A 71,584-nucleotide genomic window follows, 5' to 3' on the forward strand; every position below is an offset into this window, starting at 1 on the left:
ATGTGTCATTTAGCTTACCAGTGTGTTTGTCCACCCTTGCTGCAGGCTGAGGGCTCCCAAGAGGCAAAGACGTGTTGGTTCTAAGAATTGTATAGACCAGAACACGGAGGCACAGAGAGATTGAAGAAACTTGTTTGGGAGCTGTAAAATACACTAGTGATACAGTGAGGACTAGCACCAGGTTCCCTCACCCTTATCTGTCTTGGTCCAGTACAGGTCCCTTAGTCCAAGGAGCTTAATCCATGAGCTGACTGACCCAGCAAGCTTGCCACCTCTTAGCAAGGATGAAAACAAAAATTTAGCTACTTGGGCTTCCAAGGTGGCTCAACAGTAAAGAATCCATCTGCCAAGCAGGAGATGCAGGTTCGATCAGAAAGATATCCTAAGGAATGAAGTGGCAACCCACTCCAATATTCTTGCCTGGGAAATCTCATGGACAGAAGAGCCTGGCATGCTACAGTCCATGGGGTCGCAAAAAGTTGGACACAACTGAGTGACTTAACAACAGGTGTTCCTCATGATGTTTCATGTAAGCAAAGAATGAATAGCCCCATGTAACTGGATAGGAAAGAAAGGCCAATATTCTTTATTTTTCCAGGTTTATTTAATCAGGTCCCAAGCACCATTACAGTTGGTGAGAATTTTAGTATCATGTTAGGGTGATAGCCATCTGTTGGCTCACTGGGTTAAAAAAAAAAAATCCCCCAGACAAGCATACCAAGAGCCTGATCTTGTAGAACTGGGGAAGCTGGTCCTCGTTCAGTGGAGACAGCCTTGGTAACTCTGTTCCTTATACCTGGTGTTGAATGCGGATCCTTTCTCTCTGTGGGCACTGTTTCTCCATTCAGACTGCTGGGCTGCCCACTCACAGAGTCCTCTCCCAACAGCTGACCACTAAGTGGTCTTTCTTCCTGCCTCCCTGTCATGGCCATCTTCATATCAGGTTTTGCCATCTTGAGAGGCTGGAGGCTGTGTGTGTTCCAGTTGGATCTCAGCTTGTGGATGCTCATGATCCCCCACCCTCTTCTCAGGTACCAGAAATCAGTGCCCTCCCCCCCCCACCCCACAGGTAAGGCTACTCCCGTTTCCCAGTTGGAAAACTAGCCCCAATCCTCTTTGACCTCCAGGACTGGAAGTCCCAGCTGTCATCCTGGGAGGATGTGGCAAAAATACTTCACATTCTTTTCTGAAGAGTCCACAACCAAGAAAACCAGATATAACTAATTTCTCAATCAGGTTATGCTGCCACATTAAATGTTCGATTAACCAGCCCATTCCACTGCCCAAAGCAAAGAAGCAGCATGATGATGCCAGCAGTTGATGCACACAAAGCGTTTGACAGAATTAAACATCCGGTTATGATTTTAGAAAGGATATGAAAGGAATGTGAATTGCAAAGGAAGAAATATAACTGTCCCTATTCGCAAAGAAGACCAAAGAATTCGCATACACACACACAAAAATCACCTAGAACTAATAAATGAGTTTAACAAGATTGTAGAATGTAAGGTCAATACATAAAAATCAGTCATATTTCTATATACTAGAAATAAAATTTGGAAATAAAATATGTTAAAACCAATACCATTTACAATAGCATAAGATGAAATATTTAAATATAAATCTCTTAAGACATATATAAGATCTATGTGCCAAAAACTATGTGATAAAACACTGATGAAAGAAATTGAGCAAAAGTTAAATAGCGGAGCAACATACCGTATTCAGGGATTAGAAGACTCATTATATAGATTTAATTCTCTCCAAACTGATAAGTAGATTTAACTAAATTCTAATCAAAACTTCAGAGGATTTTTGGTAGATAGATACACAGTCTGATTCTAAAATTTATACAGAACAGCAAAGGAACCAGAATAGCTAAAACAATTTTGAAAGAAATACAAATTTGGCCTGATTTTAAGACTTACTTCATAGCTACAGTATTCAAAACACTGTGGTATTGGCAACAGAAGAGATCCATAGATCAGTGAAACAGAGACTTAAGGGAGTAAAAACAGAAATACGGTGAATGGATATTTTACAAAGGTGCAAAGACAATTCATTGCAGAAAGGATAGCTTTTTTTCAACAAACTGTGTTGTAGCAGTTGGACATCCATACGAGGAAAAGCAAACTTCACACCTTATATAAAAATTAACTCAGAATTGATCATGAATTTAAATGTAAACATAAAACTACAAAACTTTCAGATAAAAAAATAGAAGAAAATCTTCATGGCCTGAAGTTAGGCAAAGAGCTCTAAGACTTGACAAGAAAAGCATGGTCCAAAAAGAAAATATGGATACAATGGACTTCATCAAAGTTAAAAACTTTTGCTATAAAAGAAGCAATTAAGGAAAATGAAAAGACAAGTTACAGACTAGGAGAAAATATTTGCAAATTGTTATGTCCAACAATAGATGTGTAAAATATCTAAAGAATTCTCAAATGTTTCTTATTTGACAATAAGAAGGCAAATGATCCAATAAAATGAGTAAAAGACTTCAACATTTTGCTAAAGAGGATAAACAGGGCAAATAAACACATAAGATGATGTTCAACATCATTAATCATTAGCAAAATGCATATTAAAACCTCCATGAAATAGCACAACACATGTTAGAATGGCTAAAGTAAAAATACGGATACTGACAATACCAAGTGCTTGCTGACGATACCAAGTCCACTGTGTGGGCGCTCTCATACAATGGAATGTTGTTCCAATACATTGTTGCTATGAATACAAAATGGTGCAGCCCTACTGGAAGACAACTGGGCAAATTCTTTTTAAATGAAACACAGATTACCATATGAACCAGCAATTGCACTCATAGGTGGTTACCCTAAAGAAATGAAAATTTATATTCCTATGAAAACCTGTACAGGAATATTTATAGCACCCCTATTCACAATTGCCAAAAGTGAAACAATCTAAATGTTTTTCAGTAAGTAAATAGATTCAAAAAACAAAAAACAAACAAACAAACAAAAACTATAGTTCATCCATATAATGGATTAAAAAGAAAGAAACTATTGATATAGGAAACAATCTTGATGAATCTCTGAGGCAATATGCTGAGTGAAAGAAGTCCCTCCTACTCTCTTAATTATTGTTAGCAGAGTATATCTTTCCCCATCCCTTTAGTTTTAATCATATTTATATAGAACCTATATTATATCTAAAGCATTTCTTATAGACCACATGTAATTGGGTCTTGGTTTTTTATCCACTCTGACAATCTGTATCTTTTACTTGGTGTAGTAGATTATTAACAATTTAAAGTGATTATGGATATAGTTGGACTAATATCTACCATATTTGTTACTATTTTCTATTCATTATTCTTATTTTTTGTTCTTATTTCTTTTACTTGTTTTCTGGCTTTTGTGGTTTTAATTGATCCATTTTTATATTTTCATTTTTCTTTCTTTTCTTAGCATGCCAATTATACATATTTAAAAACAAGTATTTATTATGTGGCTCACCAGGTGACAGTTGAGGCACATGAGATCTGTCTTCCTTGCGGCCTGCACAATCTTTTAGTTGTGGCATGTGGGAGCTTGCTCCCTGACCATGGATCTAACCCAGGCCCCCTGCATTGGGAGCATAGAGTCTTAGCCACTGGGCCACCAGGGAGGTCCCCAATTATAGGTCTTTTAAAACTTTTTTTAATGTACCCTAGAATTTGTAATATGCATTTGCAGCTAATCCAAGTCCATTTTCAAATAACACTATACCACTGCAGAAATAGTGCTGTATCTTCTAATAACAAGTATTCCTAATTCCTCCCTCTGAACAAATTGTTATCTATCAGATCAATTAAGAATAGAAAAATAAAAGTTTTAATTTTACTTCCATTTAGTTCTTCTTTGAAGTTCTTCCTTTCTCTTTGTAGATCTGAGTTTCTGACTGATGTAGTTTTCCTTTTCTCTGAAGAAATTAGCATTTCTTGTGAGTCAGATCTACTAGCAACAGATTTCCTCAATATTTGTTTGTTTGTTTTATTTTTCCTTCATTTTTGAAAGATAATTTCACAAGGTATATAACTCGAGGTTGATTTTTTTCTGTCAACACTTGGTTTGCATGGTTTCTGAAAAGTCAAATTAATTCTTATTTTTGTTCCTCTGTAGGTGTAGTGGAGTATTTCTGATTTTATGCAGCTTGGATATAATATATTTAGGTGTAGGGTTCTTGCCTGGAGAATCCTGGGGACGGGGGAGCCTGGTGGGCTGCCGTCTATGGGGTCACACAGAGTCGGACACGACTGAAGCGACTTAGCAGCAGCAGCAGCAGCAGCAGCAGCAGCAGGGTTATGTATTTATTTATTGGCATCTATCCTGTTCTGTGTACCCTGAGCTTCCTGATCTGTGGTTTGGTGTCTGTCAGTAATTCGGGGGAAGTTCTCAGCCATGATTTGCTTCAAATATTTCCTGTTATTTTTTCCTTTTCTTCTTCTAGTATGCCCATTGTACAAATGTTACTCTTTTTGTAGTTGTCTCACAGTTCTTGGATATTCTGTTCCATTTTTTTCAGCATTTTTTCCCTCTTTGTTTTTCAATTTGAGAGCTGCTATTGGCATATCTTCAAACTCGGAGGTTTTTTTCCTCAGCCATATCCAGTCTGCTAACAAATCCATCAAAGGCATTCTTTATTTCTGTTACTGTATTTTTTTTTAATCTCTAGCATTTCTTTTTGATTCTATCTTAGACTTTCCATCTCTCTGCTTACATTATCCATCTGTTACTGAATGTTGTCTACTTTTCCCATTAGCGCACTTAGCATATTAGTCATAGTTGTTTTAAATTTCTGGTCTGATAATTCCAACTTTCCTGCCATATCTGAATCTGGTTTTTATGTGTGCTCTGTCCCTTCAAACTGTGTTTTTTGCCTCTTAGCATGCCTTGCAACTTTAAAAAAAAATTGGTTGAAAGCCTGACATGATGTGCTGGATAAAAAAAAGGCACACTGGTAAAAAGGCCTTTAGTGTTGTGGGGGTAAGGTGTGGGGGGAAGGGTAAGCATTCTGTACTTCTATGACTAGGACTTGGGCTGTTAGTGAGTCTGTGCCCCTGGGTTGTGAATTTCATATGTGATTCTCAATTTTCTCTCCCCTTTGGTGGAATAGAACATCTAGAGTGGGTGGACTTGAGTATTTCCCTTCCCCCAGGTTGATTAAGCTGTGATAAAACCCCAATAAGTTGGGCCCAATAAGTTGGATAAAGCAGTTCCTCTTGAGAGCAGGCCTTGTTAAGAGGAACAGAAAGAATTTGCTAGCTTATTTCAATATGGTCATTTTCCCCTTCCCCTGCCAGAATCACGAGGGAACTTTTTTCTGATATTCTCTATGAGAGCCTAGTAGAGTTCCTATAGCTAAAACTCACAGAAGTGTGGGGAATCTCCCCTGATTGGACCTCCTGGAGTTTTAAGCTCTCATACTTGTCCATCCTGAGCATCTAGCAATTAATTAATTACAGTGTAGGTTGTTCTACCCCAATACTGGTTTTCATGGATGTTCCCAGTTCTCTGGGAAGTAGTGATGCTCTGTGTCTGTCTGTCTGTCTATCTCCCCAATCTGGGGAGCTGCAGTTTGCCCTGAGACCTCATTTCTCTGATGGATCTAAGAAGAGTTGTTGATTTTCCAATTTGTCCAGATTTTTACTTGGTATTATGATGGAGTGATGACTTCCAAGCTCCTTGCATGCTAGACCAGAAACCAGAAGTCAATTTATGTTAATTTAAAAAAGAAAGGACTCTTAAAATGGTTAAAATGTAACTTTTATATTATGTATATTTTAAATGATAAAGAATTTTTCAAAGGAAAGAATTAGAAATTATAAATGAGGAATAGCATGTAAGGAATAGGGTAATTTTTCCAAATCCTTGCAAGATACCTGTACTTGATAATGCCATCAACATATTTCAGCATATTTTAAATCCTTTTAACTTACTTTGTTTCCTCTGTTCTTGATTTTCATTATAGTGCCACCTTTCTGTTGGTTACCCACGCTCCAAACCTTGGGCCCTCTTGGCTACTCTTTCTTTCCAATCGTCTGTCAGTTGCCATGTCACATCTATTATGTATTCAGAATTCAGCTGTACATCCATTTTCTCTTTTCCTTACCTCCTGCCCCTCCCCCAGTTCACCACCACTTGTTAGGACTTTTAAACAATTATTTCCTAACATTTCCCTCCCATAACAGTCAGCTTCAGGAGACTTTCCTGGTGGTCCAGTGTTAAGACTTTTGCTTCCATTACAGGGGCCACGGATTTGATCCCTGATCGGGGAACTAGATCCCTGCATGCCATGTAGCTCAAAATAAAAAAAAAAAAAGTCAGCTTTGAAATCAGAACTGATCTGACTCTAAATTCTGGCTTTGCCACTATCTCTGTTTTTGACCTTGAACGTAATATTCTTAACATCCTTGCTTTGAGGTTGAGCATCATCTGTAAAATTGAGGTGGTAATACTCAACTCCCAGGGTGATTATGAGGATTGGAAGACACCGCATGCCAGGCACAGAATCTTAAATGCACTATTACTTCTAATGAATGAGACAATGTATATAAAGGGCTTGGCATGGTGCTGGATACATAGTAAGCACTCTATCATTGCTGACTGCTTTATATAATTATTCTTCATCTCAGTTCATTTTAGCCACTATTGTCAAATTGATTTTCCTAATGAGCTGCTTTGATTCTGTCCATCTCTTGCTCAAAATCTTTCTTTGACTCCCTCTTGCTTGTTGAAATAAGCCCAAACTCTTTTGCCAAGAATTCAAAGCTCTTCTTGATCAGATCCCTCCTGCCTTTCAGATTTTATCGTCTGAATTTCTCTGCTCACTGGACCCCATACATACACCTGGCTTTCCCTCATCTTTAGCTTTGTTCAAACTGTTCCCTCTCCCTGGAATGCCGTTCCTCCTCCCATTTTGCTCAGCAAATATTTGCTGAGTAAATAGATGCTATCCTTTGGAAAAGCTCCTCTAGAGAAGCCAGTTCTTATCCATGTCTTATGACCCGCTTGTGGTGGAGACACACAGGGGAGGGTATGTTTATTTTCAGCAGGACTCTCTGTAGGGGAGACATATATACAAACAGAGAGGTTTTAAAGAAGTTACCCCTGCTCCACAACCCCCTCCAGCCCTCCTGAATACTGATGCCACATGAAACTGATGCCAAGAGGAGATATTGCTCATGTCCTCTTGTTCAGTGAACCTCTCAGTTCAGAGCATATTTTTGGAATACCTATCAAGCACTCTGCAACTTATTGGGAACTGCAACTTATTGGGCGGAGGGTAGTCAGAGCACATTTAAGACCATCTGGTTGGTGGAGAGAAGGCTTGCACAATAATGGCAGGCAATGTGTGGGAACTGATGCTGAAGAGAAGTATATAACCAAGATGAGGTCAGATACTTAAGATACACCAGAGAGGGGGTCAGAGAAGCTGCAGCGAGATGATGCTTTGTGACAGCCATGCCTGGGGTGAGTCTCCATGTTCTGTGCCCTTTGAGAATGTGTGGTATGCTAAGGCAAACATCTGATGTGTGCTCGGGAAATGCAAACCAATGAACTTCTCTCTTCATGTGATAAGCCAGGCCCAGGGCCATTCCTTAAAAGGCAGCTTTCCTAAAATCACTGGTAACTTTCTGCTGCTAAAGGTATAGGTACAGGTAGAGATTTTTTCTAAGGACCAGCTTCCCACACCAAATGTAATCCATGTGGTTCAGCACAAGCTCAGTTATTTAAAAATGCTAAGGCATCTTTAATAACAGTAGGGGTGATAAGTGTCAGGTTAATGAAAAAATAAGAATGTTTAGCCTTGTAATCTTACTTAAGACCTTAGCCCAGTTTAACTCAATATCTAGGTTCTTGAGGTCTCTAATCTAGGTTTTATTCCCAGAACATTCTCAGCTCCTGGATTATTCAGAATAGGATAAGTATTAAGTTTAATCACTTACTAGCTCTGTGACTTTGAAACTCAGGGAAATGCTCTGTGATTAAGTTTCTTCACTTTGACTGTTGGGATGATACCACTGATGTTAAGGTTTGTTGCAAGGATTTAATGAAATGACATGTGTGGAGTGCCTGACAGAGTAGGTGTCTTTGATGGTTACTGGAGGCCTCTCTGCCATACTCCAAGCTATGCCCAAACTCTCTCCTTCAAAGCTATCTAAACGCTAAGTTTAACAGCTTCCTCTGTATTTCCTTTATACCACTTATTAACAATAATAGTAGATATTAATAACAATAGCAGTAGCCCAGCCATTACAGTGGGCCTGCTGCATGCCATGCCCTGTGGTGAAACTTTCCAAACTTTATCTTCAATCCTAATTATTTCTAGTTTACAGTGTAGGAAATTGAAGCTCAGAACAAAAAAGCACCTTGTCCAATGTGGCACGAGTTGGAATCAAGAATTTAAGTCTTCTTTCTCTGAAGCATATACTCTTTCTTCTCAACCATATTGTCTCTTCTGGGAAGACATCTCTTCTCTGGATATGAAGACCAGAGACACTAGCTACCCCTAATAACTTTCAGACCTTTTCTAATAATTTGCCTCTGTAACTGCAGTTCATTCATTCATTCCACAGATGTTTATGAGTGTTCACTAGATGCTACAGGGATGTAAAACTGAAGAAGAATCCATGTCTCTAAAGGGTTCACACTCTTCAGCAACGTGGATGGACCACGTTGATAGAGATTATCATACTGGGTGAAGTAAGTCAGAGAGAGGAAGGCAAATACTATATGATAACACTTATATATGGAATCTAAGATGGTACTAATGAACTGATTTACAAAATAGAAATAGACTCAAGACATAGAAAACAAACCTACCATTACAAAAGGGGGAGAAGAGTAAATTAGGAATCTGAGTTTAACAGATACACACTACTATATATAAAATAAGCAACAAGGACTGACTGTGATGCACAGGGAACTATATTCAATATCTTAATAATTATAAAATAATCCAAAATTTTATATATATATATATAAATATCTGAATCACTTTACTATATACCTGAAACTAACAAAATATTGTAAATCAACTATACTTCAATTAATAAAAAAGAGTTCACACTCTCATGGAGAAGACAGACAAGTGGATAAGTGGGGAAATCAATAATTAAGTAAAAGGGCATACTGGGACCTCAGAATCCAGGTCAGGTTGAAGGGAGTAGTGTGGGTGTCAGATAAAGCTTTCAAAGGAGGTGGTTTGAATTGATTCATTATCCTGCTCTTTATTTCCTTCATTCCCCAAACATGTTTTAAGCAACTACTGTGTTTCAGGCTTTAGGCTTAGCCCTGGGATTAAACACAGGCAAGTCTCCATCCAGTATATGTCCCTAAGAAACTTACAGTCTAGCCCAGAGGGATAGACAGCAAATAACTCAACATTAAAATTGTGTTGGGGCGCACAAGAAATCGTTGATGCTATATGCCAAGGGTTGTTTCAGAGGTCTAGTTTCTTAAATGTTTTTTTTCTTCTTTTTCCTATTCACCCCAGTCTTTTGGCACTTTAAGCACCTTTCAGGATATTCCACAGACCATGCCAGATAAAAATGGCCATCTCAAACTGCATTTATATTTTATGATATTCTCCAGAGGAAGAGGCTATCATTCAAACCACAATATGTCAAGATGGGGCAATGTCTCCACAGCCAGCAACATCTGGTAAATGAAGGAGATGAAACATTGACCACAGAATTACAAAATGCAGTATTAATTATGTTTTAACTGCCTGTTTGTCCACTGTGGCCTCTTTTAGAGTGACTAACAGTACAGGACAAAGTCTAGCTGTCCAGTTGCATGATTCTCCTTTCATGAATCAGTTTTTCGATCTACTGAACTTCAGACTCTGTAGGTAAAAGATTCAGTAATAAGTATTCAAAAATAAGGAAATTTAATATATGGTAAAGGTGTCCTTATAACAACTATTGGCCATTTGGAAAAAAATTAATTTGATCTATATTCCATGCCTATATACCAAAATAAAATCAAGATGAATCAGAGATATTTAATCTTTGAAAAATGAGATCCTAGAAGCACTAGAGGAAAACATGAGAGAGTTTGTATCTTCCTTTTCATAATCCTACAGTACAAAACAGCTAAAGCTGTTTGTTGATAATAGAAAGTGTTGATAAATTTAGTCACATGAAAATCAAACATTTCTACATGACAAAAAAAATCACCATAAATGGTCAAAGTAAAATAGCAAACTGGGATGAGGGTATATCTGAAACTTAATATTAGCAAAAAGGACAATATATAATATCCTTTTAATATAGTAATATATAATTTAATATATAATTATATGTTATTAATATAAAATACAGATAATTATTATTTTTGGATATTACAGGTAGATCCAAACAATTCTGGATGGAATTACATATTCATTAATATACAAAATTATAGTATATGCGTACATATATGTATATATATATATTTTGTTGTTGTTTTTCTCCAGTTCCCTCCAGAATTGTTCAGATCTACCTGCTCCTGCAGGACCTCAGTTTCTTGCTCAGTGAAGTGTCTGGCTACTGCCCTTGTTACCTGGTCCCCAACACACTGCCTAACTTGTCCTCCACCAGGATGAAGCCTGGACTAGAACCACAGTTGCATTGGTGCCCAGATCTGAAAGATGTAATTCCTCCCTCTTTTGGACTCAAGTTGAGCATCATGCTATGGGACATGGACTTGGCTTCCCCACCCGCTATTCTGGGTGATGCAGCCCGGAAGTTCAGGGCCATGATGCCTTGTGGGCAAATGTTGAACTATGAGAGACTACAGATGGGGGGTGAGGAAATGACAGATATGAATGAAATTCGCATCCCCGTTTCTACCTTCTCTCTACCCAGCATTCTTGTAACTGAGCACCTGTTCCCTCGTGAAGCGGTAGCAGCTCTGTGCTATACCACCTTGTATTTGCTTTCCCTCCTCACTTCCATTTCCCCCTTCAGTCTCACTCTCATAGGATTGTACTCCCAGTAAAGCATGAGAATGGGAGCTTTGTCTCAGCCCCTGTTTCCTAGGGAATCTGAGTCAAGATCATGGAATTCTCCAGGCAAGAATACTAGCTGCTGCTGCTGCTAAGTCGCTTCAGTCGTGTCCGACTCTGTGCGACCCCATAGACGGCAGCCCACCAGGTTCCCCCGTCTCTGGGATTCTCCAGGCAAGAACACTGGAGTGGATTGCCATTTCCTTCTCCAATGTATGAAAGTGAAAAGTGAAAGTGAAGTCATTCAGTCATGTCTGACTCCTAGCGACCCAGTGGACTGCTAGAGTGGGTAACTATTCCCTTCTCCAGAGGATCTTCCCAAACAAGGGATTGAACCTGGATCTCTGCATTGCAGGCTGATTCTTTACCATCTGAGCCACCAGGGAAGCCCATGTAAAGAACTACTAGAAGACAATATGAAAAAGACCAACAATGCTATAGAAAAGTATGCAGATATGAAGAAATAGTTCACAAAAATGTTACTTTAAAAGACACTAGAAATAATTTTTTTAATATGAAAAGATTAACCTCACTCATAATAAGAGAAATACAAGGTAAAGTTAAAATGATATATATTTTTCACCTGTCAAATTGAACAGTCTGATTACATACTGTGCCAGAAAGTTGTGAAGAAAATAGGCACTCTCCTTGCTGGTGGAAATATATATCTATATAATCTCTAAGGAGGATAGTTTAGCGATGTCTTTATTTATTTTTTTTTTTAGCGATGTCTTTAAAAATAAAAAAAAATTGCATACTTTTTAACCCAACAATTTAATAAGCTCATTGTTGTTTTCTTTGTAAATAGACTGGAAATAATAAAAAACTGGTTCCCGCCATTAGAAACTGGTTTAGTAAATTCTGGTACATCCATAAAGGGACAACTATACAACTATTAAAAAACTAGAGAGTATTTTTCTTTTAAATGTACTGATATGGGAAAGGTTTTCAGTTTATATCAAGTAAAAATATCTCTAGAAGGAAACTGGTACCAGTGGCTGCCTCTAGGGTGGACAATCTTAACTTCACACCTTTTGTACCTTTTGAATTTTGTATCACATGGATCTATTTTTTTCCTTATCAACTTTATTGAGGGATTAGTTATGTACAGTTACACTACATCCGTTTAAAAGGCACAATTCTATGAGTTTTGAGAATTTTATACTGTTGTGAAAACATCACCACAATCAAGATACAGAACATTTACATCATCCCCAAAGATTACCCGTGACACTTTGCTGTCCATCTCTCTTTCTTCTCTGGTCCTTCACAACCACTGAACTGCTTTCTGTCATTAGAGGTTAGTGTGTATTTGATATAAACTGAATCATACAGTATGTACTCCTGTATCTGGCTTTTGCACATTGCATAATAATTCAAGATTCATTCAAGCTGTTATGTGTATTGATAGCTCATTACTGAATAGTGACTTCCCTGGTGGCTCAGACGGTAAAGCGTCTGCCTACAATGTGGGAGACCTGGGTTCGATCTCTGTGTTGGGAAGATCCTCTGGAGAAGGAAATGACAACCCACTCTAGTACTTTTCCCTTGAAAATCCCATGGATGGAGGAGCCTGGTAAGCTACAGTCCGTGGAGTCACAAAGAGTCAGACGTGACTGAGCGACTTCACCTTACCTTACTGAATAGTATTCTATCATACAGTTGTACCACATTTTGTTTATGTAGCCAACAGTTGGTTAACATTTGGGTTGTCTACAGATTTGGACTATATGAATAATGCTGTTGTGAACCTTTATGTGCAAGTCTTTGAATGCAGTTATGTCTTCATTTTTGTTTTTAGTAAATACCTTGAAGTGGAAAGGCAGGACTGTATGGTATATGTATGTTAACTTCTTAAGAAATGCCAGTTTTGCAAAATGATTGGATCATTTTCCATTCCTACCTGCAGTGTATGAGAATTTCTGTTGTTCTACATCCTTGCTAATACTTGGTGTTGATCTTTTAAATTTTATAATGAGTATATGATGGTGTATTACCTATTTTAAAAGATACGCTTTAGATTAAAAATGGATATTTGTTCATAGCCTTTCTCCCCAAGTCTGTAACTAATGTGATAATAAGAGAGTTAGATGTTAAAATTTTTAGAAAGGAGGGATATAAGTTTTCTATTGCTGTGCAGAGAAAGTATCACAAACTTAGCAGCTTAAACAATCGGCATTTATTATCTGGTAGTTTCTGTGGGTCAGGAGTCTGGGTGTGGCTTTGCTGGATCTTCTGCTCAGGATTTCACAAAGCTGCAATCAAGATTTGAGCTCGGGCTGCATTCTTTTGTGGAGCTTGGAGTCCTCTTTCAGCCCACATAGCTATTGGCAGAATTCAGTTCTTGTGATTGTAGGACTGAGGTCCATATTTTCTTGCTGTCATCTCGGGCCTGTTCTTAGCATATAGAGGTCGCCCACGTTTCCTCTCATGGGATGGCAACTTACCTCTTCAAGGAAGGAGAATCTCTCTCCTCTGATATAGTTTTATATAATGTAATACAATCACATGCGTGTCTACCCCATCAGCTTTACCATTTTCTATTGGTTAGGTGCAGGTCACATATTCTGCCCATACTCAAGGGAGAAGGTTACACAGGCACATACGTCACTGGGCCATTCTACATGTGTTCACCATAGGAAGCATACTTTCCAAACTTGGCAGAGATTCTCAAATTTTAGTGTGCGTAAGAATCACCTGGGGGAGTCTGTTAAGATTAAGTTAGGATTCCTGGGACCTGTCCTCAGAGTTTCTGACTCAGTAAGTCCAGGATGTGGTCTGGAAATTTGTTTTGCTGGTGTGCAGTTAATTTTTCATTTGTGTGTAAGGCAAGGTCCCTAGGCTGCCTCTACAGAAACACTGTCATGGAGGTTACCTCATGACTTTGGAGAGAGGCACACTCGGATCTGAGCCTCCCCTCTGCCAATAAGCAAGTGAGACTGACCACTTCCAACTTCTCTTTTTGAAGAGCAAGGAAGAGTCTGGATACTATTTATCAGCAGAGCCCAGAGGCAAAGACCACAGCCAGGGATGAAAATGTCTGCAAAATAGAAAAACCCTTAGGAAAAAGTAATCCACCTGAGACATTGCTGAATCAAAGTAAAAATTCATTTACTTTGAATTTCATTCATTTACTGTATGAATCAAAGTAAAACCAACTGGTCATATAATATTTAATACAATTTAATTATGGTTCTACCACTTACTAGGTGTAAAACATTGTCACTTAACCTCCCTGAGCCTCAAAGTATACAAAGCAAGGCTAATAATATCTACTTCCCAGATTTGTTAACACATGTCAATGAGACACTATTGGGAAAAAAATGCCCACATTCAATTATCTGCCAAATCTACCTAAAAAACTATAATTTCAAAAGGAATTCAAGACTGTCAAAATATTATCATAAAGGTTGATGCTTCTGTTTCTTCACAAAGTTAAAGAAAAGAGGAAAGTAAAAAATGGTGCAATAAAAATAAGTGCACAATATAAGATCATATTATTTATATTACATGTCAAGGAGATAGACTTCTCTATGAGGAGAAAATAAGTTTAAAGGCTGGGTTATAAGATAAATATAACTATTCATTACGTATAAGAAAAATTTTGTCAGTATTTAATCGCTAAGTCATCTACAACTCTTTTGTGACCCATAAACTGTAGCCCACCAGGCTCCTCTGTCCATGGAAGTTCCCAAGCAAGAATACTGGAGTGGGTTGCCATTTCCTTCTCCAGAGGATATTCCCAACCCAGGAATTGAACCCACTTCTCTTACGTCTCCTGAATTGGCAGGCAGATTCTTTATCAGCTGAGCCAGTGGGGAAGCCCCAAATAGCTATTTGGGAAGGACATATAAATTTAGGGATAAAAAGCATGCTTTTTTAGTTGACATGATTATACACCTGAAAATTCCAAGAAAAGCAACCCCTAAATTACTAGAATTAATAAGTGAATTCAGCAAAGATACAGCCAGAAGAAACCCACGTAGAACAATGGCATTTCCATCTGTCAGTGAAATACAGCTGCATATTAATAAAAACATAAAACAAAAACAGGAGAATGATTTCATTTATAACCACAAACCAAAAATAAGTTTGAGGACTTTCTTTGAGCCACAAGATTTATTCCAAGAAAATTATTAAACCGTAACAGGAAAAGAAAAGGAGGATGTGAACCAATGGAGAGATATACCAGATCATTATTGAAAAAAAATCTGATAAATGTGGCAGTGTTAATAGATTTAATGCAGTGGTAGTTAAAGGCTTTATAAAATACTTGCAGAAGCTGAGTAATTGGTATCAACCTTAGAGGGAGAATAGTGGAAAAAAATATGGACTCTCATAAGATTTAAAATGCATTACAAAAAAATATTTATCAAAACCCTAGGTCCCCAAACAGAAAAAATAAATCAGTAGAACATCTCCACTTGGTATAGCATCTTAAACTTAAAACAGGACCAATTCCAAAGTCCAAAATATTTCTCCAAATCCAAAACTGAGTTTGCTCCATCTAAGTAAATGGCAAAACCACCCTTCCAGTGGTCTGCCCCAAATATCCGAAGTCATCTTTGACCTTCTTTTTCACCACCGTCCACATCTAAGAGGTCAAAAATAGATCCAGAATCGCCCCCTTTCACTGCCTCACCTCCATCAGCCTGACAGAAGCCCCACGGCCTCTTGCCGGTGCCACTGTTGTGGGCCTCCTAACACGTGTGCGGTCTCCACTGCTCTCCTACAGTCTATCAGCATGACAGCCACCCCACATCAGGCACCTTCCTCTTCAGGGAACCGGGCATTCCTTTACAACCGCTGTTCTCTCAGCTGGAACCTTCTCTCCCTCAGCTATTTCCATGCCTATTCCCTCCCTCTCTTCAGGTCTTAGCTCAGATGTCATCTTCTCAGTGAGGTCTTTAAACTCCCCACTGAAAAATTCAGCTTTAAGGGAACCCTCTTACTCTGTTGGTGGGAATGAAAACTAGTGCAGCCACTATGGAGAACAGTGTGGAGATTCCTTAAAAAACTGGAAATAGAACTGCCTTATGATCCAGCAATCCCACTGCTGGGCATACACACCAAGGAAACCAGAGTTGAAAGAGACACGTGTACCCCAATGTTCATCGCAGCACTGTTTATAATAGCCAGGACATAGAAGCAACCTAGATGTCCATCGGCAGACGAATGGATAAGAAAGCTGTGGTACATATACACAATGGAATATTATTCAGCTATTAAAAAGGATACATTTGAATCAGTTCTAATGAGATGGATGAAACTGGAGCCTATTATAGAGTGAAGTATGTCAAAAAGAAAAACATCAATACAGTATATTAACACATATATATGGAATTTAGAAAGATGGTAATGATGACCCTATATGCAAGATAGCAAAAGAGACACAGATATAAAGAACAGACTTTTGAACTTTGTGGGAGAAGAGAAGGGTGGGATGACTTGAGAGAATAGCATTGAAACATGTATATTACCATATGTGAAAGAGATCACCAGTCCAGGTTCGATGTATGAGACAGGGCACTCAGGGCCATGCACTGGGTCAACCCTGAGGGATGGGATGGGGAGGGAAGTGGGAAGAGGGTTCAGGATGGGGTCACATGTACACCCATGGATGATTCAAATCAATGTATGGCAAAAACCACTACAATACTGTAAAGTAATTAGCCTCCAATTAAAATAAATAAATTAACTTAAAAAAAAATTCAACTTTCACTCCCCCAATGTCAGCCTCCCTTTTATTCTTTTCTACCTTGTGCATGCATGGTAAGTCACTTCAGTCGTGTCCGATTCTTTGCAACCCCATGGACTGTAGCCTTCCAGGCTCCTCTGTCCATGGGATTTTCCAGGCAGAATACTGGAGTGGGTTGCCATGTCCTCCTCCAGGGGACCTTCCCAACCCAGGGATCGAACCCACATCTCGTATGTCTCCTGCATTGGCAGAAGGGTTCTTTACCTCTAGTGCCACCTGGGAAGCCCTTTTCCACCTTACTTATTATCTATCCATCTACCATCTATTTTAAAAGTTTGTCTCTTTCCCCTCATTCCTCTACCAGAATGTTAGCTCCACGAGTGCAGGTATGTTTGTTTTGTTCATTGCTTTACCCTTAGCACATAGAACAGGGCCTGGAGTATAGTGGATGCTCAGTAAATATTTGCTGAGTGAATGAAACAAAACAGAAATTCCTGTAGCTTAGATGTCCAACTTTAGCAGCTTAATTACAACAAAAGAGAAACAATACAAAAATGCGGCAAGACTTCATTGGCTGCTAATCATCTGGGCAATGGGATAATAGAAAGGAAGTTATTTACTCTAGAGTAATGTATCACATCATATAAATAATAAATTTCAGATGCATTAAAGTAAAATGTACACTAGTATTTTTAAGAATAGGAAAAAATAACATGATTATCTCATGTTTGAAGAGGTGATAAATTTCTGACTTGAAGAAATGAAAAATATTACTAAGGACAAGACAGAAATATGAATATGTAAAGATTATTCTAAATTTTATGGTAGATACATATAAAACAGGCTTCCCAGGTGGCGCTAGTGGTAAAGAACATGCCTGCCACTGCAGCAGACATAAGAGACATAGTTTGGATCCCTGAGTCGGGAAGATCTCCTAGAGGAGGGCATGGCAACCCACTGCAGTATTCTTGCCTGGAGAATCCCATGGACAGAAGAGCCTGACAGGTTACCATCCATAGGGTCGCAGAGTCAGACACGACTGGAGTAACACAGCATGGACACACCCATGCACATATAAATCAAGGCTATAGAAACAAAAGATACATGAAAAATATAATTATTAGCAGCTTATTCCAAAATAGGGAAGAACTGGTACAAATATATAGTTTGTGTCTGGATTCCACTCTGTAAGTAGCCAAAGATGAGTTTATTTCCAAATAAAATGGCAGAACAAATATCACATAGAAAAATATACAGCCTTGAAAGCAATAAAAAATATATTTAAACAACTTAGAGATATTCTAGAACTATCAAACTATTAAAACAAATAAAAGTGATAGACTTTTTGTTAACGGAACTGTGGGGAAATAGATACTGATATGTTGCTGCTGACAATATGAGTTTGTTTGTTTTCTTAAACATTTAAACAATCAGGTGATATGTATCAAAAGCTACAACAATGTTTATCTCTTCCAGACTATTCTATTTTATGAAACTTATGGACAAGGAAGTAAATAAATGAAAAATTAAGCAAGCAAAAAAAAAAGTAACCTGTTTTTATACTATGTAAAAAAGTGAAAAATTGGAAATGGTCCAAGTGCTAAATAGTAAAGGAATTTCTAAGCAAATTTTCTTATAATAACATGTTGGACCATTAAAATTGGCAATGTGGGGATTTTTTTTTAACACTTGGGAATGTGAATGCCAACACAGCATAATTACCATCCAAAGTGTTGAACTTAGGTGTGATCTTTCTATAATTAAGCAGAGGTCAACTTTGGGATCAGAATTCTCACCTTTGGGGCAAGGCATCCAGCACTAATTGTAGCAAATGAAGGACCGCCTTACACAGAGTGATGCCAGCTCTTCAGAATGAAAAGTCTAAGGAATCCTTGGTGAAACTTGAGGCTGGAAGTCAGGGTTTAACTTAGGCTCTTGCGGCTGTTAACTTGGTCTTGTGGACACAATTACCCTGCAGTTAGTTAAAGGGAGGAGGAGATAGGCAGGACTGAACAGTTCAGAGGCTGAGCCCAGCCTCCTTCAGTTCAGTTCAGTTCAGTCACTCAGTTGTGTCCTACTCTTTGCGACTCTATGGACTGCAGCATGCTAGGCCTCCCTGTCCATCACCAACTCCCGGAGTTTACTCAAACTCATGTCCATTGAGTTGGTGATGCCATCCCATCTCATCCTCTGTCATCCCCTTCTCCTGCCACCTTCAATCTTTCCCAGCATCAGGGTCTTTTCAAATGAGTCAGTTCTTCGTATCAAGTGGCCAAAGTATTGGAGTTTCAGCTTCAACATCAGTCCTTCCAATGAACACCCAGGACTGATCTCCTTTAGGATGGACTGGTTGGATCTCCTTGCAGTCCAAGGGACTCTCAAGAGTCTTCTCCAACACCACAGTTCAAAAGCATCAATTTCTCAGCACTCAGCTTTCTTTATAGTCCAACTCTCACATCCATATGTGACTACTGGAAAAAACATAGCTTTGACTAGATGGGACTTTTGTTGGCAACGTAATGTAATGTCTCCTTAGAGGCTGAGAACCCAAAAAGGAGGAAGCAGTAAAGCATCTCAAAGGTTCTTGGAAACTAGAGGACCTCACAGGGAGCCCTGGGCTTGGGTGCTGCCCTCAGAAGTTACAGGGGTGGCAAACCTGAGGATGAAAAAATGTCAGAGGAAGGGTCCAACATTAAGGAATTTCATGTGGCTCTGGAGCCCTCTGCATATGAGGCAGGATCACTGAAAGCTTAGATAGAGGACACGGTAAGATGGAGAGAAGCAGCAGTTTATTTGTCCAGTTCACAATCCAGGTAACCAGGAAGATGAGGTATTTGCTTAAAGTTGCCAGGCTGCCTGGATTTGAACTCCGTCTCCACCACTTGTTAGTTGAGTTACCTGGGGCAAGTCACTTAAGTTCTCTGTCGCTCAGCTTCCCCCTGGGGAAAATGTGGGATAACAATAGTACCTACCTTCATAGGGTCACTGTGAGGATTAGATGCAACAAAACAGTTAAAGCTCTTACACTGGAGCTCTTGTCATTTTTAGGCACTTGGGGTGACTTGCTCATACAACAAAGTGTCTACGAGCACAGCTTGGAGAATCAGAAAGGGCTAGATCACATGGGAGCATAAGGAATTTATAGCTGAGAGTTACTGAACCAAGTGAGATTTTATCCACACTCATTTTTTTGTTGTTGTTGCTGTTGATTTGACATGAACTTGGGAGGAGGAAGAAGGAATGCCTTCAAGGCGTTCACACTGGAGATGCTGTGCTGGCCTGGGGAGGTGGGGCATCCCTGAGCGTTCAGGCTGATGGGCTGTCAGGCAGGTTTCTCTCCTCCCCTGACTCCTCCTTGGAGTCAGCTTCTGGGCCCTGGCTGGAGGCAGTTCTCCTTGAATTTCTTCTTGTGACTGAGAACTGGTCCTAAATATGTCCAAATGGGACCACCGGGGACTCAGACCCTGCTGTGTGGCAGACAGATCCAGGAACACGCCCAAGAGTTTAGGAAGTGGATGGTGGTTTTTTGTTTTTTTTTTTTTTCTCCCTTGATAGCCTGGCCATTGGTTAAAAGCGAATACTGTCAAAATTAAATCCTGATGCTCATGTGTTTTCCCTGGGAACAGTTACAAATTTGGCTGCCTGGGGCAGTTGGATGGGCAGACAAGTGAAGGGGCCTGAAGGAGAGGGAGGCATGTCTCCAGGGCATTTTTAGGAAGCTTTGCCATGTAATGTCCTCCTCCTCTATGTCTGCAAGAGAATTTTGCTAAAGACTGATTCATCCTTAAGTGGAGAAGGCAATGGCACCCCACTCCAGTACTCTTGCCTGAAAAATCCCATGGATGGAGGAGCCTGGTGGGCTGCATGTAGTCCATGGGGTCGCTAAGAGTCGGACACAACTGAGTGGCTTCACTTTCACTTTTCACTTTCATACATTGGAGAAAGAAATGGCAACCCACTCCAGTGTTCTTGCCTGGAGAATCCCAGGGACAGGGGAGCCTGGCGGGCTGCTGTCTATGGGGTCGCACAGAGTCGGACACGACTGAAGTGACTTAGCAGCAGTAGCATCTTTTAAGGCTTCTTTGAAGTTAGATTTCATTGGAATGTTGTTCCATGGAAACAATCCATAGATACAGGGTTATTTTATTTGTATAATTATTTATTAAGCACCAACTGTGTGTGAAGGGCTTCCCAGATGGCTTAGTGGTAAAGAATCTGCCTGCAATGCAGGAAATGCAGTTTCAATCCCTGGGTTGGGAAGATCCCCTGGAGCAGGAAATGGCAACCCACTCCACTATTCCTGCCTGGAAATTTCCATGGTCAGAGAAGCCTGGTGGGCTACAGTCCATGGGGTTGCGAAAGAGTCAGATAAGACTTAGAGACTAAATAACAACTATGTGTCAAACACCATATTAGAAACAGAGGTAAATAAGGTAGACACTTTGCTCTCAAGTTGCTCATGGCCTACTGGAGAGACAGGCAAGCATACAATGAAGAGGTGAATTTGTAAGTATAATGATCATCAGTAGGCTGTATGATGGCTCCTAACGATATTCAGTCCTAATCCCTGTGAATGCTGCTTATCTAGGTGGGCCCTAAATATAATCAGAGGTGTCCTGAGAAGAGAGAGGCAGGGGGAGATTTGGCCACAGAAGTTAAGGTGGTGATGTAATGGTGGAAGCAGAACTTGGAATGATGTAATTTGAAGACAAAGGAAGGGCCACAAGCCAAGGAATGCAAGTGGTCTCTAGTAGCTGAAAAAGGCAAGGAAATGGATTTTCCCTTCAGAGCTTCTTGAAGGAACCAGTCCAAATGACCCCTTAATTTTAACTCAATGAAGCTGATTTCTGTCCCCCAAAGCTAAAAGAGAATAAATGTGTATTGTTTCTAATTGATTAGTTAATTATTTTTGGCTGTGCTGGGTCTTTGTTGCTGCCCTTGGGGCTTTCTCTATAGTTGCAGTGAGGAGGGACTCTTCTCTAGTTGCAGTGTGCAGGCTTCTATTGTGGTGGCCTCTCTTGTTGCACAGGCTCTAGGGCTCTGCAGGCTTCAGTGGTTGTAGCACATGGGCTCAGTAGTTGTGGCTTGAGGACTCTAGAGCACAGGCTCAGTAGTTGCCCTGCGGCATATGGAATCTTCCTGGAGCAGTGATCAAACCCATGTGCCTTGCATTGGCAGGCAGATTCTTAACCACTGTACCACCACAGAAATCCTGTATTGCTTTAAGCAACCAAGTTTGGTCATGGTTTGGTACAGCAGCAATAAGAAATGAATACACAAGTGTTGAGTGACATAAGGAGCACATAACGGACTAGATGACCTGACTACTGCCCCACTGACATGCAGCACCCACAGATGTTAGAAGAATTCAGAGAGGCATTGCCATTGATTCTTTAGGAAGGACTGTTGAGGCCAGCTTCCTGGCACTCTCAGGTGTGGAGAGGTGAAGGGATTGTCCAAGGTCATACACATTCTTTCACTAAGCAAACATTTAATGAGCACTGCTCTGAGCTAAATCCTGTATTGAATTTGTTGGGGATCTGAAAATGAGTATGGCAAAGTTCTTGTCCATAAGAAATTTGCAATCCAGCAGGGAATAACTTAGCATAAAAGCCCTGGGTTGTCATTACACTGGACCGGTGACTTAACCTCTTTAAATTCAGGTCCTTCTGTGTAAATCATACAAAGAGCTACTTCACTAGATGTTGTGAGAACCAAATGATAAAATATATGCAAAATTGTTTTGTAACCAGTAAATCATTTTGTAGGACAGAACCCTGATCTTTCCATAAATGCTTCTTAATCTGCAAATTTCTCTAGGCTTCCTCACTTCTACCACCTTTACCTTAGAATGGGTCCCGGCTCCTCATTAAGATGTCCAGAATTAAACCCAGGTGATGTGACTTCAATCAGGCCTCATCCCAGTGCTATCTCAAAAACAGGCACAGAGTTAAGGGCTAGTCTTTGTTAGCATTTTCTTTAAAAAAAAATACTGCTCAAATTAAAAAAAAAATTTTTTTTTTTAAATGAGAAAGCTACTCACTGTCAAATCATGCAAAGGATGAAGAGAATAGCTTCTGGGATAAATGGTCTGTTATTGTGAGCCAGAAATCAAATGCTGTTTAAAGTGTTCTATTTGGATCTCTGCTGATATTTCCATATCAGATTACATTGTGTTGAAAAATTGATGGAGAAAGTTTGCAAAATAGACCAAAAGTCCCAGCTCAGCGTATGGTTCCTGGTTAAAAATAAAGAAGCAAATAATTGGTTTTGAAGTTGTATTTGTCTTCTGTTTCTGTTTTGTCTCTTCCAGCTCCAAAGAACTAAATTGAATACCTTCTCTACCCATCCTCTGGCAAAGGAAATGGCAAGCCCCTCCAGTATTCTCACCTGGAGAATCCCATGGACAGAGGAGCCTGGCGGGATACAGTCCATGGGATGGCAAGAGTTGGACACGACTTAGTGACTAAACCACCACCATTCTGCCCATCCGTATGCTATGCAGTGAGCAGGCTCTGTGAATGGAGTTCAAGGCTGGTGAGGCTGTGTGTCAGGCATGCCTCCTCTACCTAGTATTTAAATCAAATACTTTTAAATAAAAGGGTTTGAACTTTGAACTTTTAAGTCAAAGGGTTATGAGTTTTTCTTAAAAAAGGTTAAAGACTTTTAAGGAAGATTCTAAAGGAAAGATTCAAATCTTTCCTTCTCTGTGTGCCCTTCCTGGAACATTAGCTAGAATGACTATGTCTCTCTGGTTTCTTTTTCTCTGCTTCTGTCTCTTTTTATGTCTCTGTCTCTCTATCTCTCTCCCTTCCCCAATCCCTTCCTCCCTTCCTCCTCCAAGGGTGCTCAGTCTCTCAGTTGTGTCTGACTCTTTGTGACCCCATGGACTATAGCCCAGCAGTCTCCTCTGTCCATGGACTTCTCCAGGCAAGAATACTGGAGTGGCTTGCCATTTCCTATTCCAGGGGATCTTCCCAACCCAGGGACTGAAGCTGAATCTCTTGCGTCTCCTGCATTGGCAGGTGGGTTCTTTACCACTGTGCCACTTGGGAAGCCTCTTCCAAGGGTAGCCTTTACTCTGTATCCCTCAGGACAGTTCAGATTTCAAATATTTTGCCCCACAATCCCTACATTAGAATGTGCTACAAATACAAATGTTTTGACAACCAAGCAACAGTTTCTGAAATACTTCTGTGTCCCCAAATAATAAAACAGCAAACACTTTCATAGTGCTGTTTTCCAGGACAATTGACTTGCCAAGGTCACCTTGGTCAGATCTTGACATGTTTTTAGCTCAGAAAATAATGGTCCTCACAATCAGCCATCCAGTCTCTTTCGTGCCTCCCTAGTCTTGTCTGAAAGCTTTGCACATCTATGTCCTTCATCCCCTCATGGACAGAAACACTGTTGTAGTCACATGTTTTTGAATGCTTTCCTGTACCTGCTTTGTACTTAATGGAAGCTCAGTTAATAACTGTGAGTTCATTAATCAGCTTAGGAAAACATAGAAGATAAAAGAATAAATAATATTATGAAAATTATAATAATATGAGAAATTGTTCATGATTATGATATTAAATATAAAGCTGATATAAAACAGTAAATGCATTATGATATTAACTATGTAAAAATCTAAATAAACTATTAAAAGACTGGAAGGAAATACAACAGAATGTTGGCAGTGGTTATTGATCAATGGTGTAGGTAAGGGTGATATTATTTCTTTATTTATACTTTTCTGGATTTTCCCATTTACCTGTAATCATCTTGTGATAATTTTATGAACAGAAAAATACAAGTTTTGGAATATGTCATCCACTCAAAGGAAAGCAAGAGCAACATGGAAGAGACTGGTCAATCGGAGGGTCTCCTCAGGGGTTGAGCTGCATGAGTGGAATTGGGGTTGTGGTGTGGCTGTCACAGACTGTGTGTGTGTGTATGTGTGTGTGTGAGAGAGAGAGAGAGAGAGAGAGAGAGAGAGAGAAACAGCGAGAGAGACAGAGACAGAGGTATCCGTGTCACAATCCAGTGGTTTATATATGAGGGCATAGTTTAAATGATTACTTATGAACTAGGAAACAAAACAATTTCTCTCCTTGTTATAGTTCAAATGGCCCATGAACTTTGGAGGAAACATCCCAGAAAAGACTAATATGTCAGAGTGGGAATGGGGCCACAGAGATCTAAACTCAAATCTTACAGATCAATTTCTGGCAGCTACTTTATTTAGTACACTGATCTGGGTTGAGCTATACCAGGAAGGAAAAGGTTGAATTCAGAAATAGAATTCTCACATCTTCCTATGTCAGGGTCAGACCAGCAGTTTGGTCCTGTTGCCCTGGAGGAGGGACCCTCAGGCGTGCCTCTGATGGTGGGCTGTTGCACTGGTCTTAGCCCTGCTCAAGGTACCTGTTGTTGTCGCTGATGGCTCTCACTTCCGGTGGGATCATGTCTCTGTGGCTGTGTGTGTGTGTGTGTGTGCACACGTGTGTGTGAAGTCCTGAGTGATTTGGGGGAGAACTCAGGGCAGTGGGACTGGGCTTTCTGAAGACCTAACTCGCTGGCCAAGCCGGCTAAGCCAAAGAGTCTGCCCTGCTGGCCTTCCTGATGAACTGTTCTCCACTCCTGTGCCTGTGTGGCTGGCAAACTGGGCTCTATGATCAGAATGACCATTCAGAGACATCAAACAACCAGTGACCCACCAGTAACTGACCAATGATTTGTTCAGTTGGTAAAATGGCTTTGTATGTTTGGATCTTGCTGCAGAAGGTAACATTTTGTGGTCCTGTGGAGGACTTCAGGAAAATCACAACTTCACACACAGAAGTAGAAGTTTTACAAAGTATTTAAATAATTCATTCTGATTATAAAAGAAATATGAACATTCTAAGAATTGGAAAATACAGAAAGAATAAAGAAGATAAATCCCCCATAATTCTAACCCTTAGTAATAGTTTCTATTAACATAATTTTTTTCCGAAATTGCTTCATTGCAGAGACTCTTTAATTCTCCAAGTGATATGTTTGAGTAATTAAAAATGTCAGAATCATCACTTAACAACTTTCAATTATCTGATATCCTTTTCAGACTATTTCTAAGAATTGTATTTGTATGACTTACATAGTATTAAGATTTACAAACACTAGTTATTAATTTCACTAATAAAGAAGTATTTGCATCCTATAAAATGCTGCTGCTGCTTAGTCACTCAGGCATGTCTGACTCTGTGCAACCCTATGGACTGCAGCCTGTCAGGCTCCTCTGTCCATGGGATTCTCCAGGCAAGCATACTGGAGTGTGTTGCCATGGCCTCCTCCAGGGGATCTTCCCCACCCAGGGACTGAACCCGGGTCTCCTGCATTGCAGTCAGGTTCTTTACTGCTGAGCCACCAAGGAAGCCCTATAAAATAATAACAGCTTTATTTATGTATGATTGGCATATAATAGACTGCACATATTAAATGTGTCATTGTACACATTTTATTGTTGTTCAGTTGCTAAGTCATGTACAACTCTTTGCAACCCCGTGGAATGCAGCACAGGTTCCTCTGTCCTCCATTATATCCCAGAGTTTGTTCAAATTCATTGGTGATGCTATCTAACCATCTTATCCTCTGTTGTCATTTCTCCTTTTGCCCTTGGTCTTTCCCACCATCAGGGTCTTTTCCAATGAATAGACTCTTCACATAGGTGGCCAAAGTATTGGAGCTTCAGCTTCAGCATCAATCCTTTCAATGAATATTCAGGGTTGATTTCCTTTAGGATTGACTGGTTTGATCTCCTTGCAGTCCAAGGGACTGTCAAGAGTTTTCTCCACAGGAACCTGTGGCGGATTCATTTTGATATTTGGCAAAACTAATACAATTTTGTAAAGTTTAAAAATAAAATAAAATTAAAAAAAAAAAAGAGTTTTCTCCAGCACCAAAATTCGAAAGCATCAATTCTATGATGCTCAGCCTTTTTTATGGTCTTAACTCTCACATCTGTACATGACTACTAGAAAAACTATGGCTTTGACTGGATGGACCTTTGTTGGCAAATTGATGTCATAGCTTTGTCATAGCTTTCCTTCCAAGGAGCAAGCGTCTTTTAATTTCATGGCTGCAGTCACCATACGCAGTGATTTTGGAGGCTAAGAAAATAAAGTCTCTCACTGTTTCTTTTGTTTCCCCATCTATTTGCCATGAAGTGATGGGATGGGATGCCATGATCTTTGTTTTTTGAATGCTGAGTTTTAAGCTAGCTTTTTCACCCTCCTCTTTCACTCTCAAGAGGCTCTTTAGTTCCTCTTCACTTTCTGCCTTTAGGGTGGTGTCATCTGCATATCTGAGATTATTGATATTTCTCCCAGCAATCTTGATTCTAGCCTGTGCTTCATCCAGCCCTGCATTTCGCATGATGTGTTATGCTTATAAGTTAAATAAGCAGGGTGACAATATACAGCCTTGTTGTACTCTCTTTCCCAATTATAAACCAGTCAGTTTTTCCATGTCCCGTTCTAACTGTTGCTTATTGACCTGCAAACAGGTTTCTTAGGAGATAGGTAAGGTGGTCTTGTACTTCCATTTCTTTAAGAATTTTCCACTGTTTTTTTGTGAGCCACACAGTCAAAGTCTTTAGCATAGTCAATGAAGCAGAAGTAGATATTTTTCTGGAATTCCCTTGGTTTCTCCATGATCCAATGAATATTGGCAATTTGATCTCTGGTTCCTCTGCCTTTTCTAAACCCAGCTTGTACATCTGGAAGTTCTCAGTTCATGTACTGCTGAAGCCTATCTTGAAGGATTTTGACATTTTGACATATGTCTTTATTTGGAAGATAATCTCCACAAATAATATAATACATTCTTCATCTCCATAAATACAATCACATTTGAAAAATATTTCCTTAAAAGAAGTATCCAGCTAATAAATATTACCATATTAAAAAAGCAAAGCAAAACAATAGTTGTTCCTTGCAATTAGTGGTTCCTTCTAAACTTTTTTCTCTGTGTGCATATCTATATCTACATATAAGTATATATTATATATGTCTACATATAGACAGACATATATATATGTGTGCGTGTGTGTGTTTTGTCATGCTGCATGGCCTGTGAGATCTTAGTTCCTTGACCAGGGATTGAACCTATACCTCTTGCATGAAAACTCAAAGTCTTAACCACAGGACCACTAGGGAAATCTATATATTTTTTATTCCTGCTTTTTTCCATTAATATTATATGATAAGCATTCTCCATATCCCTCAAAATTCTTTGAGAAGTGTGATTGCTAATGACTGCATAAAATTCCATGGTAACAATTAACATTATGCAACTATTCTCCGTGTATAGAATAATACATTTAAGCTATTTCTGTTTTAAAGATAAAAATATATAATATCATTTATGTTCAAATTATAGGAAATATGAAAGTCAGAAGAGCACATTAGTGGCACTTTAGCACTAAAATCAGCAAAACCCAAATTCCAGGAAACTGTAGGACAAGTGAACCAGTTTTTTATTTTTATTTTTTCAGTAAATAAACTACTGGACCAAGAGATCAGGGGAAGGGATCCTGTAGAGTCTTATGGATGAAAAGAGTTATAAGACACATATCAACTAATTGCAATGTATAAATGATATTTGGGTCCATATTCAAACTCTAAAAAAAATTAAGAGTGAGAAATTGAAACACTAATATACATTTGATGATATTTGTTGTTGTTTTAGTTGCTAAGTCGTGTCTGACTCTTTTGTGACCTCATGGACTTTGGCTTGCCAGGCTTCTCTGTCCATGGGATTTCCCAGGCAAGAATACTAGAGCGGGTTGCCATTTCCTTCTCAGGGGAATCTTCCCAACCCAAGAATCAAACTGGTTTCTCCTACACAGACAGACAGATTCTTTACCACTGAGCCACCAGGGAAACCCTTGATGATATTAAGAAATTATTATTTTTTTCAGAAGTGATAAGAGCATTGTAGTTATGTTTCTAAAAACAAATCCTTGCCTTTTAAAGACACAACTGAAAATTTCACATTTTAAAAGATATATTTGGGATTTGCTTCAAAACACTGGGAGGGAGGACAGGGGAATGTATGGAGATACAGATAGGTCAAGATTGGCCACAGTTGTTTAAACTGAGTAATGGGCATCAAGAGATGCATTTTACCATTTCACGCCAGTCAGAATGGCTGTGATCCAAAAGTCTACAATCAATAAATGCTGGAGAGGGTGTGGAGAAAAGGGAACCCTCTTACACTGTTGGTGGGAAGGCAAACTAGTACAGCCACTATGGAGAACAGTGTGGAGATTCCTTAAAAAACTGGAAATAGAACTGCCTTATGACCCAGCAATCCCACTGCTGGGCATACACACTGAGGAAACCAGAATTGAAAGAGACATGTGTACCCCATTGTTCATCACAGCACTGTTTATAATAGCCAGGACATGGAAGCAACCTAGATGTCCATCAGCAGATGAATGGATAAGAAAGCTGTGGTACATATACACAATGGAGTATTACTCAGCCATTAAAAAGGATACATTTGAATCAGTTCTAATGAGATGGATGAAACTGGAGCCTATTATACAGAGTGAAGTAAGCCAGAAAGAAAAACACCAATACAGTATACTAATGCATATATATGGAATTTAGAAAGATGGTAACAATAATCCTGTATATGAGACAGCAAAAGAGACAGTGATGTAGAGAACAGTCTTTTGGACTCTGTGGGAGAGGGAGAGGGTGGGATGATTTGGGAGAATGGCATTGAAACATGTATAATATCATATATGAAATGAGTCGCCAGTCCAGGTTCGATGCACGATACTGGATGCTTGGGGCTGGTGCACTGGGACAACCCATAGGGATGGTATGGGGAGGGAGGAGGGAGGAGGGTTCAGGATGGGGAACACGTGTATACCTGTGGCAGATTCATGTTGATATATGGCAAAACCAATACAATATTGTAAAGTTAAAAAATAAAAGATGCATTTTACTATCTCTTTACTTTGGTATGTGCTTGATATTTTATGTAATTAAAATACAGGAAAAGAAAGGAAAAGGGAGCTGGCATCTCTGATGCCAAGTGCTGAACTTTGCTGTGGAGGAAGAAGCCCTGTACTTGAACAGGACAGACTTCATTTTAGCCCCACCCTTCACACTTACTGATTATGCATCCTTGGGCTGCTTCCCTAACCTCTTCGAGCCTCAGAGCCCTCACTCACAAAACTGATACCATAAAGCCTGCCTCACAGGGTTTTTGTGAGGAAAAACATGGTCTTATCTGGGAAGTGCGTGGAAAATTAAGGAACATTGGGTCTTTTATCTTAGGGGCTGAGTAGAGCATGAGGTCAAAGTGCAAGGACAATATTTGTACCTCTTTCCTTCTCAGGGAGTTAAGGTTCCCCAGTTTTTCACTGACAGCTGGAGGGTGAGGCTTTTATAGAAAAGTACTTGGGTATAGCGTTTTAATTCCCTTGTAGTTTCTTTTATTATGTATTTTTGGTTGTTTTCTTAATGGTTGTCCTGGGGAGTACAGTTAGCATCTTAAATTACAACAATCAGTTAAGATTAACACCAGCTTAATTTTGATAGTACCAAAAAGTTTCCTCCTATATAGTTCCATTCTTTTCCTGCATTTGTGCTATAATTATCACAAATTACAACTTTTTACATTTTTTACCCACCATCATAGATTTACAACTATTTCTTTGTTCACTCTTAAATCAAATAGGAAAAAAATACATTCAGACTTTTATATTTACCTGTGCTGTTACTTTTACTGATACTCTTAATTTCTTCATGTGGATTCCAATTACTATCTATTATATTTTTATTTCAAAGAAGGCAATGGCACCCCACTCCAGTACTCTTGCTTGGAAAATCCCATGGACGGAGGAGCCTGTTAGGCTGCAGTCCATGGGGTCGCTAAGAGTCAGACAGGACTGAGCGACTTCACTTTCACTTTTCACTTTCATGCATTGGAAAAGGAAATGGCAACCCACTCCAGTGTTCTTGCCTGGAGAATCCCAGGGACAGGGGAGCCTGGTGGGCTGCCGTCTATGGGGTCGCACAGAGTCGGACATGATTGAAGTGACTTAGCATAGCATAGCATATTTTTATTTCAGCCTGAAGAAATCTCTTGGTATTTCTTGTAGGTCAGATCTACTTCATGACAAACTCTTTCAATTTTTATCTGGGGATATCTTTTTTCTTTTTAAAAAATTTTATTTTCAATTGAAGGATAATTATAATATTGTGTTGGTTTCTGCCATACATTTACATGGATCAGAGCCATAGGTATATGTACAACCCTTCCTTCACCTTCAGATTTGAAGAATAGTTTTGCTGTATATAAAATTCTTGGTTGACAGTTTTTCCTTCAGCACTTTGAATATGTCATCTCACTGTCTTCTAGACTTCATGATTTCTTTTTCTTTTTTAGATTATTTTAGGTGATAGGTTAAGTTCTTTATCTGAGATTTTATTGTTTCTTGAGGTAGGCCTATATTGCTATTAGCTATCAACTTCCCTTTTAGAACTGCTTTTCTGCATCCCATAGATTTTGAAAAGTTGTATTTCCATTTTAATTTGTCTCAAAGTATTTTCTGATTTCCTCTTTGACTTATTCACAGACTCATTGATTTTTGTAGTAGCGTGCTTATGCTTTTCCAATTTTTTTTCTTCCTGTAATTGATTTCTAGTTTTATATCATTGTGGTCAGAAAAAAATTCTTCAGATAATTTCTGTCCTCTTAAATTTAATGAGACTCATTTTGGGGCCTAACATGATTTCTGATGAAAAATCAGCAGCTAATCTTATTGTGGATTCCTGGTACCATATGAGTCACTTTTTTCTTTCTGCTTTCAAGAGTTTCTGCCTTTCAAAACTTTGCTGAACTTTCTTGGATGAGCAAATGAATGTTTTTCGTCAAATTCAGAGAGTTTCAAGCATTATTCTTTATTTATACTTTATACTCCTTTGCTTCAAATATTCTTTATACTCCTTTGCTTTTCTTCTCGTTCTTGGACTCCTACTATGCATATGTTGGTATGCTTGTTGATGTCCCCTTGGTCTCTGTTCTTTTTTTCTTCATTCTTTCTGTTACTCAGTCTTGATAATCTCAATGAATTTATCTTCAAATTCACTGATTTTTTTTCTTCTTGATATTTAAATCTACTGTTGAGCCCTTGTGGGGAAATTCTCATTTCAGTTATTATAGTTCTCAACTCTAGAATTTCTGATTCCTTTTTTATAATTTCTACATCTTTGTTGATATTCTCTGTTGGGTGAGACATCATTCTTATATTTTCCTTTAGTTCTTTGGACATGGTTTCTTGTAGTCTCTGAACACATTTAAAATACCTTGTACCATATGGGTCACTTCTCAAAGTCTTTGCCTCTTAAGTCCAATGTCTGAGCTTTCTCAGGGATAGTTTCTATTGATTGCTTCTTCTCCCTGTATATGGACCAATCTTTCTTATATTTTCACATACCTTATAATTTTGCTGCTGTTAAAACTTGACATTTAAAATGACATAATGCAACAACTCTGGAAATCAGCTTTCTACCCCCTCCCCAGGATGTTGTTGCTGCTACAGAAAAATACTCTGAACATGACACAGGCCTTGGGCCAAATTCCTTCCAAACCTGAAGCTCTTCTTTGGGTAAGTAGACTGTCACAGTGGGTTTTTTGCCTATGGGCATGGAGCTCATTTTAGGAAGATCAGCATGGATTGAGCACCCTCAGTGCACTCTGATCATGATGCCTCTTTGAGGCTCTCCAAAGCATCAGATGCAGCAGCAGGGATCTTCCCCCTCCACACTTCAGTCTTTGGCCTGTCTCCCCAGAATCACTAGAGTGTGTTGAATCTGCAGATGTCACATTCAGTGGTCCTTATCCAGCCTGGCCCACACAATCCAAGCCAGGCCTGGATGACCTCCCCTGGATGTCTGGTTGGGTGTGTGAAGAACAAATTTCTAGCCTCTTCATCCAAGAAGGTCATATTAGGCAAAATAAGAATGACGCCAAAGCCTGTTACCAGCTGGAATGATCAATGCCCAGATGTCACCTGGGCTAATAATTAACCAGGGGCCTGGAAGATGCCCAAAAGGTGGGCAGGGAGAAAACATATGGGTTACAAAGGGTCCAAGCCAAAGGAAGACAGTGGGAGGGCTGACAGTCTAGAAGGGCCTTTCCCAGAGGCACAGATGGTGGGCACTTTGCCCAGGAGGGGCCTTTCTCCTTTCTAGTAGATTCAGGGTTAGGAGAAAAGCTGAGAGAGCAGAAGTCTGTCATAGGCACACCCCCTACCCAGTGCCAGACTAAACAGTCCTGAGGGGAAGAAGGCAAGGATGCTAAGGCCCTGGGGACCTTCAGCCCCAGGCTGACACAAGCTATCTGTGCAATAAGCATCTGTTAAATGCCTACTAGGGTGCGATGTGACAAGAGAGTGGACTTGGAAAACACTCAGACCTGGATCCAATTCCAGACTCTGCCACTTATCAGCTGTTGTCACCTTGGCCAAGTTTTAAGTTTCTCTAAGAAAAAAAAGAGGATATTCACACCTAGCTCGTGAGGTTGTCGTAGGGTTGAATGAGTTGCATTTTTATAGAGTGCCTCATGCATACTAGGTAGTTGATCAGTGAGAACTGTTCAACCTTGTTTGAAGCACTGAATAAAGGAGAGAAACAGACTATGCCATGTTTCTTGAAATACTTCTATGGCTTCCTCTGCCTTAATCATCCTGCAGGCCTGCCAGGATGCTTTCCAGGCTAGCACAGTCCACCATGCTCCCTCAGCAGTCTAGCATACTGGGGGGTAGTTCCTGGTCAGCCCCCTTCCCAGAAACTGAACCAGGAAACCAGGGAACAAAAGTGTTGCTCTGGTAAAGGGTGTCTTCACTGGGGGCTGGGGGGACTTGCCAGGAAATGTGGGCTCTTTCCCCAGGGCTGCCCCGAAGCTGACCTGGGCCTCAGGCTGCCCAGGCACTGCTCACCCCCTAAGAACTTTAGCTCCTCATTCAGGGGGTCATCAGACACCCACCTAGGCCCTGCCCAGACCCCAGTCCTACCCGCACCAACCCCTTCCTTGTCATGGCTTGCAGTCTGCATGAGGTTAACCTCAGCTTCTTCCTGGTCGCCTCTGATTCACTTTCCTGGCTCTGGCCGGATAATGGTTTGGGGTTTGGCTGGACACTTCTGCTTGTATACTCGAAGACAGAGTTCCTGACCCTGCTGCTAACAGGCACCCGCTGCATCCCTGGGCCATCCCCCACTCTGTTTCCCACCTGTCCTGCCCTTTAGCCAAAAATCCTTGAACTACAAGGTATCTGAATCTTCACCCTGGCAGGAAGCGCCTGGCTCTGCTGCCTTCTGCTGAGTACAATCAGGGTCTGGCAGCATCCTGGGTCCCCAGTGCCTGCCCAGAGAGGGGCTGTGTTTGACCCGGGCACCATGGGACCAGCTGGCAGCATAGCATCAGAACGTGCTTTATCTGAGGGCAGCCTTTGGAGTCCTCAAGGTGCTTTGGGGTTCAACCCTGCATTTGAGCCTCAGATCAGGTATTTTGTTTTTCATTCGCAAAATCATGTTTGACTCTGCGACCCCATGGACTGTAGCTTACCAGACTGCTCTGTCAATGGGATTCTCCAGGCAAGAATACTGCAGTGGATTGCCATTTCCTTCTCCAGGGGATCTTCCTGACCCAGGGATCACATCCACGTCTCCTGCGTTGGCAGGCAGATTCTTTACCACTGAGCCACCTGGGAAGCCCCAAATCAGGTTTATCTGTATTCTTAAATCAGTTCTAAAGTTGAGGAGAAACCTGAGGTTCAAAGAGATTAAATACTTCCCCAAGTTCACACAGTTAGGTAGGAAGAGATCCAAGCCAATGGCCTGAGTTCTTTGGCTCTGAATCTGAAGTTGATAGTGTTCCATAGATACAACTGAAGCAGTGCCTGCAACACAGGAAGCCCAAGAAAGGCCTACTGAGATTTTTGGATATCTCCTGGGGCTTCCGGAAAGGAAAGTGAGGAACATGGGCATTTGTTTGTTTATTTGCCAACTCTGGCTTAAAGGCCTTGAAGTATGCATTTTATCTCCTGCACAGGGATCAGTTAGGGTTTTAACAGCCTCATCTCCAGCAGAAGCTGGGGACACCTGCTGAAAATATCTCCTCTGCTAATGAGTTGTAGTCATTAGAAATACATTCCATTTGACTAATACCAGGAAAGCCCCTAGAAAAGGTCACCATTAAATCTGGCCAGAATTTACCTTACTATACTTTTGTTCATGCATTCAGTATTACCTGTTTGATGCACATTTATTGAGCACCTACTGTGTGCCAGATACTCTCAGGCACTGGGATGCAAGGAAGGATGCAGCACAGTCCCTGCCATAGTCAGTGGCCTGGTGGGACAAATAGGCCCTCAGTCTGTGGGAGCACAGGGGAGGAGGGAATTGAGCCAGGGTGGGCCTCCAGGATTTGGGTCAGGCTGGGAAAGCTTCTCAGAGGAGGTGACTTCTAAGTTGGGACTTGAAGAAAAAATAATATGAATAAGTTTCTTCCAAAATCTTTTCTGAGGCGCTTTGGATAGAAAAGGAAGAGTTAGCTTAAGAGAAATGATGAGAGACAGGGTGGTAGTGGGGACTTGGGACACAGAGAGAGGTAACTGAGTTGCCTGGATACTTGGTTTCTGGGATATTCACTTGGTGCCCATTCTTACCCTAAAACCTTGGTTTCCTAAGTCCGGGGACCCAAGCTTTCATGCAGTGCTGTCCAATATGATTTTGGAGATGATACGAATGCTCTGTTTCTGTGTTGTCCAACATGGTAGACTCATGTGGCTATTCAAATTTGAAGTGTGACTAGTACTACAAAAAAACTGAATGTTTGTTTTTATTTCAGTTTAATTAATTTAAACCCAAATAACCATCACATTAGATAGTGAAGCTCTACATGCTTCTGATTCTAAATCACATGTGAATCCCTTGAAATGTCTTGGGAAGCTTCTGAAGCCTGGTGCCTGAGATTCCAGTTTTGTTGATCTAGGATGGGGCTTGGGTACCAGTCTTTTTGGAAACAACCCAAGTGAGTTTCAGGAGAGCCAGGGTTGAGAACCATTGATTCAATACACTTAGCAGTGGGAGGGGCCCCACCCCCGCCCCACCTTGTCCCAGCCTTGCCCGGGGTGTGTGTTTGGGCTCTGCTGGGCCTTCAGTCACTCTGGACCTTCCCAGCACCCCGCTGCCCCTGAAAGGCTGCATCCTTGGTCTCCTCTCCAGAAGGAAGCTCAGGACTTAGGGCCACTCACGAAACTTGCTGGCTCTCTTTCCTTCTGCCTACCTCACCTTGTTCCCAGTCCACAGACAGGGCTCATTCACCTCAGAGCCTGCTAGGACTGGACAGTAGAGCTCAGTGGTCAGGGAGCCTCATCTTTACAGGGCCCTCGGGCCTTGGACAGAGCCCAACCAGCTGTTTTCTTGGGCTGGGCTAGGCTGTGCTGGGGCAGAGGCTGGTGGCCACGCATGAGGTTTGGCTGGTTTTTGTCTGTTTTTCCTACTAAACAGATATGCAGATGAATGTGTTTGAGACAGCGATAATGCAGGAGGTTTTAGTAACAAGAATGGAACTTGGAGACAACCTTCCTTCCCCAAGTATTTTGAAAAATGCTTTCTGAGCTGGAGCTCCCCCAGTAGCTACTGGCCACCCCCCCTTTTTTGCCACCCACACCCCAAAAGCAACTTTTTCCATGACTCACACATGGCAGCTTGTGCACTTCTTTTATTATTAAATATAAAAGCAGCTTCCTATTTTTTAAATAGATATTTAAATGACTTCGTATAAAATAAATCACCACTTCCAAGTATAAAAACAAAATCTCACAGTGTGTGAGCCAATGTTCCCTCTCAACTTTCTCAGAGAAAAGAAGGGTTCCTGTGCAGGCAGCCGGGTAGCCACCCAGAGGGGCTGCAGGGGCCCCTCCCACTCCTGGGTCACCAAGAGCGCACAGTTTCTGTGATGGGTTGGATTCGCTTTCTTGATCTTTAAAATACTATATGTTCAAGGGGTGGGGTGAGGGAGGAATGTTTTTTCTGTGTTTTTTTTTTCCCTTCCACTTTTAAATACAGAGTTTTTTAGTATCAAATATAGAGTCTGTGACTAGGAAAATGGGCCTCCTGGGGAAGTTCTCCACTGCCCTTTCCTCAACGGATAGCAACAGGGCAGGCAGGGACCAGAGGACCCTCACTTTCAAGGGCAGGAAGGGAAGCTCATAGGCCCCGGTCCAGCGGCCAAGTCCAACAGGATCTCTTGGTGGAGGGCCCGGAGCAGCAGAAGAGGAGGGACACAGTAGCACAAAGGCTGAAGGCAGTCTACTGGCCTGTCACTCAATGCCCAGAACTCAGAGTCGCAGCCCCTGGCCTGTCGAGGGAGCTGAGGCCCTCAAGGCAGACTGGAAGCAGCTGCCTGGACTCTCCGAGTCCCTCTCCCACCCTGGCTCACCTGGTTACAGAGATGATGCTAGTGAGGGGTGGGACGAGAGCAGGAGGGGGTCCCTGCTCCCAGGCTCCTGATAGGGACACCACTCAGCCCAGGTGTCTGCTGATAGCAGCCTTTGGACTGTGGTGGGAGCAGGGGCCTGGACAGGGAAAGAGGCCAGCCAGGGGGATCGGGGGTGCTGACCCCTTGCCACACCTCAGGGGCAGGCCCTCAATTTCAAAGACCTATTTGCCGTCAGAGCTCGCCCTGCAGTCTCTCTCTCTGTGTCAGTCCCTCCCCTCCTTCCCTCCCTCCCTTTAATCATGTCCCTCTTGGGAATGTCAAAGTGCAAGATGCAGAAACCTGGGTGAACAACGCAGCCTAAAGACCAGCTCTGGCTGCTAGCCCCGGGAAGTTCTCCCACCCTGATCCATCCCAGGGAGTCAGAGCCGGGTCAGCAGAAGGTCAGGGCTCAGGGGCTCCCTCAGTTGACAGGCGACAGGCGAGGCCGGCTCGGGCGCTCAGTGCAGGAAGCTGGGGAGAGGCTGGAGGAATGGGAGGACAGACAGGTGTTTGCTCTCCGGGATGGATGGGGCAGGCTGTTCAGCAGGCAGGTTCAGTATTCACAGTGCGATGGTTTCCTTCAGAGGAGAGGCTCTGCACGGCCTCCTAGAGGAGCTCTGGCAGGCCTCGGGGGACGGCGAGGCAGAGGCCAGTGCTTGGTCTTGCCCTGGGCATCGCAAGCCAGGCCAGGCAGGTCCTGAGGGCCAGGTTGGCATCCCCTCTCTGCCTGGCCGCTGGCAGAGGGCACTGAGGCAAGTGGAGGGTACAGACCCGCTCCGGGCGATCAGTGCAGACCAGCAGGCCCAGAGGCCTTCTCTTCCCGTCTTCTGGGCTACATGCCTTTACGGGAAATCCAACAACGCTGTCCCGCCCTGTGAACCTCATGCTCCTCTTTCTGGAGACAAGTCCCTGCTTGTCGGTGCTGGGATCCCTTGGCGGCAGGCAGGTCCTCTGACACGAGGGTTCTTCCATTCCTCAGTGCCCACCCTGCTCTCCCATGTCCCGTGGGCCTTCGGGTCCCTAGAGGGGAATGGGCAGAGGACACAGCCCCTGAGGGGCAGAGGGTCCCCAGCTGGGCTTGGCAGCCTTTCTTAAGCGGATGGGAGCCTCCAGGGCCCTTGATAAATATCAGCAACGTTGGGGGCATCCTCCAGCCCCTCTTAGTCAGTCCAGAGTCTGAGGGTCAAGGGCAGAGGAGCCCCAGCCTGGCTGCTCTGGTCTGGCCCTGCTCTCCCGAGTCCAGGAGCTCTCATGGTGGGCGGGCCACATTCCCGGGAGAATGGTTGGGGAGGGGTGGTGGTGGCCGTCCCCACAGTTTCTCCTCCCATGGAGAGACTGTCCTGTGCGCCCAGCTGTAGGGGAGAGAAAGAAAGGCTGTCAGCTGAGTGGGAGTCAAGGGAGGGGTCGCTGAGGACATGGGTGGGCGAGCTAGAGCGTTCCTGTGGGCTGCTGGTGGTGCTGCAGACAGGACTTCCTCCCATGCTTTCCCTAGCTTTCCCCGCCACCCCAGACACCGCAAGGGCCCTGGGCAGCTTTCTCTGGCGGCAGCCCAAGCCGCTGGACAGACTGGCCTTACCTCCTACCTCCTCCTGGGGAACCAGGGACCACAGTGGGAGGTAACATGGCATGGCAGAGGTCTGAGCAGAGCTGGGATGGGCATTACTCAAGTGGAGGGGTCTACCAAGGAGGGAAGGGGGCACTTGAGTGTCCTTAGATGCCCATCCCCCTCCTCCCCCTGCCCTGCCCCGGCAAGACCATCTCACTATCTTTGGTCTAAAAAAATCAAGAGTGAATCCTGCTAACTCTAGCAAAGAAGAGGAATTTCTCATTCCCACTCCACACCATTCATCACAGAGGTCATCACACACAATACTCAGGGCAGCAGAACAAAGGTATCTGAAGGGAAAGAACTGGAGGAAGCTCCAGACAAGGAAACTCCCACCCTGCCATTTGGCCTGCTAAGCCCTAAGCAAGCCAGCCTCCTTCCGGATGGGCCAAGGGACTTGCCTCCCCACATCATGCATAGGAGTCAGGGCCCTGCTGTCTCCAAGCCTTCCCCCATCCTTGTCCTCAGAATGCTTTGTTCCCAGAGCAGAAATCCCCTGGACTCCATCCAACAGTTTGACTTTGGACCCTGTGCGGAGCTTCCCTCCCTGACTATCCCTGGGCCCTACCAGCAAAACCCGTGATGGATAAGGAGGAAAGATGGGACCATAGCTTCTGGCTCCCAGCCCATTCCCATGCTCTGGAAGGCAGGCGGGGAAGACCATAAACTGGACATTAGCCATGCTCGGTATGGCTGGGCCACAGGCCCTGCTGGGGCCAGAAGGGAAGAATAACCAAGTGGGCAGGCCCCAGCCCACTGCCCCTATTTCTTGGTTCCTTGGAGTGGAGGGGTCAGGGTCCACATTTCCTTTCTGAGGGTCCCTCTCTCATACCTCTGCCTCTGTGTTTCCCTCTCTCATTAGGGCAGCAGTCTTCAGGTGGCCCTAAGGCTCCAGCTGCCTGGCCTGGAGACCACTTTAGGGCAGGATCCAAGTAGGGGTCTGTATGTGGCCCTGGCCCTGGATCACTCTCTAAGTGAAATCTTAAGGGGAGGAAGAAGAAAGCTTGGGAGGGCCTGAGATTAGGCAGGCAGAGGGCCAAGGCTGAGGAGGGAGGCGGGAGACCAGTCAGAGGGTGGTGCAGCATTGAGCCATGAAGTCCCCAGGGACCTTGTTCCATCCTCTGCTTGCCAGTTCTGAGGGGCCTGCCTCATTCTCACAGCCCTGCCAGTGTCCCATCTGACCCATTTGAGTCCACCTTACCAACGAGGTGGACCCCAGGAAGTGTTATCTCTTTCACATGTGTTCCACATGTGTTATACCTTAAAGAAAGAAAGAAAGTGAAGTCGCTTAGTCATGTCTGACTCTTTGCGACCCCATGGATTGTAGCCTACCAGGCTCCTCCGTCCATGGGATTTTCCAGGCAAGGGTATTGGAGTGGGTTGCCATTTCCTTCTCCAAGGGATCTTCTTGACCCAGGGATTAAACCGGGTCTCCCACATTGTAGGCAGACACTTTTACTGTCTGATACTGTTCTCTAAATCGGCTTTTTGAGCATTTGGCAGATACCCTATCTCTCTAGAAGTGGCCCCGACCTGTCATTCTACACATGAGAAGGCCCTGAAGTGCTGGCTTGCATTTGGCATGGGGTGTGACTAGAAATGTGAATGGGTTCTCCAGCTAGTCAGCCAGCCTGCCAATCAGCAATTTAGGCAAGCAGCCAGCTAGTCAGTTAGCCAATCAGCTTCATCAATCAACTAGCTAGTTAGGCAGTGACTAGCTAGTTAGTTGGTCAGAGTCACCTATCCAGTTGGTCGACCAGTCAGAATCAACTAGTTAGCTAGTTAACTGGTCAACCAGAAGGCTGGCCTGTTAGAGACAGTCAGCCAGGGTCAATCAGCCAGTCAGCCCTGAAGTCAATCAGTTAACATCTATTGAGTTCTTAGTGTGAAGCATGAAGAGGCCCTTTCTGTTTAGGACTCAGGATAGAAAAGAAAATGCAAAAAAAGTAGAAGACACAGTCCCTGTGCTTTGGGGGCTTACAGACTCCTTAGGGGTACTCATACACATAAAGATTTTAAAAATGTATGAAAATAAACAACATCCAAGGAAGTACAAATCAATATAGCAAGTCAAATCCAAAAAAGATGAGTAGGAACTAAAGGAGCAACCAGAGGATGATGGAGACCATCAGGAAGAGCTGATTCCTGCAGGCTGATTGTGGTTTGAGGGGAAGGAAGGGAGGAGGGCTGTGGAGCGCCTGGAATTGGGGCGCCAGGCGTGAGGAGTGATAAGAGTCACATGTTTATCAAATACATGGGTGAGGACAACAGAAGACACTCACTGATGTGCAGGAGACACGCTGGGAGGGCTGTGAATACAGAATTAGGATTCAAAACAATTTCAGTTGGCTCGGGTGAGGGGCTGACAAAAACCAACAAGGTGGTTTTTAACAAGGAGGAATATAAATTCCTGCACACTGGTTAAAAAAAATTAAGTTCTCCAAGTACAGGATAGGGTCCACAGGTTTAGGGGAAATGGAACTGCGGGGTTCAATAGACCACAAGCTTAACATATGACAACAGAATGATGTGGTGGTTAAAAAACCAAAACAAAAGAGCAAGGCAGTCTTAATTGGTACAAATAGAAGAACACTGTCCATATCAAGGAAAGTTACAGTCCCTCTGAACTCTGAGCTGGTCAGACAATATCGGGGAGCACTATGTCTAGAGCTGAGAATCACATTTTCAGAGGGACATTGACAAACGAATGTGTCCAAAGGAGGACGACCAGGATGATGAGGGGTCTGAAAACCATATCATATAAGAGATGTTTGAGGGACTTGGCCACACTTAGCCTAGAGAATTCTTAAAGGGGACATGGACACATGAGTTTAAATATCGGAAGGCTCTCATGAGGGAGGATGGGGAGGGGGCAGGAAGCCAATTACATTCAAATAAGGAAGGACTTCCCCACGGTGCTATTAGGGCAGGGCAGGGAGCTTGCCTGTGGCTGAGAGTGTGTAACCAGAAGCTGGCTGACTTCCCATCAGGGATGCAGAGAGGGGAGTCCCCTCTGCAGTGGGATTCTAGACCAAATGACCCCCGAGAGCCCTTCTAGGACCATGCTTCTATGGCTCCATGGATCTAAAAGCAGGAAGGCAGAAAAGGTCTTCGTTGGGAGGAAGGATCCAATCAGGGTGCACACAGAGAAGAAAATGGCAAGAGTTGTGTGTGAGGGGCTGCTGCTGGAAGAGCTTGGGAGCCAAGCTGAGAATGTTGAGCTGAAGTGGTTGGTGATGTAGAGCTGCTGAAATTCCCCTGGAGGCTGAAGACTTTACACAAACAGTTTGGTTGCTCTGGGATGAAAGATGGCAGCAAAAGTCGAAGCTCGATGCAGAAATAATAGCCTGATTCAGAATTAACAGTGCCTGGCCTCAGATGGGGTGGAGAGAGTGAAGTGGTGATGGGAGGCCTGAGGGCCCGGGAGCAGAGGGTTGGCCAGACTTGGTGACGAATGAAAAAGAGAGTAGCGGGGAGAGAGAGAAGGGAGTCAAGGGTGGGAGCCTCAGGGAAGTTGGTGGTGCCATAAACAAGTTAGGGTGAGTGGAAAACTTGGGTGTAACCAGTTTTAAGGTGTGGAGAGAGATCCAGATCAGAGTCTTACCTTAGGATTCTGTCTACACTGGCAGCTCCTCCTGTCTGTCCTCCTCCTGGGTCAGGAGGCTGTGGGCAGAGCACAGGGCTGGTGTAAGACTTCAGCAGAGGTCAAGGAGTGAGGGAACCCCCAAATCCTCACCCATATGCTCCAGCCCTCTCAGATTTGGGGGACCAGAACTGCCTAACCCTAAGAAGAAACTAGGAAAAATCCCAGATATCTAGGGAAGAAGAGACATGCTTCCTTCTTGCCACCCACCCCTGCATCCTGTTCTGAGCTTCATTTCCTTAGAGCAAGCGGCAGAATGTCTCCTCCAAATCCAGATGGGAAATAAATGCCAAGACAGCCTCCCCTCCCCCATGCCTACCAGAGCCCCCTCCCCCAAACTCTCACCTGCCCTCTGGTTGCTCCATGGGAGAATCCACCATCTGTGGCTCTTGATGGCTCTGGGGACAGAAAAGAGCTGGCTCACTGAGGAGCTGGAGGAGGCTGGGGGCCAGGGTTGGGGGCCACGGCCCCATCCTCAAGCAGGGCTGCCCTGAGGCTCTCTGAGAGAGCCAGAGGGCCAGAGGGCTTCCAGAGGTCTCTCCTGTCCTGGGACTCCTTACCCCCCAGCTCTGCAGTCTCTGGGAATGCCCTGCCCTGCACAGGCATCACTTTCCTCCTCCGTCTCCCTTCCGGGTTCTCACCATGCTGTAGCCCAGGAAGAATGACTCCTACTCCTCTGCCCTCATCCCTTTGGTCGATCTTGCAGCCTGAGCCTCCCCCATTCTTGAAGAAACCCTCCACTTCAACCTCCTATTCTCTGTGCTCAGTCAACTTCCTGTCTCTCAGAGCCTGAAGAACCCAGCCTAAACCCAAGTCGTCCTCTGCCCTGCTCCTGCACCAAGGCTGTGCCCCACCCCACGAGATGCCCTCCTCTCCCCCATGGGGCTCTTCTTACCCGCCGCCGCCGCCTGTAGAACAGGAGCCCGCCGACAGCCAGCAAGACCAGGATGATACTGGGCACCAGCAGGCGGAAGACAAAACCAGGGAGCTGAGGATCGGAGGCTTCCTTGTGCTGCCTCTCATGGCCTGTGTCAGTCAAAGGAACGGAGTTAAAACGGGCTGGGGGCCTGGCCGCCCCCTCACTTGCTTGTCCTCCTTTCAGCTCTGCAAGGCTCCTCCGGTCCCTGGTGCTCCTCCTGCCTTCCAGCTCCCCAAGGGACAGCACGTGGCCCCAGGAATGGCTTCTGGGGAGCTTTGGCTGAGAAGAGGGGGCGGAGGGACTGCTGAGGCCTTGCGGGTGCAGTGCTGGGGTCTTGGCCATGCCTGGCTCCTGGTGGTCTCTGGGCGAGGCAGAGGGATGTTCTGTCTTCTCAGGCGTGTGACTCCAGGCCTCAGTGGGTCTCATGGGGCCCAGTGTGGGCAGGTATGCGCTAGTTGCATCCACAAGCCGCAGCCCCTTTCCTGATCCAGAGAGTGCTGAAGATGCTGGGGGGGTGTGACTGGGGCTGGCAGGCTCTGCCTGGACACTGCGTCCTCCCAGACTGTAGAAGGAAAGCTCTGCCCCTTGGGGTATAGGACCCTCACTAGCCTCTCCGGAGGCCTCTTCCAGGGCCATGTTAGCACCCAGCAGAGAGTCAAGAACGTCTTCCATCCCAGTGACAGGGGCTCCAACCGAAGGGCCGGGCTGAGGAGAATCTCCAGTGGGGCGGCCCTCAACGCGTGGGGTCTCTGGCGACTCAAAGCTCTGGCAGGTGCTCCTGGGTGGTCGCTGCTTGGCACTGCCCGGGTCCACTGTGCGAAGGGCCTGCTCTCTGGGCAAGAGGGAGCTGCTGTCTGTTGCCTCAGAGTCAGCCCAGGTCAAGCCAGCCATAGGGGCTGTGGAGGGGGTGGGGGACTGCTGAGGGGAGACAGAGGCCAGGTCACTGCTAGGGGTGGCTTTGGGGTACAGGCAGTTGCAATCAGGCTTGGTCACCACATCTGAAAGAACCACAGAGAGAAGGAGAGAGAAGGATGGGGAGGAGATAGAGTCACCAGCCTCCAGCACAGCTTTCCCAGAGGGATGGAGAGGGGGTGTGGGTCTGGGGGGTTCCCTCAGGCCCTAACTCAGCCCTGGGGCTGAGGTGAGGACAGGACTGGTGCCAATGCTCATGACACAGGCTTTAGACAGGAAAGAAACAAACTGCAGGAAAAGAGCAAAGAGTGGGGTTTAGACACACAGGTTGGGGGATGGGGTCAGGGAAGACCAGAAAACTGCCCTTTCTGGAGATCCAGCTGGCCAGACGCCAAGCCAGGGGTGACAAGAGCCAGCCAAGATGTTGAGTAGTGGCCTCTAACACAAGACACCCTCAAGCCCCAAAGACACTGTTGGTTGGAAAGCCGCAAGGTGGGTTCATGCACAGCAGGAGGCTACGCAGCCACGCCCACAGGCGGGAACAGGCTGGGGCTGGCGTGTGGCCAAGGCTTGAGGCCTTGGGGTTGAAGCGACGAGACTGGACTTGGCCATTGGCCGGTCGCAGGGCCTCAGCCCTTGCCTCGGGGAGCAAGGTTGAATGTAGGCGGGTACACGTGGCACAGGACGCAGAGACGAGGACAATGCAGGGTACATATGTGCGCAGCTGGGCCAGCACTGCCAGGGTTTGAATGATGCTCAGACTTCAAATCCAGTCTTGTCCCTTGAGGGGACACTCAAGGCGTCCTGGGGACTTCTGGAGCCAGGCTATCCTGGTGATTCACAGCAGGACTCCTGGAGCAAGCCCTGACTCCTGGATGGAGCCTCTGCTCTGTCCACGGAACCCCCCATACGTTCAGCCAGCCTGCAGAGCCAGTGGGAAAGCTGCCATGCCTACAGGGCTCTCTGAGAGGGCCCCCTTTTCCACTCCCTGATCTCACAGCCACCAGCTTGATCCTTTTTGATGCCTCAACATGCAGACATACGTAGGTGTGCATGCACACACATGTCAGAAAAGACATGTGCCTAGGACCACTCAGAGGTACACGAAGCCACATATGTACACAAAACAAGCACGTCTACATACACAGGAGCACACGAGTAGCAGCCAGGCTGACTCCCAGGGGTCCCTCCAGCCTGATGCACCACCCCCCCCAACCCAGTGCACCTCTGTTCCACTCACCCTGCCCCAGCCCCACACTTGCTGGCCCCTTCCGTGCTTACCATGGCTGGAGCATTTAGCAAAGCTGTTGTTGCAGTTCTTGCTGAAAATGTTCCAGTCCTTTTTAAGGAGATTTTTTGTTTCATTAAAGACATTCTTGATCTTCTCCAGCAACTGGAGAGGTGTCTCATGGAATGTTCGGACACAAGCCTGGAAGGAGAGCAGAGCCCCCTTGATGAGAATAAGCACTGATTCCATGTCTCTAGCTGGAGAAGGCAATGGCATCCCACCCCAGCACTCTTGCTTGGAAAATCCCATGGACGGAGGAGCCTGGTAGGCTGCAGTCCATGGGGTCACTAAGGGTCGGACACGACTGAGCGACTTCACTTTCATTTTTCACTTTTATGCATTGGAGAAGGAAATGGCAACCCACTCCAGTGTTCTTGCCTGGAGAATCCCAGGGACGGGGGAGCCTGGTGGGCTGCCGTCTATGGGGTCGCACAGAGTCGGACACGACTAGAGCGACTTAGCAGCAGCAGCAGCAGCAGCAGCATGTCTCTAGCTTGTTTGTCAAACTCCCTTGGCCTTTCTCACATCCATCTTCTTTTTCTCTTGTTTTCTCCCTGCTCTCTACCCTGGTTTGTAGGACCCCTATGTCCTAAGGTGGTGAGATTTATCATTTATTCATGGCTCCATTTAACACATAGTTATGTGCCAGGCATATGATAACTACCTGGGAATCGTGTAATGAATGAGAGAGAGGTGGTCCCTGGCTAAGTTGGACATTGAGTTCATCAGGTCCCTAGCATTGTTACAAATGCAGTGAGTCCTAAGAAGAATTATCTGAGAGTATTTAACAAGGGGAACTAAATGAGGGCTTGGGGGAATTCCCAAGGAACTGACTAAAAGATGAGCAAGAGTTAACAAGGAAAGGAGGTGGGGTTGGAGAGAGCTGTCCAGGTGGTGGGAATAGACTGTGTAAGAAAGAACCTGAAATGTTAAAAGATGAAAAAGAAGGCTAGAGTAGGCTATAGCACAGCCATCCAGGAGGAGAGTGGCCAGAGATGCAGCGGAGAGAGGTCAGTGAGGACCAGGTCCTGTGGGGCCCTGTTGGCCATGTCAAGAACCATTAACCTTATCCACAGAGCAAAGAAAACTTCTGGGGCATGCTGGGGAGATGGGTGGAGCCTAAGACTCTAATCCTTTAGAAAGAGCATCCTTTGTGGTGAGGAGAAAGGCCTGGAGGAGGCGTGGGGCTGTGGGTCCTTCTCCGGCGTTGGTGTATCTTGACAGGAGGGCCCAGGCTGTCCCAGTCCTGTGTGCTGAGCTGCTAGTTTCTCTTCTGCTCATGGGACCTAGGCCCTCCACGCCCACTGGGGCTCTGAGAACATCACACTCCAGGTTTTCCTTCCTCCCCTTGAGCTGCTCCATCTCAGTCCCCTTACTAGGCTGTCCCCCTCCACTTGACTTTCACAGGCTGGCATTCCACTCACCCCCAGACACTGTGCCCATGGCTTCATGGCATCTATAGCCCACCTGCTGATGGCTCCCAAGTCCTTCCTTAAACTGAGCTGCACAAGGAAGAATTATGGGCTTTACTAGGGACTGAAGTCCTTGAAAGCACCACTGGATGCCCAGGGGCTGCGCACAGTAGGTCCTCAGTAAATGTTTATCAGATAAAGGAGAGAGGAACACGGGAATGGGAAGCCCTGGGCTTGGTTTCATTCCTCACCAACTCAGCAACACTGGCCAAAAGAACTTTCCAGCTTGGGCTCATCTCATTTGTCAAATCAAAACGACAATCCCTGCCTGCCTCCCTGCCAGGGCAACTGTAAGGAAGAGGTGAGCTCTCTTCCTCTTGTTTTTCTTACAAAATATCTGTGTTCTTCATACCTCACCTCATACGTCACAGAGAAAACAAGGACAGAATGTCCTGGTGTCTACCTGTCTCAACAGAGGCAGTGGCTTTTCACCTTCCGAGCTCTGAATCCCTCCCCTGCCAGCTCCTCAGGAGACCTGTTCCTTTAGCTTCACCTGCTCCCTACTCCCAGCATCCCTGCAATGTGCAGGGCAGGTGGCTTACTAAAATACAGATTCCAAGGCCCACCCACAGACCTAGTGAATCAGACTTTCTAGGGGTACATACTGGGAATTTGCATTTAAAAGTTTTTTTTTTTAACTAGAAGTTATTTGAGTTTTTATTTGTTTAAAAGGAAAGGTGTTTTGGAATTGGAAAATTTTAAATGAAGACTTCCTTTCACTTTTATTATTATTATTATTATTTGCCACACCATGCGGCATGCAGGATCTTAGTTCCCTGACCAGGGATCGAACCCACACCCCTTGAAGAAGAAGTGCGAGTCCTAACCATGGGACTGCCAGGGAAGTCCAGGAATCTGCATTTTAAACAAGCTCCACAGATGATTCTTATGAACCTCAACCCTGGAAAACCCACAGATCTAATACTTCTCTTATTTAAAAATCTTTCCTCTCTCCATCCCACCCTCGCTCCAGCTAGCTCTCTTTTTCTTCATTTTTTTTTTTTTTTTTTGAGCCAGGTTCTTCCACAGTGCTGTCTCCACTTCCTCACTCTGTCCACTTGCTCTGGCACCTGCCCCCAACATCCATTGCCCAATCTATCAGACACTTTTCAGCTCTTCTCCTGCTTGATGTCTCAAATCCCAGTTGATAAAGGTGACTACTCTTCCCATCCTGAAACGTTCTTTTACATGGGCTCAGTGATCCCATGCTCTCCTGGGTTTCCTCCCACCCCTTATGCTGCTCTTCAGTCTCTTTTCCAGGCCCCCTTCCTGTGCCTGACTTCTAAATAAATGCTGAGATTCCTGGGCCTGTTTCTCTTCTCACAGTTGGCAATGTTATGAAGACCCCTAGCTTCACAGATGACCTTCAGACCGACACTGCTTCCATCTGTCAATCACCAGCCAAACTCCAGACTCGTACATCCACCGACCTAATCAACATCTCCACTCATAGTGTGCCCCAGCCTGGAACTCCTGCCCTTCTCCCAAACCTGCTCTGTCCCACTTCTGCATCACCGGAACTCTACAGGCTTCAGACACAACCATTGTCATTCTTCTCTAAACTCAGAAGGTGTCCCTTGGCCTCACCTTCACTGCACAAACCTAGTCCAAGCCGCCTGGACTTGCACCTCCTGCTGGCTGCTCAGCCTCCATCCATCCCTGATCCCTACACACCCTCCCCAGCACAGCAGCCAGAATGGTCTCACAGCGCAAGTTAGACTAGGTCCGTTGGAGAAGGAAATGGCAACCCACTGCAGTACTATTGCCTGGAAAATCCCATGGATGGAGGAGCCTGGTAGGCTACAGTCCATGGGATCACAAAGAGTCAGACAAGGACACGACTGAGCAACTTCACTCACTCACACTTTAAACAAAATCCCACATTTTTTAGACCCAGCTGGGAGACACAGGCTCCCACCTCCGTGGCTCTCTTGCCTTCACTCCCAGGCCTTGGCGATGCCAACCATGCTGGGAGGGCCTGAATGTGCGTACTTAGGGCTCTGTGCCCAGCAGTCTCTACTCTGGAGCACTCTGACCACTTTTCATGCGTCCTAACTCTTACTCATCTTTGAACCTTGAGTGAATACCTTTTTACTCAGAAGCCTTCCCTGTCTCTTCTTCCCCACTGCCTTTTAAATCCGAGTCCCATTTCTCTCTTCTGGAGCCCCACATACTTCTCCTTCCTGGCTCTCTCCCTCACCTCCTCTGGTCTTCCCTTTCTGGTTTGCTTTCTGCAATGCAGTTATTGCCACTTTACTTTTATTTTATTTATGTATCTTGTTAACTGTCTCACCACCCTCACACCAAGCTCCATGAATGTGGGGAATTTTGTCTGATCACAGCTGTTCCCCAGAGTCTAGAACAACAATACATAATAGACACTCTTCTTTGTTGAACGAACAGTCTTCATGGGTTAAAATTCTATCTACTCGTGTCATTGTTTAGTGACTGGCACCCTCATTTAACTATAAGCTCCCAGAGGCTGGGAACCATGTAGTTCCTGCTCACAAGGAACATCAGCAAGGCCTAGTACTGTCCCTCCTGCACTGTGAGTCCTCAGCAAAGGTTTGTGGAATGAAAACGTGAGTGAGAGTGCAAGTGAGCCATGACCTGGGGTGAGGCCAGTGAGCATCCCTGTGCTTACAGGCAGGGATGGTACCACCGCAGCTGCCCTCTGCCCTCTCTCCCTCAGTGCTCCCAGCTCCAGGGCCCTCCTACCTTGTCCTGCTCATCATAGTCCATGGTGAAGCAGCTCTTCAGCCTCAGAGAGAGTTCCTGGAGCTGGACGATGACTTTGGCATTGGGGGTGTTGTCTTTGAAGCGCATGGTATCCTCCATTATGTCTTGCACCAGGAGAAATGCCTTCTTAAGGTAGCACACGGGATCATCCTGGAAAGTAACAACCTGGAGTTTATGACCTGGCTGACGCCACCTGGGAGCTCAGGCTCTGTGCCGGAGACCCACCTCCCAGACAGACTGCTCCTGAGGAGAGGACCATCCACTGCAGAAGACAGAGAACACTGCCCTCAGCTGGCTTTCACTCTCCCTTGTTGGGATCTGACACTACTGGGGATTGCATGCCCTACTGATTCCCTTCCTTAGAGGGAAGGAAATGTGGATTCTGACCAGAGCGGTCCTTGGATTTCTGAAAGGTGAGCTCAGATTGAAGGTGCATAAGTAGAGTGAGTTCTGAGGAACTTCTCTTTGTCTGTCTCTGACCCTCTTTTGGCTTGCTTTCACAAGAAGCTCTTTACCATATGGCTCCTTCTAATCCTCCCAGCCACAGGGGTAATGGAGACTACCCCAGGGTCCAAAGAACAAAAACCCCAGGGTTTTGTCTCCCTAAAAGGATGGTGGATGCCTCAATGAAGACTCTGCTTTAGCTCTGTATTCCTAGTACCTGGTCCGATAGGTTCCTTGTAGCAAATGCTTGGTGAGGTGGGCGTGAGCAAGTAAGTGGAACACTGAGGTTACTCCTCGGACCGTGAGATTGGTCTCCAGTTCTAATGGAAGTGTGTTTGGGTCAGGTGTGCAGAAGCTCAGAGATGGGAGCAAACCCTGGCCATGATGGTGATTTTGTATCAGGCAAGAAGATAAATAGATGTGGCATAAAGGCTGGGATGGGGACAGCTGGAAAGGCATTACAGGCATCAGAAAGAGCACGTGCAAAGGCTTGGAGGCAGGAAGAAACACAGAATGGGGTGGTGGGTTGGGCTGTGTGATGGAGACTGGAACTTGTAAACCCAGGCTAGACAACCAAGGCTTTCCCCTGGAGTGAGGGGGTTTCCAGGTTCAGGAAAGGCAGTGAAGATAACAAGTTGTGGTTCAGAGCGCTCCCCCCAGTGGTGGGATGAGGAGTGCACTGGAGGAGAGGAGGCCATTTAGGAGGTTCTTGAAATTGTCCAAGCAACTGATGGGGTGGGGCCCCAGAACCCAGAGATGCTGAGGAGTAGAACCAGCATCACTCGGCATCTGGTTGGGGGTTGGATAAGGAAGAAGAGGGAAAGGTCTGGACTGATCCCCTTGGTTGCTGGTCTGGCTGTTAGATGGAGGTGATATCCTTAAGCAAAGCATGTGACCCAGAAGAGGTATTGGTTTGCCTTAGGCCTTAGAGCCTGCCTTCCTGGGTTCAAATCAGACCTCCACTACTTCCGAGCTATACCCTTTCATAAACACGATGAGTGAACCACGTAGTTGGGATCAAAAGTGCCTGACACATTGTAAGACTTTGACATGTGCCAAGCCAGGAGAAGGGCACCGCAGGGGACTTGAGCCCAGGACCCTGACCAACCCTGGACCCTGGCACCCCAGACTTGGGCACCCAGGGGTCCTCACATGCATACCCTGTGCAGCTCTAGGATTTCTCCTGCCCACATACACCCACCCTGGTAAGTGCATACATATGGGCCCATGGGCTTTGTAAAGAGCCATAACTCACCAACTGCTCCTGGTCTACAAACTCGAAGGAAATTTGGCACGAGGTCTCCATCTGACTGTCAATCTGTAAGAGAGAGCAGGCTAGTGGTGGCAGGTGTCTGCATTTCCACTGAGCTTGCCTAAGAATGGGGACTAGAGTTTTTGGATGGAAACTAGAGTTTCTGGGGTTTGATCCTCATCCACCTCCCCAAACCACACGTGAGATGACACAGCTAAGGCTAGGGGAAGACTTGTGACTTCCATATGGCCAGGGGAGGGCTGGAGAAGAACAAGAAGTCTCTGTCTTATACCTCCTACTTTATGAAATCTGACAGATGCCAGTTTGTTATAAGGAAGAACTGTCTAATACAGGATAGAGGACATAATCTCCTGTGGGAGGTAGTGAGCTCCCTGTCCTGGAAGGAATTTAAGCAGAGTTTAGACAAGCTCTAGGAATTCAGGATATATACGGACTGGGGCTAGATGCCCTTATACCTGCTGCTGCCCTTCAGAGCTGTGGTTCTGTGATTCTGAGCCTCAAAGAATGCAGCGATTCTTGGTCTACTTTGTATTGCTATGGCAGCTACATACAGGAGGAAAAGCGCAGGGGGTAAGAGAGACAGGAGGCCAGCCCACAGGCCCCAAACTCAAGGCCCTAGAGCTGACCTTAGCCAGTGGGGCTCCATCCACCCTGCCTTCCTGGCCAGAGGGATGGCAAATTCTCTTCTGAGCGGGACAGCAGTCATGATAGCAACCTGATTCTGCCTGTTGGGTGAACTCTGGGAGTTGGTGATGAACAGGGAGGCCTGGTGTGCTGCAATTCATGGGGTCGCAAAAAGTCGGACACGACTGAGTGACTGAACTGAACTGAACCAAGCTAGGAATTGTTGACATCTCTGCTGGCCTGATGAGGGTGAGGCATGGGCTCCTTCAAGGCCTGGGTGAGCGGGCCATCCCAGCCCCAGGGTTCGGGCAAGAGCCAGGGAAGTGTTGGGATAGGGCTGGAAGTCAGCTGGGAGCCTCCCTTCCAAATCTGGCTGAGGCCCTGGTGCCAGGCTGGCGGCACATCTGGGAGTCCAGGAGCTAGAGGCAACATTTGTACACAGAAGGCAGACTGGGCTGGCTCCTCAAGGGAAGCATCCCATCGAGGGAGAGCAGGCTTTACAAGCCTTTTCAGAGTCCTTGATGGACATTCTAGGCCATCATTAACCCAGGTAACCAGCTAGAAGCCCACCCTGTCCCTTGCCTGCAGGAGAGCTGGAGAGGGCTTCAGGATTGGGGGTGGGGGTGGGGTCAGAGGCATTGACTTTTAGAAGGTCAATGAGAAGAACATCCGTGGAGCTAGTGGGAGCCACAAGCCACATCCTGCATGGCTGTACTCCTCTGCCTACAACCCCCTCTTTGGCCCTGTTCCCTACCTCCGTTTCCCCAGTGGGGAGAAGCTGGGGTAGGCAGGGCCACACACTCACCAGCTGCTGCAGGAACAGCAGGTGTCCATTCCCAATCATGTGGCTACAGTTCTCCGACACCTCCTCAGTAGCACCATTGCTCACCAGGAGACAGGCCAGCAGCAGCAGAGGGCCCAGCCATGTCTGTGATAGAGAGGGCATCATTTCTCCCCAGCTCTCTCACACTCCCCAGGAACCACCCTCCCCTGCGGAGGATGGAAAAACAAGGATCTCAGACCTACAGTGCTATAGGCTCAGCCTCTCATCCCAGAATACAGCATTCCCAAAGCCACCTTCCTCAAGATTTCCTAAGAACCACGCACAACCCTGCTGTTCCTTGATAACAACCCAAATGTCACCTCCTCCAAGAAGCTTTCCCAGATTAACCCAGGCCAAGCCATTCTACACACTGAACTTCTAATGAGGACATGGGAGTTGTGCCTGCCAGTCTAAATGCCAGTCACATGGGAAACTCCTCGAATGCAGGACTTGCTTCTGCCCATTATTCTGACTCTGCAACATGAAACACTGAGCCAGGCATCTTGGGAGCTGCCCACTCCTCTCAAGTTCATGTTCCTACACTGGCTGGCTTCCACACTTGGAGCCAGAGACATCTCTCTGGGCCCAGCCCTTCCTCCTACCTGATTCCACTCATGTCTGGCTCTGCTAATGGAAAAACCAGGGGCCCAAACTCAGTTTCACTGGGAACCTATCCCGCATCACAGACCTTTGGAGCCATAGGGCTGTGTGTCAAGAAGAGCCCAACTGATTAATCAGAGGCAGCAGTGCCAACTCTAGACCATCCCTGGCTGGCACCTGCCTATCGGAGCCCCATCAGGCCCTGCATCCAGCCTGACAGCTCTTATCGCTGCAAGAACATTTTCTGAGATCTCTCCCCTCTTTCAGCAGCCCCCTGATCCAGTAGCTGCTTGTCCCCAGAGTGATGGACGAGCTCCTGACACCCTGTCATTCCACTTCCCTCCTTGCCAAGGTCCCTTTAGCCCTCTCCCTGGCTCTAGGTAACCCCTTCTCCAGCCAGAGGCAAAGACCCTTGGGCTGTCTCTCCCCAGCTGGATGTCGCCTCCTGGCACGTCTGGGGAAATGCTGTCAGGGTGGGGTGTAGGCTGGTACCTTCCTGGGTTCTGGGCTCTGCCTTTTAATTCAGATGCTGAGACGAATAGTGCAAACAAATAGCACACTGGAGGCTGTGAAACAGCCCACAACAACATGCTGATTTACATAGAACCAAAAGCCTAAAATGTTTGTCAGCTCTTACCAGGGAGAAGCCCTGGCTGGGCTCCAGGGAGGTTGCAGGGAGGAGGGGCCACAGTAAGACCTTCAAAGATTGGGGGGGTGGGGGGGGTGGAGAGCGGGGGCGGAGGGGGTGGAAGGGGGGAGTTGATGTCCGAGAGAGGAGGGGGAGGGGGGGGGGCTGGAGCAAAGAGGCTCAGGATGGCCCAGTGCTGTTCAGCACTGGGGTCTGATGAGGGTCCTGGTCTGACCTGGGAGAGGGATACTGTTGGAAGAGGGAGAAGAGTCATGGAGGGAACACTGGGCTCTGTTGGGTGGTTAAGGAGGGAGTTCTGGGTGGGAATGGCTGTGCCAGCCCTCAGGAACCTGCACTTCAGGACCCACGGGAGGATACTGGGCCATGCAGAACGTATGTCTCTGCCCCAGACTGGTTGCCCCTGAGGCTCCAAGCCTCAGGTGTCAGTGGTTTGGAGGAAAGGGTCCATGGGGAAGGGGATGCTCAGGAAGACAGCCTTGCCACAGACAAATTAAGATATTGATGTTTGAGGGCAGCCAGGAGAGGGCAATGCTTAACCCCAAGAGCTGCCTGGCTTCTGGGGTTATTTCAGGCATCAGTGTGGGGAGTGTACAGCCACCATGTGGGAGGCTGACTTTGAAGGTGGCCAAAGGGGACCACCCCTGCACCTGGGGCCTTGACTTGGCCTAAGAGGAGGAGCTGGACAGATACCCAAGGGTTAACACTCTAGCTTGTGTCTGGCTGGGCTGGCTCTTCTCCCCACTCCTTTCTTCTTCCCACCCACCAGCTTTGGCCTCTGGGACAGCCCTAGGAATCTCTGCTTCAGGCTCAGAGAGACTCTGGGACATCTCAGCCCAGCCACCCATCCTCACCTGCTTCTCACCCTGTCCCAAATTCCCCAGCAAAATGGTCCCTGGAGAGACCTTAGCATGAGTGGACCCTCAGGCTGCCCCTGTCTAAAATCAGCCTCTTTCCTTCCACATTTACCTTCCTCCTCTTTCTTCAACGTCTCACTTCCAGCCCCTATTTGTCTTGTTGCCTGTCACCTCACCCTTCCTGACTTCCCCTCCTAACCCCATCTCATCTCTTTCAGCTGGCTCTTCCTCCTCATGAAAGGCTTGTCCCTATCACCCTACTTGCAACCTCCCTCCCTTATCCTCTGAATAATTTTCTGCTTCTCTCGCTGCACCCCACTCCCCCATCAGGTTTCTCCTCTAGAATTCCTCAGAAGCAAACCCATTGGCAGACCACTTACTGTTCATTAATGGAGTCACTCTGCACCATCTAGCAGCTGCCCATGGTTCGGGCAGGGCAGTGTTGAACCGCCCGCAGCCCCTGTCCACAGTTCTGCAACCCCAAACCTTCCTTCCACCTTCTCTACCATCATCAAGCCCAGGAGCTCCCCGACTGACTGAACCTGAATCTGCAGGAAGATCCATAGCCGGCACCAGGCAACTCTGGTACCCCCATCCCCCACAAAACAGACTTGATCCAGCCACCCAAGTGCCCAACAGTTCCGGTCTGTGAACTGGAACAAGTAGTGGCTTGCCCAGCTCCTTCCTTCTGCCTTGCGTTCTATAAGCTGGACGGCACCTGAACTTTCCCCATTCAGAAGCTCCCACTCCCCAGCAGGACCTAGAAGCATGCGTATGGCCCGTGTGGAATGCCCACTGGGCAGGCGCCACCCTCAGGCGCACAGCCATTCCGCCTGTCCCTTGGCGGTGAAGAGAGTCTAGGACGGAGCTTCTGCCCCTTGACTGCAAACCCCTCTCCTTTGCCCGCAGGTGGCTCTGTGTGCTTCTCCCTGCAATGGGGTAAGCAGTCTTCCCTTCTCCAAAGAGGTGCCGCAGCCCCTGGAGCAGCTGCAGGGCCGCTTCTGGTCCCAGCCCCAGCGCAAGAGGGGCCTCGCGCAGTCGGCGTGCAAAGATGGGCCCGGTGCCGGGGGACGGAAGAGCCTCGGCAGTCGGCGCGCGCTGGGCAGTGGGCTCCGAGGAGCCGCGCCGCGCCGCCAAGCTCCAGTCCCAGCCCGGCCCGGGCCCGGTGCTGCGGCGATCGCTTACCGTGGGAGGGCAGCGCCCGGCGGCGCCCCGCGCGGTCATACGGGCAGCTGGGTCCCGGCCGGGCGCGTCGGCCGCCCTCGCTCTGCCGCTCGCTGTCTTGATCTCTGGCCTCTGCAGAGTCCGCGCCCTGGCCGAGGGCCGCGCTGCTGACCCGGGAGTGTAGAGGGACTCGCGGCAGCGCGCGGAGCACCCAGACAAACTTTCACTTTCCCCGAGCCGGGCTCCACTGGCCAGCTCCTCGGCACAGCCTTTTAAGCGGACTTGTGAGGCATGTGGTTTATGGGAAATCACCTTGGACAGGCGCCAGACACACACACACACACACACACGCACACACACACACACACGCACACACACACAGGCGCGGGCGCACTGACACAGACACACACACTCCGGAGGCCCACTGAACGCCTCCCCGCCCCCACCCAGCGGGCCGGTCTTCTCCGTTTGTCTTCCAGTCGCCCTGTGTGCTGCGCTCAAAGCCAAAGCCTTCAAGAAAGTAACGCGGGCTCCGCCGCCTCCCGCCCTCCAGCGCGCGGATTTTGGACAGAGCCTGGTCTTTCCTTCCGCGCTCTCCAGGCGGATCCGGTGCGCGCTCTCTCGTTCTAATATTTGTCTCAAGGGACTTTCCCTCTGGGTCTGAAAATTCCCAAATCTGAGCAGGAAATGGCCTAAGAGCAAACACCGGAGACCGACTGCGCTTGCTGCGGCACCTTGTGGAGCCTTAGTCAGCAGGTTTGGGGGCAGCCCTCTCCTTATGCAGCCCCCAAAGCGCCCGCCCAGGCTCTGTCTTCTCTTCTGGGGGCAGGGTACAGGCAGAGAGGCTACTACCCGGCCAGAAGGGGATAAATTGTGTCCTGTGACGGGGGCTGGGACACTCTGCTGTGTCCCAGGAGATGCTTCCCACACCTGACCTGCAGGTGATGTAAACTCTGGCTGGAACCCAGGTTCCCTCCTGAGCCTCAGACCTAGGGAGAATGGCACCCAAGCCCTACAGTTCCCTGATGCTTTTGAAAATGCATTTACTGAAATGATTAAGCTCATTTTGTCTCTATATGAAAATGAATCTAAATGAGGCTAAATAGGACGAGCCTGTTAATCATAATGTCAAATTCAAGAGCTTTTTCTTTCTTCAATTCACTAGGATTCAGTGTTTCAGTCTCTTTGTGGCTCCACCCACCCCCAGCCCCTGGGAAATATGTGATATGCAGCCATGTCTGGAAGGGTCATCTCCTGTCACTTATTCCAGCCCCAATTAATAATTTTATAACTGCTTGCTCTTATTAATACTGGTACCTCTGTTTACAATGCTCCTTTCCCAACTTGTGCTTAAGGCAAACACCTCATCTGTCAAGGCTGAAGTCACATACACCACATCCTTCACCAGCAGAGCCTTTTTTGACTCCTCAGGCAGATCAATGATTCCTGTCCCTGTGGTCTCACTGAATTTGGCTCCTTTCTCTGTAGTTTCTCTGATAAATTGTCATTCATTCATTGTCCACAATATTCTAAAAGTGTTTCAAGGGGTGCTGATAGCTATATTCTGGAGCATCAGACTGAAGCTTCAGCCGCACTGAGATTGAGACTTCCTCCAAGCTGGTCCTGTGTTTCAGTTCAGTTCAGTCGTGTCCGATTGATTCTTTGCAACCCCATGGACTGCAGTATGCCAGGCTTCCCTGTCCTTCACCATCTCCCAGAGTTTGCTCAAACTCATGTCCATCGAGTCGGTGATGCCATCCAACCTTCTCATCCTTTGTAGTCCCCTTCTCCTCCTGCCTTCAGTCTTTCCTAGCATCAAGGTCTTTTCTCATGAGTCAGTTCTTGGCATCAGGTGGCCAAAGTATTGGAGCTTCAGCTTCAGCATCAGTACTTCCAATGAATATTCAGGACTGATTACCTTTAGGATTGACTGATTTGATCTCCTTGCACTCCAAGGGACTCTCAAGAGTCTTCTCCAGTACCGCAGCTCAAAAGCATCAATTCTTTGGCACTCAGCTTTCTTTATGGTACATCTCTCACATCCATACATGACCACTGGAAAAACCGTAGCTTGTCTTGTGTTTATCTCCAGATTGAAAGTGCCCAGCACATACTTGGTACCCAGTTGATAGTGACTGAATCACATGAAGCCATTAGAGAATAATTCATTCATTTGACAAATGTGCACCATGTGGCTACTACGTGCTGGGCACTGGGCTACACCTGGGAATGTAATGATGGACATGTCGGCATATCTCTGCTTTCACGAGTTTGGGAGTAGTCAGAGCTTAAAAGGTGTGGGGCAGCCCTGGATGCACAGAGACTTGAGGAAGGAAGGCCTGAGACTGAGCCCAGCCAGAGGAAGGAGGCTAAGGCCTTACTTCCCCTGGGCATTGTCAAGTGGTTCCAGTACAAAATGATTTAAGATAGATAACATGTTGACACGACTTGTTCTTAAGACTGATAAGAGGTTGGAGGAAGTGATGTGACGAGATAAACCTCTTGTCTTGTTGTTCAGTTCAGTTGCTCAGTCGTGTCTGACTCTTTGCGACCCCATGAACCGCAGCACTCCAGGCCTCCTTGTCCATCACCAACTCCCAGAGTTCACCCAAACCCATGTCCATTGAGTTGGTGATGCCATCCAACCATCTCATCCTCTGTCCTCCCCTTCTCCTCCTGCCCCCAATCCCACCCAGCATCAGGATCTTTTCCAATCAGTCAACTCTTTGCATGAGGTGGCCAAAGTATTGAAGTTTCAGCTTCAACATCAGTCCTTCCAATGAACACCCAGGATCCTTTAGGATGGACTGGTTGGATCTCCTTGCAGTCCAAGGGACTCTCAAGAGTCTTCTCCAACACCACAGTTCAAAAGCATCAATTTTTCAGTGCTCAGCTTTCTTTGTAGTCCAGCTCTCACATCCATACATGACTACTGGAAAAACCATAGCCTTGACTAAACTGACCTTTGTTGGCAAAGTAATGTCTCTGCTTTTTAATATGCTATCTAGGTTGGTCATAACTTTTCTTCCAAGGAGTTAGCATCTTTTAATTTCATGGCTGCAATCACCATCTGCAGTGATTTTGGAGCCCAGAAAAATAAAGTCAGCCACTGCTTCCACTGTTTCCCCATCTATTTGCCATGAAGTGATGGTACCGCATGCCATGATCTTCGTTTTCTGAATCTTGAGCTTTAAGCCAACTTTTTCACTCTCCACTTTCACTTTCCTCAAGAGGCTTTTTAGTTCTTCTTCACTTTCTGCCATAAGGGTGGTGTCATCTGCATATCTGAGGTTATTGATATTTCTCCGGGCAATCTTGATTCCAGCTTGTGCTTCCTCCAGCCCAGCATTTCTCATGATGTACTCTGCATATAAGTTAAATAAGCACCGTGACAATATCCAGCCTTGACGTACTCCTTTTCCTATTTGGAAGCAGTCTGTTGTTCCATGTCCAGTTCTGTTGCTTCCTGACCTGCATACAGGTTTCTCAGGATGCAGGTCAGGTGGCTTGGTATTCCCATCTCTTTCAGAATTTTCCACAGTTTATTGTGATCCACACAGTCAAAGGCTTTGGCATAGTCAATGAAGGAGAAATAGATGTTTTTCTGGAACTCTCTTGCTTTTTCGATGATCCAGCAGATGTTGGCAATTTGATCTCTGGTTCCTCTGCCTATTTTAAAACCAGCTTGAACATCTGGAAGTTCATGGTTCATGTATTGCTGAAGCCTGGCTTGGAGAATTTTGAGCATTACTTTACTAGCGTGTGATATGAGTGCAATTGTGCGGTAGTTTGAGCATTCTTTGACATTGCCTTTCTTTCGGACTGGAATGCAAATTGATCTTTTCCAGTCCTGTGGCCACTGCTGTTTTCCAAATTTTTTGGCATATTGAGTGCAGCACTTTCACAGCATCATCTTTCAGGATTTGAAAGAGCTCAACTGGAATTCCATCACCTCCACTAACTTTGTTCATAGTGATGCTTCATAAGGCCCACTTGACTTCACATTCCAGGATGTCTGGCTCTAGGTGAGTGATCATACCATCGTGATTATCTGGGCCATGAAGATCATTTTTGTACAGTTCTTCTGTGTATTCTTGCCACCTCTTAATATCTTCTGCTTCTGTTAGGTTTCTACCATTTCTGTCCTTTATTGAGTCCATCTTTGAATGAAATGTTCCCTTGGTATCTCTAATTTTCTTGAAGAGATCTCTAGTCTTTCCCATTCTGTTTCTTTGCATTGATAGTTTTCCTCTATTTCTTTGCATTGATCGCTGAGGAAGGCTTTCTTATCTCTCCTTGCTGTTCTTTGGAACTCTGCATTCAAATGGGTATATCTTTCCTCTTCTCCTCTGCTTTTCACTTTCCTTCTTTTCACAGCTATTTGTAAGGCCTCCCCAGACAGCCATTTTGCTTTTTTGCATTTCTTTTCCATGGGAATGGTCTTGATCCCTGTCTCCTGTACAATGTCACGAACCTCATTCCATAGCTCATCAGGCACTCTATCTATCAGATCTAGTCCCTTAAATCTATTTCTCACCTCCACTGTATAGTCATAAGGGATTTGATTTAAGTCATACCTGAATGGTCTAGTGGTTTTCTCCACTTTCTTCAATTTCAGTCTGAATTTGGCAATAAGGAGTTCATGATCCGAGCCACAGTCAGCTCCCGGTCTTGTTTTTGCTGACTGTATAGAGCTTCTCTGTCTTTGGCTGCAAAGAATATAATCAATCTGATTTTGGTATTGACCATCTGGTGATGTCCACGTGTAGAATCTTCTCTTGTGTTGTTGGAAGAGGGTGTTTGCTATGACCAGTGTGTTCTCTTGGCAGAACTCTACTAGCCTTTGCCCTGCTTCATTCTGTACTCCAAGGCCAAATTTGCCTGTTATTCCAGGTGTTTCTTGACTTCCTACTTTTGCATTCCAGTCCCCTATAATGAAAAGGACATCTTTTTTGGGTGTTAGTTCTAGAAGGTCTTGTAGGTCTTCATAGAACTGTTCAACTTCAGCTTCTTCAGCGTTACTGGTCAGGGCATAGACTTGGATTACCGTGATATTGAATGGTTTGCCTTGGAAATGAACAGAGATCATTCTGTCGTTTTTGAGATTGCATCCAAATACTGCATTTCAGGCTCTTTTGTTGACTGTGATGGCTACTCCATTTCTTCTAAGGGATTCCTGCCCACAGTAGTAGATGTAATGGTCATCTGAGTTAAATTCACCCATTCCAGTCCATCTTAGTTTGCTGATTCCTAGAATGTCGATGTTCACTCTTGCTATCTCCTATTTCACCACTTCCAATTTGCCTTGATTCATGGACCTAACATTCCAGGTTCCTATGAAATATTGCTCTTTACAGCTTTGGACCTTGCTTCTATCACCAGTCCCATCCACAACTGGGTGTTGTTTTCGCTTTGGCTCCATCCCTTCATTCTTTCTGGAATTATTTCTCCACTGGTCTCCGTAGCATATTGGGCACCTATTGACCTGGGGAGTTCCCCTTTCAGTATCCTATCATTTTGCCTGTTCATACTGTTCATGGGGTTCTCAAGGCAAGAATACTGAAGTGGTTTGGCATTCCCTTCTCCAGCAGACCACATTCTGTCAGGAGTGAGGAGCTACTCTATGTCCAAGGTAAGGAGCAGCAGCTGTGCTTTGCTGGAGCAGCCGTGAAGAGAGACCCCACATCCAAGGTAAGAGAAACCCAAGTAAGATGGTAGGCACTGAGAGAGAGGATCAGAGGGCAGACAGACTGAAACCACAATCACAGACAACTAGCCAATCTGATCACACAGACCACAGCCTTGCCTAACTCAATGCAACTAAGCCATGTTATGTGGGGCCACCCAAGATGGACGGGTCGTGGCGGAGAGGTCTGACAGAATGTGTCTTCTTTAGCTGGAAATAAAATCTTACCTACTCCCTCCTTCACTGACAGCTGCTGCCCCAGGCTCACGAAGGTCAGTGTTAGGACACAGTTCTGTCTCTGGAAGGTAGCCATTCTCTGTCAGCATAAGCCTTAAATTCTTGATCCCCCTTAACTAAAATTCTTTACACACCCAGGTTTGAACCCTGACTCCATCACTTACAAGCTGTCTGACCTTACAACTCTGCTCAGTCATTCATTGTGTGACCTGAGATAAACCTGTCTTGGCCTCAGTGTCTTCATCTAGGAAATGGAGACGTTAATCTTTCTCACCAAAGTGTTGAGGATTTAATGGGATGATGCCTGCAAAGTGTTTAGCACAGGACCTGAAGGTAATAAATGCTATTGGTATTAGCATCAGTATTAGTATTATCTGTCCACTCACATGGGACTGAAGCAGTGGCACGGTAGTCGTGCAGTAAACTTGGAAGTCCCAGTGCCAGACTTCAGTCCCAGCTCTGCTATTCACTTGCTGCATGATTTTAGACAAAACCCTTATGACTTTTGAGCCACCCTCTTTTTTCTTTTGACAAAGGCAACAACAATAAGTGCTTTACCCAAGGAGTGGTTTGAGGGATCAAATGGGTGACATGTGGGGGTCTTTAGGGCAACAAGCAGCACAGAATCAGTACTGGTTATAAAAGAATGCTTTGGGATCATAGGCGGTGGGACATTGGGAGGCTCTGCCTACGTGGAGCTGCAGAAGGATGAACAAGGTCCCAGATAACTGTAACTCCGCAGTAGGGCTTGCAGCTGACTCACCCGTTACCTTAAAAGGAGAGGTTTTCAATCTTCTTGGCCTCAGGCAAGCTTTACCACCAGACATGGGGGAAATTGAGGCTGGAAATTGAGACATGGTGTGTCTGCTGGGGGACCCCAGACAGCATCTCCCATGGTCTCTCTTGTGCTAGGTGGATACTCTGGCTCCTGCCTGTCTGACTGGGAGACCTTGGGCAGGTAGGTTCTGGCTGGATCTCAGGGCCAAGTCAGCAGGATGCTTTCCATCTGCATGTGGTTCCTTAGCTGTTCACACTCATGCAAGCCTGTGTGTGTCCGTCCGTGGTCATGGAGTGTTGGAACCACAGACCTGACCCAGAAGCTGTTCTATCCATTTTTTCTCAAAGGAGCAACAGAGGCTTAGGCAGGCAAAGTCACCTCCTCCAAAGTCACACATGATTGGCAAAGTGCGGGGGGCAGGGGCAGGACTCAGGAGAGAGACCTGACTCTGGGTCGCCTATGTTCTCCCTGGTCAGAGTAGCAGCTGTGCTCTCTGCTGACTACTGGCGGAGTCATGTCCGGAGCGGGGTCCCAGGGGGAGGCATGGAGGAATTTGGAACAATCCAAGATTTGGGGTTTTAATGGTTTCCTAATGTAGCATCATCAAGAAGGCAGCGCTCAGCTGACCCTGGAGGAGGGCACAGGGAGTACCAGAGTGATTCTGCTTGCCAGAGGAATGAAGCAAGGGTGGGAGGAGAGAGATTGAAAAGAGAAACATGGAGACGGATGGCAGGAAGTGGGAGGAAAGCCTCATTTGCTCACTGTCGAAATGTCATTTCCTTGAAATTATTTGACAAGCAATTTCCCCTTGAGATCTCTTCTACGGAGTTGACTTCTATCACAAAAGACTCCTTTCTTTCTCTTTCAGTTTCTTTCTTCCTCTCTGTCTCTTTTCCTCTCCTCCTCTTTCTTTCTTTCCCCATTCATTCCTTTCTTTTCCCCTCCCTTTCTCTTCCACTCCTTCCTCTTCCTTCTTTCTCTCTCCTCTCTCTCTCTCTCTCTCTTTCTCTCGTTCTTCCACTGAAATGGCCCAGGGATCTTTGGGAAATGGACTAGGGGTGGATAGAGTAGGCTTGGAAGCTTGGGGCTGCAGAGGAAATGCTGCTTTCCTGTCCCCATTCTCCTGGCAAGGAGCTGCAGAGATGGCTAGTGTGTGCTAAGACCCCCAGCTAACCCATCTCCCGTGTTACCCACCCAGGTCTTTTACTCTGCGGACTGCCCTCCTAGTCTGCCTTCTCCCTTTATATAGAGCAGTGATGGGTGAGGCAGGGGGCAGCAGGAAAAATGGTAGTGCAGCCACAGCTGCAATGGAGCGACCCTTGAACTGGGTTTCTCATCAATTAAACAGGAATGGTAACTCCCAGCCAGGGCTACTGTGAAGACCTGGTATTTGGTAAACTTCCAGGTGCCAACATTTGCTACTTTGGAAAATGACGGATAGAGTTGTTGAGCCCAGCTGTCCCCCTTGTCCCTGCAGGTACAAAAACACTTGTGCTGGCTCCAGGGCCACCAGGAGTCTTGCCCCTGGAGGGCTGGCATTCTGGGAGGCTGTCTGTACCAGGGGCCCAGCTCTTTCGTCTGCCCTGAGCTTCCTGCCAACATGAGACTGGGCTCAATTTTCTAGAGCTGGACAGGTTCTCTCAGGTGCTCATGAACTCCTCAGAGCTGATCAATCTATCCTAGAATTGAAGAAGTAATTTATTTGCAGTGAATTTTGGCTTCCCAAGTACAATGTCTTCCCCTAGAGTTATAACCCCTTAGCTGAGGACCCTTCTAGAATGAAAGTTTATCTGAACTTTCATCGGAAAAAAAGAATCACGAAGAGGATCATGTGTCTACTGGTTTCCAAGCAACAGACAAGCTTACTTCCTATCTTTGGCCCTGTGTGACTTCAGAGCAAATAAGTCAGACAATTACCTGGAAACAGGAAGTGAAAGTCTATGCCATCTGTAATCATTTGTTAATGCAGTAGGCATTTTTGAAATGTCTGCTGTGTGCTGGGCTCTGTGCTCCTCTTGATCAGGTGAATCACATGTCCTCCCTGCTCATAGACTGCCAGGGAGACAGACACCCTAGGGACAAGCCCGCTTGAGGCAGTGAGTATGATGATGGGGAAATGTATTAAGTGCCCCCAAACCACAGTGACTTGGCTTCTGGATGTCACTGAAGGGAGCCAGAAACCTGGAGCAGAGAAGAGTCTGAGGGTTGGAAGAGTTCTAGTCCCAGGGGAACTGGGGGGCAGACCCCTTTCTCCCATCTCTTGTGGCTTATGATTTCCTCACCTTCATTCTCCGGTTTGCCTAGTTAACTGGGAAGTCCAAAAGGAGGCTTTCTTATGTGAGAGCCCAGCTAGGTAGGATGGGAAGGCTCAGAGCAAGGACATGAGTGGGAAGGCTTCCACTCAGATTGCACTGTGTAAGGAGAGGAGAGGCGAGAACGACTCACACTCCAGTCTGCAGCTGTCTCGTCTCTGTGGCTGCCCTCAGCCCTGGGCCAGGGTTCTAGCCCAGCCCCAGGTCCTTCAGCCAGATGGCAAATCTCCTTCCCACTGTCTGGTGCTGTGCACTTTTCCTCAAGGAGTAGGAAGAGTCTGAGCAGCCCTCAGGAGTGGAGTGGTGAAGTGTGATGAGTAAGAGCATCAACTCTGTAGCTATACTGCTTGCATTGAAATCCTAGCTCTGCCTCCTGCTACCTCTGAGTCCCTGGGTAGTTTGCTTAACTTTTCTGTGCCTCAATTCCCTCATCTGTAAAATGGGGGTTTTAATGGCATCTTCCTCATAGGGCTTCTGTAAAGTTGCTGCTGCTGCTGCTGCCAAGTCTCTTCAGTCGTGTCCAACTCTGTAAAGTTGAGTAGTTATGTATAAAATGCTTAGGACATCGGCTGGAACATAGCGGGTCCCATACAAGGGGGAGAGCTCTATCATTGTTAAGGAACAGTGAGGCCAAGAGGGCACTGTGCCTGATGTCTAGTCTGGGCTACTCCAGGCTCCATCCAAAGAGGACTCCAGCCAGGCGACAATGGGGGCGGGAAGGGGGCAGCACATGGCCAAGGCTGCTTCCACCCCAGGAAAGCCCCTCTTCTACTGTGGACATTCCTCTGGATCCTGTTGTGAAGAGAGCCCTGTTCTGGGGGCCAGGAGGGTGCTGAGTTGGTGGGGCTAGGCCTCATCCTGGAGCCAAGCGGGTGGACAGGGCCTGTACTCCCAGCTCCCACTTGGAGTTGCTGCCGGGAAGAGGAATGCAGTTTCTTGGGAGCCTCTTTCCTTCCGCTAACCACAACTGGCCCACAGAACCGCAACTACCAATCGGTCCATTCATTAGAAAGCCTCCAGATTATCCAGCTGAGCCCAGCTCCCGCCCTCTCCCTCACATTCCATCTCCCAGGCGTGGGGCTGCCACAGCCTGCTCATCAGGCCTGGAGTGCCCTTCCACTCTCCCCTCCCAAGAACAGGAGTCTGGGATAGAATCCAGGCAGGGCCATGATGATGCCTGGGGGCTCCTTGGGGCTGTTAGATAAGAGTTGTGTTCCTGGGAATTCCCTGGCAGTCAAGTGAATTAGGACTCTGTGCTTCCATTGCAGGGGGTCATGGGTTTGATCCCTGGTTTGGGAACTAAGATTGCAGCCACACAGCACAGCCAAAAAGAAAAAAGAAAAGAATTCTGTTCCCAGAATTAATTCCTTCTAAGAAACTGCAGTGTCCAGCTCTGTGCTAGAAGGCAAGAGGGACCAGAACTAGATGATCCAGTCCTCAATGTGGGGTTGCAGATTTGGCTTCGCCTCAGACAGCAACCTTGGCCAACTTGCTGGAAATTTCTGCACGTCAGTTTGTTGATCTGTAAAATGAGGATTATAACAATTGTTAACTCCTGTGAGTAGTGATAATATCAAATTAGAAATTTCCTACAAAATACTCTGAACTCTTGGAAGACTCCTGCAGATGTTGGCCATCATTAGTAGAGAACTCTGGGTTTAAAGTCGGATTTCAAGTCCAGATCTGCTTCTTAGCTGCAAAACCTAGAGCAATGTAGGGATGTCTTTTTGAACCTCAGATTCCTCATCTGTTAAGTGGGAATTAAGTGGACATAATGCTACCTGTCTTAGTTTGTAAAAAGTCAATACCAGAAATAACCAGACTCTTGTTGCAGAGCAAATGTTCAATGAATGTTAATTACAATCATGCAGAGAAGTAGCAGTGGTGATATGGCCAGAAGGAACTGGCCATGGGAAGTGAACCAGATTCACACACCTCTTCCCTTCCACACAGTTGTAGCTCCCCATGCTATAGTCACTCAATAAATATTTGCTGATTTATCAAGGATGATTGATCCTAGACTCTGGTGTCAATATTCCTGAACCAGGCCTGGGGCCTCTTTCAAGGGACATGGAACCATCTCGCCTGGAGCCCCTCTCCCCTCCTTTTGTCCCCCTCCTTAGGCCAGATATGTGCTTTCCTTAAAGCTCATAAAACACTATTTCACTTACGCAAGAAGGCTGTCATGCCAGAGCTATTTTATTATGAAGAAAGCAGAAAACCATAAAAAAATATTTTTAGAATACAACAGTAGAACTCATGTTCTGTTTCTTCCTTGAATTTGAAAAATAAGATCATGGGTTATATGCCTAATTTTTAAGCCAACTTCACTGGGGTCTTCCTAAAGCTGAATTTTGGGGGGTGGTCCTAGACTATGGACCCATGTCATCTTGGACACTCTGGGCCACAAGGGAGTTTCACCCCTTTTTGCAGGTGGGAAACAGTCCTCTAGAGGAGAACTAGACACATACCTCTGAAACCACTGACTCTTTTCCAGACATTAATTAATTTGTTCACTTAATGAATATTGATACCCACTGATCACCAAGCCCTAGTCACTAAGACTAAAATCACGGAAGAAGATCCATCCTTACCCACAAGGTGCTCTCAGGCTGTGAACACACTGCTCCCACACAGAGCAGCAGTGTTAGATGGCGCTTGGAGCAGCTAAGTGGGTGGGGAGTCTGGAGGGCTTCTGGGAGGAGACCCTGGAGCTGCATTGAGAGCGATACAGAACACCTGTACCTGTATAGCAATATAGCAATACAGGTACAGAAATGGAAAAGGGAGAAAACAAAAAGGTAACACTTGCCAGGAAAAAAAAAAAAAGAAAGAAAGAAAAGGGGAAGAATTCCAGAGAGAGGAAACAGCATGCACCAAGGTTGGGAGAGGTAAGTGGCAGTGTGACAGTGCAGTGACTCTGGGCAGTACAACTATTGTGGAATGATTGGAGCTGGGGAGAAAAGGTAGAAGCGGGAGAGAGCCCCAGAGGTCATACACACAACATTTGACTTCTTCACAAGGAGCTGCTGAGGAAGCTGGTCGAGGAGGGGAGGCCGGGTGACAAGATCAAATCTTCCATCCACTCATGTTGGTGCACGTTTTCTGAGCCTAGGGTCCTGTCCTTAGGTTCTGAGGGGCCCATAAAGAGATGCATATGGTACTGAATGGACTCTTGTCCTCAGGAAATGCAGCATCTAATCATGAAGTTGGAGGTTTTGGGTTGACAGAGACTTAACTACTTTTATCAGCTGAAGGGATGTTGCCTAGAGAGAAAGAGGCTAAATAGATGGAGAGATGGAGGCCACTGGAGGAGCAGGGGTCATAAGGGCAGGCAGGGGCAAGATCAAGGATGCAAGGAAAGATTCGTGGGGTCAAGAGAAGAGATGTTTTGCCTTTGATGTCAGTGGTGTGGGTTTGGCAGAAGAAAAGGGGTTCAGGAGACTGAATGCTGTTGAGAGAGAAGTTTAGGTGATCAGTGATGGGTCTAGATGGGGAGGGAAGGTGGAGGGGCCAGGAGAAGTTCATTGCCTCACTCAGGAAACGGGACCTCTGATTACTTAGCCCTGCAGGGATCAGGGACAGAACAAAACTGCTCAAGTTCCCGCCCCCAGAAGCTCACGCCTTCTTCTGCCTGGCCTGCTGTTCCTTCCTACTCCTCCTGGGTCCTTCTGTTGAAATGATGTCTTTCAAGGTGCTGCTGCAACGGGCCTGCTCAGGAAGCCTTCCTGTTGCTCTCAGCAGGAATGCTTTTTCCCTCTTCTGGATTCCACAGTGCTTTTCTCTCTGCCTCTCCTGTGTTTGTGTCTCCCTTTGCATGTATAGTTCTTACACGTCTGCCAACTAAACTGAGCTTCTACAGATAGCTTTTGGTCTCCCACAGGACCCAAATATACTAGGTGCTCAATAAAAGTTTTGTTGACTGGATGAATTCATCAATGAATGAATGAATGAATGGATTTCAAGAGCTCAGGTCATCCCCCCTGCTGGAAACGACCTCCCTTCCCCATACCTAAGCGGAGCTCCTCTTTCCCCGTCCTACTGTGGCCTATCCCTGGGCTGGCTGCTGAGTCACATGCTAGTCACAGGCCTTCTGCACTTGGTTGAGATCATGGCCTCAGGCAGGATGCCAGAGCTGCAGGGTTGGAACTCACTGTGTCGGTGAGATGAGGTGTGGGCAGAGCCTGGGGAACCCGTGCAGACTGCAGAGAGCTGGATGCTTACCAGGATGCTAGAGCAAGCCTCGGGCCTTTCTCCCTCCTGGCTGCTCATTTCTCTGCTCTGGCCCTCATGTCTCTGCAGGGCAATTCTGTCAGTGGCTCACTTCGTGCCCCAGTGGCTCCACACACACCTCTTCCTGGTGGCAGGGCCTTCCTCTGGTTGGTCTGAGCCTGTGCTTCAGCCTCATCTCCTATCATCCACCTGTAGGCCCCACAAAGATTGGATACACATCTGCTCAATAAATCTTTACTGAGTGCTTACTACAGCCTGGCTCAAGGTTAGTTGCTGGAATTTTCACAGTAAAAGACAGTCTGCTCTCCAGGAGCTCATGGTCGAGTAGGGCTAGAGGAGGTTCGACAAGTAAGTAGCCGACTCTAATGCCCCAGCCTGCAGTTAGCGCCATAGACAGGGAGCCTGGGTTGGGACCCACAAGAGAGGGTGGGGGAGTCTGGAATAGTTTGCGGGGGAGGGGAGGGGAGAGCCAAGGGAAGAAGAGAAGGGAGGGGCATTTCAAGGAGAGAGAGCAGAGAAGGCCGAGGGCAGAGAGGCGTGTGGTTTGGGGTGGCCATGTGTGAGTGACAGGGGTTTGATGGGGTGAGGACTGGTGAGCCCAGAGACCTGTCCCTAAGCCCCCATCCCCACCCATGGAAGTAAACCTCCCAGCTGCTGCCTTCTCTAGGAATTCCTGTTTCTCCAACTTGTGTGGTTTCGTCCTTGTCAGAAGTGCAATCTGTCTCCATCTGAGGAACCCTTTCTACATTCCAGCTTATTTAAGGCTTATGTGTGTAGCTGCTCTGCCCTCTCCACCAGACTGGGGGCTCCCCCAGAGTTGGTTGGGGAGAGCTGGGCTCCTCCTGTCGTTTCTATACTCTCCACAAATACTGAGCCAGGATTTGGGTACTGAGAACGCAGCAGAGACTTAGATGGACACATTGAATTCAAACACCAAAGTGTCCACCAGACTGCCCCTGTCCCTTCATCAGGCCCTCCGATGAATCATCAGGAGGTCATTTTATGAGTAAAGAATTCATCCAAATGGACGAGAGTCGTCTGGTGCCACTTGCTCTGTGATGTTTTGCAAATCTCGTAACCTCTCTGTCAGGGATGAAAGAAACACCTCTCTCAGGATGTGGTCATGAGAAAATGCAGGTAGAAACGTGGAGGTGCCAGGTAAACTTTGCAGCAGGCTCCAAAGGCCAGAGGTTTGGGGGTGGGTGCTCTTCCACTGCTCCCAGCAGAGTGCACCTTCCAAGAGTTGCTCATTCTAGATCTGGACTCCCTGCCCAGACAAGGCCCACAGGGTCAGCTTGGCTCACCTCAAGTAAGTCTCCTCTCCAGCTTGCCTTGATTCTTTTTTTTTTTCCACTCAATAAAGAAAAGCTCCTCACCCTACTAGGAGACCTCATATGTGAGGGTGTAATTTCCAAATGTAATTTCTAAGACTGCAGTTTATCCTCTGATTCTACCTCTTGGTTCCTTTAACTTCTGTGTTGTATTTCACCCAAATTTCAACATCAGAAGAATGGCAGGTTTTCAAGCATGTTCATATGCCAGAGCCCCTAGAAGCTGGCAAACTTGTGGAACTGAAAAAAAAATTAATATGTATAACTTCCAGTCACCCTTGAAAGTGAAAAAGTGAAAGTGTCAGATGTTCATTTGTGTCCAACTCTTTGTTGGACTGTAGCACGCCAGGCTCCTCTGTCCATGGAATTCTCCAGGCAAGAATACCGGAGTGGATAGCCATTCCCTTTTCCAGGGGATCTTCCTGACCCAGAGGATCAAACCCAGGTCTCCTTCATTACAAGCAGATTCTTTACTGTCTGAGCCACCAGGGAAGCTGAGCTAAATCAGAGATCCTTGAGTCCTTGATTCTCACGGAGATAAACAGTAGCTGAGGCCAAGGTTTAAAATTTAAGAAGAATGTCAGGATCTCAAGTCCTAAATGGTGATTAAAGGAAGGGGGTCATCATTTATGTTTAGGGATGGGACTCTTGCTCTAGGGAACAGAATCTGAGAGCTCTGGATCTCAGAATTGAGCTTCAAGAGCAAAGGCCCAGTGTCATAACGGCTGCTGGCCTCCCAGCTGCCCTAATCTTCCCTATTTTCCCA

General features: G+C 45.8%; 1 protein-coding gene across 5 annotated transcripts; it reads right to left on the reverse strand.

Annotated features, from left to right (window-relative positions):
• Positions 1–36,454: 36,454 nt before the first annotated feature.
• CSF1 (colony stimulating factor 1) lies at positions 36,455–56,821 on the reverse strand. Of its 5 annotated transcripts, none has more exons than XM_006064972.4 (9): positions 56,263–56,816; positions 52,957–53,079; positions 51,510–51,572; positions 49,790–49,960; positions 45,593–45,740; positions 43,376–44,397; positions 42,826–42,878; positions 42,442–42,500; positions 36,455–38,583 (listed from the first exon to the last, which is right to left on the reverse strand). In XM_006064972.4, exons 1-8 carry the CDS (start codon positions 56,299–56,301, stop codon positions 42,455–42,457), a joined length of 1,665 nt encoding a protein of 554 aa, XP_006065034.3. In that variant the 5' UTR covers positions 56,302–56,816; the 3' UTR covers positions 36,455–38,583; positions 42,442–42,454. The 5 variants fall into 5 exon arrangements, with proteins under 5 accessions (XP_006065034.3, XP_006065035.3, XP_025143910.3 ...); XM_006064973.4 differs by having other exon boundaries at positions 43,376–43,506; positions 56,263–56,814; XM_025288125.3 differs by lacking the exon at positions 42,826–42,878 and having other exon boundaries at positions 56,263–56,818.
• Positions 56,822–71,584: the final 14,763 nt, after the last annotated feature.

This window comes from Bubalus bubalis, chromosome 6, assembly GCF_019923935.1.
Source record: "Bubalus bubalis isolate 160015118507 breed Murrah chromosome 6, NDDB_SH_1, whole genome shotgun sequence".
Classification (NCBI taxonomy): domain Eukaryota; kingdom Metazoa; phylum Chordata; class Mammalia; order Artiodactyla; family Bovidae; genus Bubalus; species Bubalus bubalis.

Bases quoted from the DNA above. Each gene is read 5' to 3' on its own strand.
- CSF1 (XM_025288125.3), bottom strand. From the start codon at position 56,301: ATGACCGCGCGGGGCGCCGCCGGGCGCTGCCCTCCCACG. The intron at 49,961-51,509 runs GTGAGTTATGGC...GTTACTTTCCAG, and splicing joins TTGTAGACCAGGAGCAGTTG to GATGATCCCGTGTGCTACCT. The intron at 44,398-45,592 runs GTAAGCACGGAA...TGGTTCTTTCAG, and splicing joins TGCTAAATGCTCCAGCCATG to ATGTGGTGACCAAGCCTGAT.